The sequence below is a fragment of the Ptychodera flava genome, chromosome 3 (assembly GCF_041260155.1).
Source record: "Ptychodera flava strain L36383 chromosome 3, AS_Pfla_20210202, whole genome shotgun sequence".
In the NCBI taxonomy this organism is placed as follows: domain Eukaryota; kingdom Metazoa; phylum Hemichordata; class Enteropneusta; family Ptychoderidae; genus Ptychodera; species Ptychodera flava.
The window spans coordinates 8,801,905-8,873,993 of record NC_091930.1 but is presented as its reverse complement, the minus strand read 5'-3'; the positions used below and the strand labels follow the sequence as shown (position 1 = coordinate 8,873,993).

The following is a 72,089-nucleotide window of genomic DNA, read 5'->3' as shown; positions in this document are numbered from 1 at the left end:
GCATAGCTGTTCGTGGCGACACGGTACGGGCTCGTGCAGCCATTGCTGAAGAGAATAATGCTTGAAGCGATGATGAGACAGGCTAAGAAAAACAGCACATGCTTTTTGAAGGCTGACTCCATCTCTTCATACACTCTTGTGAATCGATCTCAAAGTCCCCGTGGAGACTTTGCGCATTCACTCGGCGTTAAGAAAGTACGTATCCGATGTGTGTGCAAATTGACGTGAAAGTGAGACTGTGTCGTTGAAATTATTCATGTTGTTGGCAACAGCTGCTGGAAGTATAAAACGCTTTTGTACGAGATAATTTACCTCCGTCAAACTCCCCCCGGTCCTCCAGCGCCCCTCATCGTAATTCAGGAGCCATGGACGTTTCGAAGATAGGGGAGAAGCAAAGGGAAATAAGCTTTATACAACAAATGATAAAATCAACGGAATAAATCATAGACCTCCGAGTTTTTTCTCGAGGATCTATGAATAAATGTAATGATACCAACCAATGGAGGTATTAAGTCATTCGGAATTAACGACAATTGAATATAGCCTGGCATTGCACAGTCTGTTGCTCCTCCGGTCTGCACACCCTGTAACCCATAAAATGTATTGAATCTCCACAAAGGTAGCATACCAACCACAGTTGCAATATGGTCGCATCCCTGAAAAAGACATATTGTCGCAAAAGTGTGTCACCAGTGAAATAGAAACGCCAACCATCATTGCAAAAACATAGTACTATAAATGTGATAACAGAATAAAAAACAACTGTAAAATTTAATGTAATACTGATCAACCATTAATGTAATAAAAGGTCCATAACGCTGTTTGTTGGCACATGAAATATCCTTATTTTTACAGGTATATTTCCATGGAAATTTTCTCTGTTTGACGTCACCGTTGTGTGCATACGATGACGTCAAACAGAGAAAAGTTGGTGGGGTTATATATATATAATTATACAAAAATGCTAACTCCTCTCTCAATCATGCATAATTTTCCAAATCATTTATAAAGTGGGAATGGAGAAGATTGATGTGCTGAAAAGTACTTTTTCAAAATTTATACAACTAGACTATGAAGTTGTCCGACATGGGAGACATGTAAGACTTCACTGAGGAATCCCCGAGAATTATTGGAAATCTACAGTACTATGTCTAAGTACAGGTTTCCATGACGTGGTGTTAGAAAAGCACCATGGTACGGTAGCATTTATTTCTATACTGGCTGTGCAAATGTAAAGTTTTCCATCCGTCAATTCACTGTGTCTATCTCGGGAGATAAAATTCCTTTGTAATGTGTATAATGAACGTGGCAATATATTCCCGGAAGTGGCGTTGGCTTTGATGTACGGATCATTATAACATTGAAAGCGAAAGACTTGAAAATTCAAAACGTAAGTACTGATTTCGAAGTAACATTCTGTCGCAGAATCAGCGCACGTCGACTCAAACTGGTCTTACTTCGTCAAGCTTTTTATGCAAATCGTCAATTCATAGCAAAAAGCCCAGCTAATTAACTCCCAAGACTACATCATAGGGGATAGCCTACGTGTCCGTCCCCAGGGGTGGGTAGGTGTTTTGTTGTATTGCTAATAAAGGTTTATTCTACCAAACTTTGGTGTTTTGGTCTTGCACTTTACTATTTGGCGTAAACGTTTTATCAGCATGCTGCATCTATTATCTGACCCCTGGGCATTATGGTGCGGAATTGTGTTTTATCATTTTTTAGAAAGTTTAGCTTGAAGTTTAGAAAGCTAATTTAGATTTGTCTACATCTACATCTAAATTTTCTAAATTAGCTGAGCTAAAATCATTCTAAACTTTCTACATTAGCACACATTCAGCTGAAGTTTAAATCGGACCTCCCTAGCCACACTTTTACTCGGTGATATATCCGATATTTAGCCGATCTAAGTATCGTTCTAAACTTTCTAAATTAGCCCATATATAGAGTAATACCTGCTTTCTGGCAGACAAAGAAAATATTTTGGGGTGATATATCCGATATTTAGCGCGATAATTATCGTTCTAAACTTTATAAATTTGATGCTATTTAGCTCGGGCTTTCTGGCAGACCAAGAAAAAAATTTTGGGGTGATATATCCGATATTTAGCGCGATAATTATCGTTCTAAACCTTATAAATTTGATGCTATTTAGCTCGGGCTTTCTGGCAGACCAAGAAAAAAATTTGGGGTGATATATCCGATATTTAGCGCGATAATTATCGTTCTAAACTTTATAAATTTGATGCTATTTAGCTCAGGCTTTCTGGCACATCAAGAAAGACATTTGGGGTGATATATCGGATATTTAGCGCTATAATTATCGCTCTAAATTATATAAATTTGATGCTATTCATCAAGTTCAGAACGATAAGTAGACGCGCTAAATATCGGACATATCACCCAAATTTTTTTTCTAGGTCAGCCAGAAAACCAAAGCTAAATAGCGGCAAATTTATAAAGTTTAAAACGATTAGATCGGATATATCATCCCAGAACATTTTTCTAGGTCCACTAGAAAGCCCGAGCTGAAGAGCGGCAAATTTATGAAGTTTAAAACGATAATTAAATGCCAGACTTGATCTTTTACTGTGAGCACGCGGCTGGGAGGTGGCAGCCTGGACGGCAACACGTTTGATAAGGCTATTAACATTAACATAATCCGCACAAAGGGACGCGATCGTCGTGGAACTAAGATTATCTCAACTAACCTTGGCCATTTGAAATGTAGCAGTATGGTTACATTTTTTTACATTCGTCTTCACTCCGCGTATCTTGCTAGCGGCGGCTATTTGACAGTCTTTGTTTTTGACGCGCAAATAAAATTCACAATTTTTCGTCAGCTTACTCACTGTCACATTTCTCTGGACCTTCTTAGTGACATTCAACTTCTGGCCTACGTGTGCACTGGATGACGTCGCATTTGCATCCTCAACTTCTGGCCTATTCCAATTGTCAATTATATACGAGGTACTATTCAGTGAGGTCGATGGGACAAGTCACTTTTGAGCTTTGAATTTTCAAACATACCTCTTGGGGAAACAAATAGTACTTTCCTGGTTCTACAAGACTGCTCCTACAAGCTCAAACGTTTTACTCTAAACACGTGGGAAAAACCAGATAACAACAGAAATGATGTAACGACGTTCAGTCCGATATATTCTTGAAAAAAGTTTTCTAAACTACAGCTAATTTCTAAATCTACAACGCTATTTTGAAAGCGATAATTATCTTTTTTGATCCTATCACGGCCCCTGATCCTATATATCCTTGGAAAACGTTTTTCACCCAAGGTTCGACTTTCGAAATTACTACATCTTACTGTGAGCACGCACCTTGGAGATGACAGCTTGGCCGGCAACACGTTTGATAAGGTTATTAGCATTAATTTGCACCATTTAATCTGCACAAATGGACGCGATCGTCCTGGAAATAAGATCATCTCAACACACCTTGGTCATTTGAAATGGGCAGTATAGGGGTTTACACGTGTGAGTTAAGTCCGGAGTTGACACCGGAATAAATTTAAACTGTGTCAGTTGGACATGTGAACAGACAACACTGAACTAACAAAGAACTAAATTAATTCGGTGTCAGAGGGCTGGTCCAGGTTCGGTGCTCCGTACTAAACAATGGCCTATTTACACGTGTGACCAGAACACCGAACTAAACGCCGAACTATATCCTGTCTTCGGTTCGGTCATTACCACAATGGACGGTTTTCAAGTAAGAAGCTCTCGCGATCGCGGCAACAATTGGTCACAGGAAGAGATCAGGCTACTAATTTCAATCTGGAGAGACGAAAACGTCATCCGTATGATGGACGGCACGTCGAGGGATCGGCAAGTGAGGCCAAGTGTATGAAGACGTCGCTGCCAAGGCCAGGGAGTGGGGACTCGAGAGGACAGCGGAACAATGCCACAAAAAAACCAAAGGGTTGCGAGCTCAGTTCAAGTGCGTGTCCGACAACAACCGTCCTCGTGGCAGAGCTAGTCAAAACGATGCCATTTTACGATGAGTTGTAGGTAGTAAAGAGAAAGCAACTGGTAGTAAAGGGAAAGCAACTCCACACATCGTTCATATTTGCGTTGTTTGCATATTGTGTATAATATAAGTGTATATCATGTTTGGCTGTTTTATGTAAAATGTTGCTTAGCCATGGCGAGACGTACGCAATCTACGTGTCTTGTGTTAATCCGCACTGGAGCGGAGAGACTACTGTGACACTACGATCCTTTGGCGCTACGTTTCGAAAACAGAGTTTTCTTCATCAATCGCTTAAAATTCATTTTTGATCGGTGAGACGTGTTGAATGGTTGATTGTTTTTATTTGGTAATATGTTGTTCCATTTACGTTTGGTAGGGAAGCCAGAATGTCTACTGTTTGATTATGTTGTGTTTGTGTGGGTTCGTGTGAACCTGAGTTTGAGCTATTATAGTTTTTGTGAAGTCTGGCGCTTATAAGTGTGTCGCCTATATTTCTGTTCCTTCTATATGCGATTACTGGTTGGTTTTGGAACAGTTTTTTTAGTGTTTTGTCTTTTTCAAGTTCACTCCAGTTTTATGTCAGGGCTTGCTTGATTTTTGTCGTGTCGATGTACGGGCTATACGTTGTTATGAAGACTACTGTATTGTTGGTGGCGTTATTTCTTTCTTTTTGTTGTTCAAGCAGTCTTTTCCTGCTTTTATGATCTGTCTCTCTGATAATGCGTTCTATTTCATTTTTTTATATTGTCGGTCTTGTAATTTTTCACTAATTTTTTTCACTAAATTCTGTGACTTTCTGTGTAAAATCGGTTTCGTTGTTACGTGTTCTGATGTATCGTAATGTTTCACCTTTGATCAGACCTTTGAATGTTGGTGCCGGATGGCATGAGTTTCTTTGTAAGAACTGGAAAGTATCTGTTGATTTTGTGTGTGTCTTGATGTCGAGAATATTCTCTTTGTTGTATCGACGACCTTTTAGATAGTCAGGTCACGGACCGTGGTCAGGTCTAAATATGTGATTTCTTGAGAGGAGCTTTCAAACGAAAATTTGAAAGTAGGATACATTTTGTTGATGTTTGATATGAATTCATTGAGTTCGTGTTGTGTTCCGATGAAAATCAGAAAAACATCGTCCCTGAACCTCAGCCAGGTCGGTATTTGTTGTTTGCATTTCAGTATTATTCTCATTTCTGTCTCGTGAAATGTAATATCTGCTATTTCTGGCGAACAACCCCATCGAGATTATTGCCGTATAAGAGCATCCCCATATTTGCTGGTAGAATTCATCGTTGAATTCAAATGTGTTGTTTAAGATTATTTCTAGCAGCGCTATCATGTATTTCGTTGGTGGTTACTTGATTATGTAATTTTTTGATGATCTTTCCTGATTTAATGCTCTGCCGACTTATTCAAATGCCTCATTATGTGGTGTATTCTTGTACATGGAAATTACATCCAGTGTTACTAGTGTCGCATTGGCCGGAACTTTGACTGTCTCAATTTTCCGTATAAAAGTCTGATCTTAACATGAAATAGATACCGACATCAGACGGGGCGAGGCCAACAATATTCTCTCCTAGTAAATTTCTTCGCCGAAGGCGTCTCGATTGATTGACAGAACACGAAAAGAGCGTAGACAGCAGCTGCATGATGTGTGGGTCCGCCATTGCAAGCAAGCGATTGTTCTCTAGCCCAGATATCGCTGAGGGCGCTTGACCCGAACTAAATTCATACCTTGTGTATGACGTGTAAACGTGAGATCGCTTAGATCGCTGATAAGGAATATTTACAGAACGACTAATCAGATTCCCTCAGGTTTAAAAAATACACGTGTAATATTCGTCTTCACTTTGCATATCTGGTTTATTGTCACGGGACACCAGCGGTAACTATTTGACAGTCTTTGTTTAGACGCGCAAAAAACATTGACAATTTTTCTTCATCAAGATTGCTTCAATGCTTTACATACTTACTGCCACTGTTCTCTACTTCTCGACATTCAACTTCTTGCCAGTTGCCATGGTCAATCATATAGGAGGTACTATTACGGAAGTCTGGGGAAAAGTCACATTTGAGCTTTGGATTCTAAAACTTTCCTCTGATAAATTAACACGTCAAGCCCATTCCAACTTCTGGCCTATTCCAATTGTCATTATATACGAGACGAGGTACTATTTAATGAGGTCTATGGGACAAGTCACTTTTGAGCTTTGAATTTTCAAACATACCTCTTTGGCAAACAAATAGTACTATCCTGGTTCTACAAGACTGCTCCTACAAGCTCACACGTATTCTCAATCAGCCAGAAAGCCCGAGCTAAATAGTGGCAAATTTATAAAGTTTAGAACGATAATAAGACGCGCTAAATATCGGATATATCACCATTAATTTTTTTCTCGATCAGCAAAAAAGCCCGAGCTAAATAGCATCAAATTTATTAAGTTTAGAATGATAATTATCGCGCTAAATATCGGACATGTCACCCCAAAATTTTTTTCTTGATCTGCCACAAAGCCCCAGCTAAATAGCGGCAAATTTATAAAGTTTAGAACGATAATTATCGCGCTAAATATCGGATATATCACCCCAAATTTTCTTTGACAAACACGATGATCAGCGAAACGAAGCGCAATCGATAATATTATTGCCTCTAATCGAAAAATGCCTTGCATGCGGCAATAAAATTGCAATCGACCCACGAGCATCATATCCGATTGTGTATACACTCTTTGGAACTCGAGTTGCGTGTTGCTACATTGGAAAGTGTCGACCATGTCACGCTACATACCACTACTCGTTTTACGAATGTCAAAGTTTGTCCGACAGAACCCGAGCATGCAAGCGCATCTATTACAATCCAAGGGACTATGATGGCCAGAAATATCTGCAGATATCATCGAAAACTATATTTGCGATGGATTTTCTTGTATATACACACCATAATGGCAGTATGAGTTTCGAAGCCTGTGCAGAGATATACAATGCTCACGAGAAGCGAAATAGCCAGCTTCTGAACAAACTTAGCCACTTTGGTCGATGCTCCAGCAACTGGTTGTTGAACGAACAGAGACTCGAAGAAGCATGGCTCACTGTAAATCTGATAGATTATTTCACTTATGAAAATTGTCTAAGTGAAGTTAATTTCAGATACAACAACAAGGGTATGAGAAGAGATATCGAAGGCGTGTGCGAGGAAGCGGTTGAAATGATTTTCAAAAGCGACACAAACGTATGTGATTACACTCAGTCACTTCTACTTTGCGCTTTATTGTGCGTATGACATGGTTGTAGACCTCAGATAGGAGGATTATGGAAATAAGATTATCTCAACACACCTTGGTCATTTGAAATGTGGCAGTATGGTTACATTTATTTATATTCGTCTTCACTTTTGCATATCTACTTATTTGTTACGGACACCAGCGGTAACTATTTGACAGTCTTTGTTTTAGACGCGCAAAAAACATTGACAATTTTTCTTCACCAAGATTGTTTCAATGCTTAACATACTTACTGCCACTGTTCTCTACTTCCCGACATTCAACTTCTTGCCAGTTGCAATGATCAATCATATAGGAGGTACTATTAACGGAAGTCTGGGGAAAAAGTCACATTTGAGCTTTGGATTCTAAAACTTTCCTCTTATAAATTAACAACGTCAAGCCTATTCCAAGTTCTGGTCTATTCAAGTTGTCAATTATAGACGTGGTACTATTGCATAAGATCTATGGGACAAGTCACTTTTGAGCTTTGAATTTTCAAACATACCTCTTGGGGAAACAAATAGTACTTTCCTGGTTCTACAAGACTGCTCCTACAAGCTCACATGTTTTTTCGATCAGCCAGCAAGCCCTATCTAAATAGCGGCAAATTTATAAAGTATAGAACAATAATTAGACGCGCTAAATATCCGATATAACACCCCTCCCCCAATTTTTTCTCGGTCCGCCAGAAAGCCCGAGCTAAATAGTGGCAAATTTATAAAGTTTAGAACAATAATTATCGCGCTAAATATCGGATATATTACCCCCAAATTCTTTTCTCGGTCCGCCAGAAAGCCCGAGCTAAAAAGCGGCAAATTTATAAAGTTTAGAACGATAATTATCGCGCTAAATATCGGACATATCACCCCAAAATTTTTTTTTCTTGGTCGGCCAGAAAGCCCGAACTAAATAGCATCAAATCTATAAAGTTTAGAACGATAATTATCGCGCTAAATATCGGATATATTACCCCAATTTTTTTTCTTGGTCTGCCGGAAAGCCAAAGATAAAAAGCATCAAAGTTATAAAATTTAGATCGATAATTATCGCGTTTAATATCGGATATATACCCCATTTTTTTTTCTTAGTAGGCCAGAAAGCCCGAGCTAAATAGCATCAAATTAATAAAGTTTAGAATGATAATTATCGCGTTTAATATCGGATATATCACCCCAAATATTTTTTTTATTGGTCGCCAGAAAGCCCGAGCTAAATAGCATCAATTTATAAAGTTTAGAACGATAATTATCGCGCTAAATATCGGATATATCACCCCAATTTTTTTTTTCTTGGTCGGCCAGAAAGCCGAGCTAAATGGCATCAAATTTATAAAGTTTAGAAAGATAATTGTAGCGCTAAATATCGGATATATCACCCCATTCTTTTTTTCTTGGTCGGCCAAAAAGCCCGAGCTAAATATTGGCAAATTTATAAAGTTTGAACGATAACTAGACGCGCTAAATATCGGATATAACAAGCCAAAGTTTTTTTCTCGGTCTGCCAGAAAGCCTTAGCTAAATAGCGGAAAATTTATAAAGTTTAGAATGATAGTGTTTAGCCACTTTAGCTACATTAGCTCCCATAGTCAATACATGGAGCTTAGAAACGCATCAGTGTAAAAGACACAATTCCGCACCTTAATCCCCCTGGGGACGAACACGTAGGTGACCCCCTATGACTACATTTGGAATCCCCATTCCTTGAAGTGTGTGCATATCTATATTATCGATAACACAGCTTGAGCCTAACAAATGACCAAATGTCATATAAGTTTAAAAGGAGAGGTCGTCGGAACTGAGCTCAAAGGCGGTATGGGCCCCATAAACCAAATGTCAACACTATATATGTCCAAGGCACGTTGGAGATTGCTGAAAGTTAAACATGTCTGTCATAACGTGTACATATATAACGTGTACCTATATACATATCGGTGTTGACCTCATGCAAGCAACGTATTCCACGCATGGTATCCAGGTGATCTAAATATCGTGCTTGGAATACGATGTTTGCACTCAAGAAAGTCGCACAGGCGCGGTTACGACGACCCCTTTATGAATCTAGATCGAGTCAATGCATATTTGAGACACGTATTGTGAGTATGATACGAAATTAAACCGTCCGTCCGAAGTTTAACACGGACGATCTGTGACATATCGATATGCCTATTATTGCAACACGTGTCCTTACACTATATGTGAGCATTCATGAGGATTGTGCGAAATGTATGTAAACAAAAGCCGCTAAGAACACCACAGCTTGCGCAGTAAAATGGCTAGTCGTTCCTGAATATGTTCATATCTCAATAGAGTGTCTGCCCTAGACTTGGTTCAAGTCTGCGATTTGTGAACGTTTGAGTGGGGTGAACGCGATGATTTGTGTTCTGCTTTCATGATGTGAAACGCGTGAATTGAGGTGAACCTACTGTCTATGGGTAAACGCGGTGAGTGGGGTGCACGCTATACTGGGGAGTTTCACCAGGAATCCGGCAGAAACTAACTCGCTGCTGCGTAGACTCAATGGTAACGCTTCAATTGCAAAACAAAAACCTGGCCTTAGCTACCAAATACCGAAAATGTTTGTATGAAATACGAGAGACAGATAAGAAACAATTATAAATGATTTATATTTTTTATTTTTTAATTTCACCGACTTCAACCATGTCGATCTCTGCCCATCAAATGTTTTCCCATTTAAAATCCTTTGAAGGATTAGTGTAAGTACAGGGATCGGGAACATCTTAAGGGGGAACATATTGAACCGGATTATAATACCCGACAACCAGGCCACTATAATATTGAAAGCTATTTTACTATAATCGTGCGTCTGTGTGTCTGTGTGTTCCTCTGTATGTATGTATGTATGTATGTATGTATGTATGTATGTAGGTAGGTATGTAGGTAGGTAGGTAGGTATGTATGTATGTATGTATGTATGTATGTATGTATGTATGTATGTATGTATGTATGTATGTATGTATGTAGGTAGGTATGTAGGTATGTAGGTAGGTAGGTAGGTAGGTAGGTAGGTAGGTAGGTAGGTAGGTAGGTAGGTAGGTAGGTAGGTAGGTACGTTTGTATGTATGTATATATGTTTTTAAGTAAGCATGTGACCAAATTGAATGCAGAATGTTTATGTTTAATGTTTTACAATCCTCATTTCAAGGGTAGGGGATTTAATAGTGATGCAGACGTGTTGATGAGTTCAGATTCCCGCTTAATAAGTTTGTACCCAAGTGTTTGCATGACGTCATTACAAGCGCTTTGTACCAGTTTTACATCGTCCATGCTTAAATCTGACCTCCAGGCTAGCGCCGTACTTGTCGAGTTTCTTTTTGTCGCCATGGATCCCCGCTCTACGTGTTCCTCACTGTGGGTATTGTCAGCGATCCACTTGAGAACGTTTTCGGTTACTCTGCTTCCAAATATTTTGTAAAGTTCCAAAGCCTTCTGAGTCACGTTTGCCACGACGTGGTCGTATCGTAACACGACAATTCGTCTCCTCGCCCGCGATGGGGCGTTTCTTAAAACAGCCAGGTTGCGCCCAAGCCACTTGCAGTAGTCGTGCACGTTTTCCGGGTGGAGTCGGGTGGTGGTATCGTTCAAAGGTTTGGCTATACCGAGCTCGTTCAATGTTTTGTTCGTTCGGTTGCGAAATTTGAAGTATTTTCTGGACGAGGCGACTGCCCTTGGGTCACGAGCGAGCAGTACCACCTTGAAATCGAAACACTCATGCTGGAGCATCGGCATCAGGTAGTTCAGATCTTCAACGCGTATGCTTTTAATAACCATGACTTCGTACTTTAGACATTCCTCTTTGAGGTCAGAAATTGAGACATTTGTGCACCGTTTGTATCGTTTACATATCTTCTGCATAGCATTGCTTTCACAGACAGCAAGATACCACCTTGGAATATGATACACGTAGTAGGTTAAGAAATCACAATGGTAGAAGCTGTTCAGTAATTCTGCCGACATATCCCCGCTGTAAGTTTCCGGTATTGCATCCATTTTCACCATATCCGGAACCACTCGCAGCGGCTCGAACAGGTAGAAAACGTTCGGGTTCTGATTGAAAAGCTCGCCAATGAAAGTGGAGCCAGTCCGGGCTTGGCGACGAAGAGTACGTGCTTTCGAGGCGTCGACGTCGGACAGACCGATGGTTGCGGCGGCGCCTCCGTCCCGGTGTCGTGCGAGGACGTGGTATTTCCTGATGATACAAACGAGCGACTCAATGCATAGCCGTTCGCGGCGACACGACAAGGGCTCGTCCAGGCTCTGCTCAAGAGAATAGTGCTGGAAGCGATGACGAGACAGGCTAAGAAAAACAGCACAGGCTTTTTGAAGGTTGACTCCATCGCTTCGTATACTCTTGTGAATCGATCTGAAAGTCCCGTTGGATATGGAGTCTTTGCACATTCACCGTTAAGAATGTACATATCCGATGTGTGTGCAAATCGAAAATTTATTTATGTTGGTGTCAACAGCTGCTAGAAGTATTAATCACCTTTGTACTCGAGATAATTTACCCCCGTCACTCTCTCCCTTGTCTTCCCGCGTCCAGCATCGTAATTCAGGAGCCATGGACGTTTCAAAGATAGGGGAAAAGGAAAATTTCATAAGCTTTCAAAAAAAAATCAACGGAATAATTTAATCATAGACCCTCGAAAATGTGAATTAATGTAAAGTTACAAGCCAATTGAGGTGTTAAGTCGTTTGACATTTTAATAGACCGTTATTACGCCGTCTGTGACGTCGAGCTCTCTTCTGGTCTGCACACCCTGTAACCTCCATAAATGTATTTAATCTCCACAAATGTAGCATACAACCATAGTGGCAATATGGTGCATCCATCAAAAAAGACATATAGCCGCAAAAGTAAGTCACAAGTGAAATAATAACGCCATTGTGCGGCTCCGCGAAAAAATACGTATTTACGACGACGTCAAACAGAGAAAAATAGCGTGGGATTATACATTTATCAGATGAACAGTCCTCTTACTATTTGTTTTGGTGTGGATGGATCAACATTATTTCTGAGGATTGCGAAAACATTGTGGCGATCTGGGATTTATTTCCCGGGATTACTTTGATTTATGAGTAAAACGGCCCATAAACGTTCCGTTCGATGGCACCCACTGTTATCCAGACTACCCGGCCAAACGCTGCCGCGGAGGTCTCTGCCGGTGTCAGTTCGTCACTCCCGATCTCGGTTATCAATGCTTACGTCGTACGGACTGTCATGTTTACAGTGACACATATCTCGCACGTAGATACTTTCAAAGTTTTGTCACTTGATTGAAACTAGTTAACTCTGTTACGTTATCCGGAGTCGACTTAATTCAATAATACATCCACGGGCTGCACTGCAGATTTCAGGCACAGTCGCCTGCGAAAACACTGTGATATGTATTGGAAACAGTGGCCGATATACAACGATTCACAATCGACTGTGTGTTCAGGCTACAAGCTGGCGACAGATGTCTGCACTGCAGCTATGCGCTTTAGGTTCAATTCCGATCGAGAACTTTCGGATTTTTTTTGTGATGAAGGACAATTTATCTTTGTTTGTCGAATGACTCGATGTTTTGTGCCTTCTATGTCGCTTTCCCGAAGATCATACGGTACTTATTTATTCAGTTTCACTTATATTCAAGTTGAGGTGTAGCTTTCGGGCTTATCACCAGGTATGACGTTCACATTGAGCCGTACCGACTGGAGCCGCGACGTTCCTGAGCTATTAAAACGATCCCAGGGAATAGACCGTCAGCAACCCATTCGATTATTCGGAATAGCTAAAACTTTAGCGACTCGACTTCCATGCTTGCATGTCTTAATTTATCCTATCATATTTTATTGCCACGAGAACGGCGTGTGTACTACGGTAGTTTGTAATATTGACGCGTTTTGTAATAACATATGCAAAATGTAATAGGGGTATCAGCATTTTGTAATAACGTTTGCTGTATTTTGTAATAAAACAGTCACTCTACGCGTTTTATAACAAGGATATTGGCATTTTATCATCATAATTCGCACTTTGTAATAACAGTTACTGCATTTTCTAGTGATTGTTAAAACTTTTCCCTGTTTCAAGGCATAAACATATATTTTGTCGACGGACTTTTTAGTTGTATTACAATTCTGTGTTAAAATTCTGTGTTTACACGGTAATCGAAATTAAAGAAAAAAGGGTTGCCCCCTGACTTCCATTTCAAATTTGGAAGACTTAATTTTAGATAGCTATCAATCTGTATTCTCACTAACGGATCATCCGAGGCAAGTAACTTCTAGATTTTGACTGGTTTATTGTCATATATTTGAAACTTAAGATTCATTGGTCTACACATAGCATTACCATAGTATTCAAATTATCCCAGTGGCGATCAAAATATGGTTTACAAATAAAGATACATAACAGAAATAATTTTCAGCTACACGTAGTGGAACACTTAGCGGTGACCTTATTTTCTTCGGGTTGAAAAGTGCTTCAGCCAAAGGACATGTAGTGCCAGCTGTCTCATATTTGGTTTCACAAAAATTAAAACCGACTTAATATGTGACTGAACAACCCTGGGTACGGGTGACACTGATTTGGTAGATGTACGTGGTCACTTATTCTGAGCTGTTCGTAACAGTGTTGGAGGTCGAATCGTTGTGGGCAATAATTTTTACTAACAATTACATTGTGTGTAGACTACTGGGATTCTTAAACTCTGACCCCCTTATACCTAGCACTGCTGGTGATACATACATACATACATACATACATACATACATACACACATACATACATACATACATACATACATACATACATACATACATACATACATACATAAACATACATACATACATACACACATACATACATACATACATACATACATACATACATACATACATACATACATACTACATACATACATACATACATACATACATACTGTACATACATACATAGACAGACAGGTAGACAGACAGACAGACAGACAGACAGGTAGACAGACAGACAGACAGACAGACAGGCAGACAGACAGACAGACAGACATTTTCATTACAGCGAGCATACTCGCGGGCACGGAGTTGTTGGAGCTTAAATGAATGTTAAAGTGTGTAGTGCAATGTCCATGAATGCTATATTCTCCATTAATGTGTAGTTATAATTATCAATAAAATGAACGACAATTATTATGAAACAGTCAAACATAAATGTACCTCTACCCGACCCAACATGTAAAACTCTTATTGACCAACTAACTGTCAAAAATATTTATGATAAAATTACATCCGGCTGTGATCATTTGTTTGCCAACGTCATGACTATTGTACGACTAATGTTTCATCACTGTATTCTCACTGCACTTGGTTCCGTTTTCACGTCAATATTACCTGCGAAGAAACGAACAACACAAAGATGCTATCGCACAATATATCTTAGATATAGCACCAAACTTCATCAGAGTGATTGAAATCGGCACCAAATCTGATAGAGATAAGAAAGAAACGAACGTTATTACAAAATGCGTCGGTTACAACAAAATGCTGACTCCGCAAGGAAACGTCGCATCAGCAATCTTTTAACGTCACTTTGGATTTTCCGCCATATATATGACATAGAGAATAAATATTACAAGAACAAAATGTTGGCCATCGTGTGTTATGTATTCAATTATGGCATTTTGTCACTTGATGGAAACTAATTAACTCTGTTACGTTATCCGGAGTCGACTTATTCGATAATACATCCACAGCGCTGGCACTGCAGATTTCAGGCACAGTGGCCAGCGAAAACGCTGTGATATACATCGGGAACAGTGGCTGATTTACTATGATACACAAGCGACTGTTAGCTCAGGCTACAAGCTGGCAACAGATGTCTGCACTACAGCTATGCGCTTTAGGTTCAATTCCGATCGAGAATTTTCAGAATGTTTATATGTGATGAAGGAAAATTAATCGTTGTTTGTCGATCGACTCGATGTTTTGTACCTTCTCTGTCGCTTTCCTGAATATCCTACGGTACTTATTTATTCAGTTTCACTCACATTGAGTTGAAGCTTTCGACTAAATGCCAGGTATGACGTTCAAATTGAGTTATACGACTGGAGTCGCGACATGCCCAGGGAATAGACCGATGGCACTGCCATTCGATTGTTGCGGGAAAAGCTAAAGCTTTAGCGACTCGAAATTTCCGATAGTTTATCACATCACGTTTTTGTAATTGTCACGAGAATGGCGTGTGTACTGCGACAGTTTGTAATACTGGCGCCTTTTGTAATAACATGCAAAATGTAATAGGGGGGTATCATCATTTTGCAACAACTTGCGCACTTTGTAATATAAAATCTGCAGTATTTTGCAATAAAACAATCTACGCATTTCGTAATAATGGTATCAGCATTTTGTAATAATTCGAAAGTAGTATAGAGTGGCACCGTAACACTCATTTGGGTCCGTGGCGCGTGTGGCGCGGACCCCCTAGCTTACCCAAAAAAAGTGTGGCGCGCCCAATTTGGGTCCGTGGTGCGGTGGCGCGGGAGGCACCTGACCCCCTAGGTTACCCCAAAAAGGTGTGGCGCACCCAAATTGGGTCCGTGGCGCGGTGGCGCAGGTGGCGCGGTCCCCTAGCTTACCCCAAAAGGTGTGGCGCGCCCAATTTGGGTCCGTGGCGCGGTGGCGCGGATGGCACGGTCCCCCTAGCTTACCCCAAAAAAGTGTGGCACGCCCAATTTGGGTCCGTGGCGCGGGTGTAGTAGTATAGAACGGCACCGTAACACTCTGATTTGGGTCCGTGGCGCGGTGGCGCGTGTGGCGCGGACCCCCTAGCTTACCCAAAAAAAGTGTGGCGCGCCCGATTTGGGTCCGTGGCGCGGTGGCGCGTGTGGCGCGGACCCCCTAGCTTACCCAAAAAAAGTGTGGCGCGCCCAATTTGGGTCCGTAGTGTGTGGCATTGGACCCCCTAGCTTACCCGAAAAAGTTAAAATGTGTCACCTAAGCCCTTGGCTTGACTGGAAAGCTTGCAATTGTGGCGCACTCTCCCCTCCCTCAAATTTAGGAACAAAGCGAGGGGGCGCGTGTGGTATCGGACCCCCTAACTCCCCAAAGAAAATCGTATGGCAGTAGTAGTATAGAGTGGCACCGTAACACTCTCATTTGGGTCTATGGCGCTTGTGGCGCAATTGCAAGCTTTCCAGTCAAGCCAAGGCTTAGGTGACACATTTTAACTTTTTCGGGTAAGCTAGGGGGTCCAGTGCCATACACTAGGGACCCAAAGTGGGCGTGCCACACTTTTTTGGGGTAAGCTAGGGGGACCGCGCCACCCGCGCCATCCGCGCCACGCACCTAAATTGGGTGCGCCACACCTTTTGGGGTAAGCTAGGAGTTTTTTTGGTAAGCTAGGGGGTCCGCGCCACACGCGCCACGGACCCAAATGAGAGTGTTACTCACACTCTCATTTGGGTCCGTGGCGCGGTGGCGCATACCCCGTAGCTTACCCAAAAAAGTGTGGCGCGCCCAATTTGGATCCGTGGCGCGGTGGCGTGGGAGGCACCTGACCCCCTAGGTTAACCCAAAAAGATGTGGCGCGCCAAATTTGGGTCCGTGGCGTGGTGGCGCGGGTGGCGCGGTCCCCTAGCTTACCCCAAAAGGTGTGGCGCGCCCAATTTGGGTCCATGGCGCGGTGGCGCAGATGGCACTGTCCCCCTAGCTTACCCCAAAAAGTGTGGCACGCCCAATTTGGGTCCGTGGCGCGGGTGTAGTAGTATAGAGTGGCACCGTAACACTCTCATTTGGGTCCGTGGCACGGAGGCGCGTGTGGCGCTGACCCCCTAACTTACCCAAAAAACTCCTAGCTTACCCCGAAAGGTGTGGCGCGCCCAATTTGGGTCTGTGGCGCGGATGGCGCGGGTGGCGCGGTCCTCCTAGCTTACCCCAAAAAGTGTGGCACGCCCAATTTGGGTCCTCAGTGTGTGGCACTGGACCCCCTAGCTTACCCGAAAAAGTTAAAATGTGTCAACTAAGCCCTTGGCTTGACTGGAAAGCTTGCAATTGTGGCGCACCCTCCCCTCCCTCAAATTTAGGAACAAAGCAAGGGGGTGCGTGTGGTACCGGACCCCCTAACTCCCCAAAGAAAAAAGTATGGCTCCCTTTTTGACACTTAATCCTGATTGTTTTTGAACTTTGAAAGTTGAGATAGGTGGTCCTCCATTACCTAATATGTAAAGTTTGCACACGTGGCCCGTAACACTCTCATTTGGGTCCGTGGCGCAGTGGCGCGTGTGGCGCGGACCCCCTAGCTTACCCCCAAAAAGTGTAGCGCGCCACATTTGGGTCCGTGGCGCGGTGGCGCGGGAGGCACCTGACCCCTTAAGTTAACCCCAAAAGGTGTGGCGCACCCATGTGTGTGGCGCGGTGGCGCAGGTGTGGTGCGGTGGCGCGGGTGGCGCCGTCCCCCTAGCTTACCCCAAAAAAGTGTGGCACGTCCAATTTTGGTCCGTAGTGTGTGGCTCTGGACCCCCTAGCTTACCCGAAAAAGTTAAAATGTGTCACCTAAGCCCTTGGCTTGACTGGAAAGCTTGCAATTGTGGCGCAACCTCCCCTCCCTCAAATTTAGGAACAAAGCGAGGGGGTGCGTGTGGTACCGGACCCCCTAACTCCCAAAAGAAAATCGTATGGCTCCCTTTTTTGACACTTAATCCTGATTGGTTTATTTGAACTTTGAAAGTTGAGATAGGTGGTCCTCCATTGCCTAATAGGTAAAGTTTGCACACGTCCCATTTCAAACTGATCACCTGATTGGTTCATTTGAAATTATGCAAATGCAGGAGGCCTATAAAGGTCTGCGGGCCACTTTGGGGCCACATTTCCGTTCTGATACTGGGAGAGTAAAGATGCTTGGTATTGGCGCGCCACACTTTTGGGGGTAAGCTAGGGGGACCGCGCCACCGCGCAATGGAACCAAATGGGCGCGCGACACCTTTTGGGGTAACCTAGGGCGTCGGGTGCCTCCCGCACCACCGCGCCACGGACCCAAATTGGGCGCGCCACACGCGCCACTGCGCCACGGACCCAAATGAGAGTGTTACGGTGCCACTCTATACTAGGTAAGCTAGGGGGACCGCGCCACCGCGCAATGGAACCAAATTGGGCGCGCGACACCTTTTGGGGGTAACCTAGGGCGTCGGGTGCCTCCCGCACCACCGCGCCACGGACCCAAATTGGGCGCGCCACACGCGCCACTGCGCCACGGACCCAAATGAGAGTGTTACGGTGCCACTCTATACTAGGTAAGCTAGGGGACCGCGCCACCGCGCAATGGAACCAAATTGGGCGCGCGACACCTTTTGGGGGTAACCTAGGGCGTCGGGTGCCTCCCGCGCCACAGCGCCACGGACCCAAATCGGGTGCGCCACACTTTTTTTGGGTAAGATAGGGGGTCCGCGCCACATGCGCCACCACGCCATGGACCCAAATGAGAGTGTTACAGTGCCACTCTATACTACAAACGCCACCCACCCAAATTGGGCGCGCCACACTTTTTTGGCGTAAGCTAGGGGATCCGCGCCACCACGCCACGGACCCAAATTGGGCGCGCCACACTTTTTGGGGGTAAGCTAGGGGGACCGCACCACCGCGCCACGGACCCAAATTGGGCACGCCACACCTTTTGGGGGTAACCTAGGGGGTCAGTTGCCTCCCGCGTCACCGCGCCACGGACCAAAATTGGGCGCGCCACACGCGCCACCGCGCCACAGACCCAAATGAGAGTGTTACGGTGCCACTCTATACTACTTTCGCACTTTGTAATACCAGTGAACGCATTTTGTAATTGTAAAACTTCTCCCAGTTTTAAAGCATTGACCTTCGAGCGCCAAAGTCAAATTTTGTCACCTGTATCATATGTACACCAGTCAATATTTTCCTAATTCTTTGCTAAACTTCTCATAAAAATCTGTAGCCAATGAAATATTATGTCCATTTGGTCAAAATTATGAAAAGATTACATAAAAAATCATAAAATCGGTAAAATGTTGCATCAAAAATTACAGCACTTAAAGGGTTACTAGATATTCTGTTCTAGACTTTGGATTGCAATGTGTGTTTACTCGGTAAGTGAATACAGAAAAATGATCGCTACCTGACTTCCATTTGAAATTAGTAAGACTTAATTCTAGATAGCTATCTAATCATATTTTTACTAACTGATCAGCTGAGGCAGGTAACGTCTAGATTTTGACTGATTTGATGTCATATATTTGACAGAATCATTGATATACACCGTGACACTCAATTGATTTATTACCATAGTATTCAATTTATCCCTAATTTAAATAGACGATAATGACATGTTTTCTCGTGACATATTGCAGATACCAGCAATCAATTAAAAAGGTAGATACTATGATGAAAGAAATTAAAATAACATAAAATGAATTATTATATATCTCCCTTCGCAAACAATAAAATTGAGCTTCCGTAAAACCTTTGTACGGAACGGACATGCGATAACCCCTTCACTTTCATATTCGGTGATAAACATGGCGTCATCGAACGTCAGTTGATTTTATAGAAAGTGTGTATGAAAAGCGCTCTGAATAACCACATACACTTGGCCATGCAGTTTTATAAATCTGTAGAGAAAAGCCAATGAATCATGATCGCCAGCTTATATGGGAAGACAGTTTGACCTTGTTTTCCCTCGTAAGCTGATGTCTTGAATGAAATAAAGAGTATGAAAACGTAAATGCGACTGATGTGATTGACGGCGTTGAAGTGTCGATAAGTGAGTCTTGGGTTTCTTGTCTGTTCGTTACTCAAATAAACCAAGACACTTTGCTAGATCCTGCATCTAATACCCTCCCAAAACTGTCAGGAGAAATGCCGATATATTCTACGTGTATCTAGCTCTTTGTACGCTTGCAGCATTCACTCTGTGGCCAACGCTACAGAGCTGGCTAGCCCCATACTAACGACAACCCACCGAACCACAAACTACAATACATGTAATACAGGAACACAATTTATTTTGTGCCTAGCGCCATCTGTAGACTTGATTATTTTGATCAACTGATGCAAACTATCTTAAAATTCTTATTGTGGATCTTAAAAGCCCTTCTTCTCAAAACATGCAACAGTTTTAGGTCTACATACGTACGACATGTATGCACTCGGCATCAAGGTTTGGCGACTTTTGTGTATTATGTCAAAACGGTGCCTAATAACTGTTGCAACGTTGTAGGTGTTAGGTGAGATAGGGACAAAAAGTGAAACCTCACAAGCATGCAAAAAGGAGACTTTTCTTGTTTACATCTCGGTCAGGGTTCACGGTTCCCTTGTCGCGTGACCCGGATATGACCACAATCAGAATCGGCGGTAGTGCCGGGAAAAAACTTGGAATAGCCAAGTGCGTGTTCTACGGATAGCTTGTTTCCCCTCAGTTGTTTTAATATCTTCCCAGGTACCACGCTAGGTAAAACATGAATTATTAATAACCGCAGGCACTAAATAGTTTAGGAGGGAAGGGCTGTGTTGTATAGATAGCTCCTCTGTCAAAAGTGGTATAGCACAAAGCAGGAATGTTGAACACTGGAGGCGCTATCAGCCTGAATATCTAAGCACTGAGCATGCACTGATAGCATACACGAAGATCTGCAAAACCCAATTATCTATCAGCAAATGGTCATGAGTTTAATCGCATAAGGTCTGTAAAGTAACAACATTGACTTGCGTATGATACATTGTGATAAGTGCCCATGAAAAACGTTTTGAATCAAACAGACATATTTACTTCCTTCACCGACCGTCACCCGCCACTCTTCCAGGCATTAACGTCTGACGACGTCAAGGTATAGATACTAGCAAGGACAAAATGTCAAAGTGAAAGCAAGCATGTTCAGATCTGATTTTTTCCTACAACTTGAAAATACAAAATTACACGTAATTAATTCCAAAGGCCATTGTTCACGTGTCCTTTATTTGATCGATTCCCCAACAGCTGCAGCTCTTGGCATGGGTATCTGATCATCATACTCCGATCTGTTTGACGAGATCGATACTAGGAGCATTTCGGCGATGATTTTCAATTTCGAGACTGTACGTTATGAACATCGTATGGTTTGTAGTTTTCAATATCACATGACAAATGTAAGAACGTCCAGGTGAAATGTGAATAGCATCAAGTCAACAGTTTTGATCACGAGCCATTATTACTTTTCACATACAGTGGCATTAAGGTGAAGGGGTACCGTACAAACATACTACACAGCTTGTGGACTCAAGCGCTGGCGCAGCTTCCCCACGCTCTATACATAGCCTGCCTCTCTCCCAATACAGCGATGTCGCTCCGGCGGGGCCCGATGCAGGTTTACAACAGAACAGCCCTGCAATCACCGTACTCATGGATATAGGATTTCTGCAATGAAATGAGCAACATATCCAACAATAAACCATCTCGTTGCTTTGGCGATTTTTCAGCTATCCTAAAACTTTATCAATATCATGATAAAAATAATTTTGAACTTCAGCCGCGTTTTGAAACATCCGTCGTTTTCCGTTACCGAAAGACGAATGACGCACCTGATCAGCCTATTGTAAACTATAGGCATGCACTATGATGCAGTCGCGACCCCTCTTGAGCGGCACAGAACGATCATAATACGAATCGACCTATCGATCTTCAGACTCGCGTTCCAGATTGCCCGAAAGATCCATCCTTCATTAACCTCCAGGGTGGCTCTGCATGGCAGGCCGCGCTGGATGTGTGTTTACCGATAACTGCTCTGTAGCGCAGCGCTACCTAAATCTTCTCTATTGAAATTTGTTGGAAAGCATTCATGGCCACCAAACTTGCCCTTGTTATATCGTAGTGACGATGTATCAAAACGTCCTTGCCTAAAGCTACATCGAATGAAGTACACGTGAACCGTGACTTTGGTATTTATTTCGTTAGGTTCTGTTTTTGATTGCTTTTGTCCGTGTGAGGATTTTTCTCCCGTGTGTGTTTTTAGGGAAGGATGGCAACGATAAAACCAACTTTTATCTAGCGCCACCACTGTCGATTTTTGAATAAATTTTTCCTCTCTTTTTTAAACCAACGTTTAACAAATTCGAGAATTAAAAACAGGGGTTACCCTGCAAAATTTTATACTTGAGAAATAAATCACCTAAACTCTACGATATTTGAAAGTTAAAATTGCCGTAATCACTGTGCAGTCTGGATGTTACAATATTTTCGAAAAGCAAGGCGGTAAAAAACTTTTGTACATTTGTATCAAAAGGCAATTATACATAGTTGGTGATATGATTTTTGACTGGCTCGTCCAAACTAGGAGCTGCTGCGAATCAATGACCCAAGCAGCCATACTTTCAGCATGTCATTAAATGACAGACCCAGGCGCAGTCTCCTGTCATAAACTGTCATAGCAAAGATTGCGGCACATTGCAACAGTGAGACAGGTGTAAAAACAATACTGGATATAGTCCAGTTTAACTGCTCGGTTTGGTTTGATCTCCTAGGTTGTTGCATCGTCTCTACAACATACCTTTCAAAAACAGCTGTAGATTACGTTGTACTCGATATGTAAAAAGGTTTTGGAATTTGTACATTGTCATTCGGTAGTCTCATCATTAACAGAAAGATGTGTAATTTCTCTGAATAAAAAATCTAGAATTCTTAGTGACACGTACACGGACGGGGTTTTCTCACTGAGACACTAATATTCATGGTCTGTCTCAACGGCAAGTACAAACGTCCTCTAGAGCCGAAGCCTCAATTATTTTTTATGTTTTTAAACTCTTTTCAGAGGCCAGTGAAGTCTTAGTCATATTATAGGACCTGTGCTTGAAAGATTAAACACTTTCTTTGTCGATGGCTGATCTCATCATGTCAAAAAACATGCCCCTTCCAGCTACCTACGTATTTCTTGCTGTCTTGTACTTTGAAACCAAACACCGTGACTCGAGACTAACCATTGTTTGACTAGCTACTGAGTAAGACGATGACTCCACAGAGACTGCCGAATTCACTTTTATGTGTCACTGTGTGAACCCGGTTAAAGTCACAGTCGCTTGTGGTTAGGGCACGGCCCCTCCACAAAGAGACCGTGGTTAGGGGACAACCCCTATGGCCAAGACAAAGAGGGTATTACTTGCCACGATACACGGTATCGCCGATTTCAAAGACTGTTTCCAAACGTAAAGGCAACGGTGATTTCATAATTCAATATCGATGGCTCACCTATTTGCCGAATTTATACCTGTTCTTAAGTCGAGTTACTCAACAGATCAGTTTATCACGTACCGACGCCATGATTAGCATATATATATGGGAGGCACCGTGGACCAGTGGTTAGGGTAACGGACTCACTATCAGAGGTTGGTGAGTTCGAGACCCGGTTCAAGTCCCGGTAGATCCAGAGTAGCGGATTCACTGTCGGAGGACGGTGAATTCGAGACTCTAGCTCGGTGTTGTACCCTTGAGCAAGGCACTTTACCCCTCAGTGCTCCATTGGGGTGGTGGGCTATGGGTACCTCATCCTGTAAATGGGCTAGCACCCGTTGGATGATGGACTAAATAAAATAAATAAAAATAAAATATCCTCCTCACAAGTAAAGGCACGCTCTCAGTTGTAAGACAGTCAGAGAGAGTCGGTACTTTCAACGGTAGAACTGAGATGGAACGAAATGTGAACTCCACGTGAGAGCAGGTATGCATTTTGACGTAAAATGGACCAATTCATGTAATAAATTTTGCCCCCTAAATTATAGGTGCAGAAACAGTCCCTCTGAGCGATACGCGAGCACCGTGGTGGGTCATGAACGGCCTCTATTGCTGTCTGGGTCACAATGGTTGTCCGCCTGAACACCAGCGCGAGGTTTCGCTGCCCATGGAGGTACCAGAAGATTCCATGTGATACCTAGACTTGGTTCAAGTCGGTGAATTTTAAAAAAATAAAATCATTTATAATAGTTTCTTTTTGTGTCTCTCCTATTTCGTACAAACCTATCCGGAATTTGGCAGCTCACGCCAGGTTTCCCAGCGATTGAATGCGTCACGTTTGAGTCTGCGCAGTAGTGAGTTAGTTTCTGCCGGATTCACCGACTTGGACTTCTTGCAAAGTACAGGCGGTGAGACGGACTGTGTACACAGTGACGTAGTAATACAAAATGATTGACAGCCCCCGCCGTTATTCTGGCCAATAAGAAGAACGCTTGCTAATAAACCTCTGCATGCATTAAAAAGTTTGTTGTCATCTCCGTGCAAAGCTAGACATCGAGTACGTTTTTATATCTGGGCGAATAATAGCATCAAGTTCGTACATCCACCGCGTTTTACAACTGATCGGTCGACCACCGCTAATCATGCGAGATTACCAAAGAAAGCTTGTTGAGAGTTACATTGAGGGAAAAGATGTGTTCGTCTGCACACCAACCGGCAGCGGAAAATCACTGACATACGAAGTCGCTCCACATTGTTTTGATTTCCATCGCTTCGGGCACGTAAGAGAACAGGCTCCAACTGTAAGGACGGTGTCTTTTTCCATCCTTGAATAACCGCCCGATTTTCGCATTTTGTAACATGGGCCCCACAAACAACACATATTTTCACGCGTTTTCGGTGATAGAACAGAGGTCGTGCTGACTTTTGTGGGAGTGATCGCACTCGACATTTTGTCAACAACGCCATGTGAGTTTTATGCACGTCTCGTTTGGGTAACTCCTCCCAATGTGTAAAATTTAGTGATGTCATCTTATGAATAATATATGAGTAAAGAAAACGTCATCTCATGAATAATTTATAGCAACGCAAACCCTGCAAGAAAGCCAAGTCTGTGATTCCGGGTGAAACTCCGCTGTATAGCGTTCACTCCACTCATCGCGTTCACCCCCGGCACTCATCGCGTCCACTCACGCGCGCGCGTTTCACATGAAAGCAGAATACAAATCATTGCGTTCACTCACTCTCAAACATTCACAAATCACAGACTTGAACCAAGTCCATGTGATACCTTGCCATGGCACAAACGACTTTGACTTTACCCGCGCCCATGCAGTAACCTGCATATGTAAAAGTGAATCCAACGCCGACCATTGAAACGAATCATAACACAGACAACTATATTTGTGTCATGGCACCCATGGTAGTCACTTTCATTGGTCAGATAAGTCACGTGATAGAGCAAAGGTCAACGAGCAACCCCAGAGCACAGCAAAAGCAAAGGCCACCGGGATCCCCGTTCATGATGAACTGTAAGTAGTATCTGCAATAAACAGTTTTGATGTCAAACAATCCCTCTAAAACGCAAACCGAAAGTGTGGAGTGTAACAATTATAAATGTCGTGCTGAAAGACCCGGTTAAAAATTCTATTATTATTAAATCAGTTTCTGTTTCTTTTTATTATACCCTTTCTTCCGCCTTTCAACTGGGGATTTATCATGGGTAAAGTTGCATACGCAGGGTGGAAGTATCGATATTTATCTGCGTATGCAGGACAGGTACCTCACTCTACCGGTGTAAGCCATGGACACAGTAATTTAATTATCAATTTAGTACATTATGTTTTTGCTATGGACGGTGTTTTGCAATCTTGGTGTAGGGTCATCGTCATACGCAGCTGCCGGTGAAAGAACGGTCAGTTTGACCAAACATTTGCTTTCAACATATGTAACAGTAAGAATTCCATAGGTAGCTAGAAGAGGCAGGTTTGTGGAACAAGATCGGCAACAGGGACAAAAGGCATAACCAGTCATAGCAAATGTGTAAAAAAATTGATAAATTTATGATTATGAAAATTATTGACAAAAATTAAATATCCTTTCATTATACTTACAAAAGTGCCCTACAGAACTCGAGTCCTCAATGATGATCATTATTTATGCCAAATTCACGCAGTCGTAATACAGATCCTTAGAAATATGGTCATTATTGTTACACTGCAGTAGCGTTGTTGAGTAACTTGATGCGCGGTCACATTACGGCCTCGTCAGACTCTCTGAACGGTATATAATGGGCTGTTCAGAGAGTCTGCTAAGGCGGTCACTGTGACCGCGCATCATGTTACTCAGCAACGCTACTGCAGTGTAACCATATAGACCATATTTCTGAGGACCTATGCTACAACTGCGTGAGTTTGGTATAAATACTGATCATCATTTAGAAATTGAGTGCCGTAGGATATGTTTGAAAATATAAAATTATTTCATAAATATTCAATTTTTATCAACAATGTTCATAATCATCATGTAATTTTTTTTACGCTTTTTTCTATGACTATTAATGCTTTGTGCCCCTGTAGATCACCCACAGACACAACAACCGCAAGTGCTTCTATATTAGTAAGTCTTTAGTTGTATGCAGCTGCTTGTACAACGCCTCTAAAAAGATGATTTTAAGTTCGTGAATTTTGAATTTATTGACTCAGTGTAACAATTAGGTTACTGGTCTACAAGATTTATGCGTCAATGAATAATCATCGGCCAAACATGCAGCAACCTCCAATGTATCTGCCTTTTGTTCATTGATAAACGTCTTGATGTCACTCCAAAACCATCTTTTAAATTCCTCAATCAAAACAAGTTGTCGTAATTTCTCGTTATTCTGACAGACCTTTTCAGAAGAACACCAACGATAAAACAGTAACCAAATTCGACATAAGTTTGATCCTTCGCCTTCTCACAATCCCTAAATTTCTGACAATAAGCTTCAGGCACCAACTATTAATTCCTTCACACAATCATAATCTGAAGCCTGCTCTATTGACAACTGGATGTAAATTTTTCTGGCTTTACCAGCCAAGGCACTCTGCAAAAGCATAGACCAGAACACCCTTGGCCAATTCAGACTCTGAGCAATTTTCTTAAAATGTAGGAAATATTTGTCAACATCCTTTTCTTGCAAAGGGGGAACTAACCTGAAATTCTTAGTGATATCAACATTGTCTGAAGAAAATAATTTTCCTGCCTGTCCAAGTTCTAAACGTTTCATTTCTTACTGTAGTCGACGTTCAGCTAATTCTCTTTCTTTTTCTTTTTCCTCTTTCTTTCATTCTTATCTTTCCTGCCTATCTTTCTCTGTCTGTCTTTCCTCCATTTCGAATTCTCTTTCATTTGTATTCTTTCTCTTTCTGTCTTTCTTCCATTTCTAATTTTTCCTGTCTTTCTGTCGATTGTAATTATTTTTCTTTCATGTGTAATTCTAGTTTCTTAAGCTCCAAATTTTCCTGAATTTCTAATTCTAATTTTTTGAGTTCGAAGGAAGACTCAGGCTCATAATCTTTTAAGGCAGACTCCTCAAAATGGCCAGAATTAACTAAATGTTTTGCAATCTTGAACTGTATTTCTCGCTTGCGCATAGATCTTTTGACATCTACTTAAGGAAATTGGCCAGTGCTATGAGGTTGTCTTTTCTGAGGGAATCAAATGCGTCCTGATCAAGGTCATCTATAATTTGTCTGGTTTGAATTCACTATGGTTAAAGTTTCGCTGAGTTCATAATATACAGTAGTTTTGAAAAGGCTGGCAAAATGTTGTCAAATGGCTCAAATATTCGTGTCCCGGACGAGCCCCCAATTTCGTTACGCGAAAGAAAACGAACTAAAGGTGAACTCAGCAGTTTCCGTATAAAATAAAATTTATCACAAAAATGTAACTAATAGCTAAGTCAGGGTAAGAATACAAACTGTAAAAGTGTACAGAATACTTATCGCAGCTGGGAGGGCAAAGCTCCAGTCTCAGAGTTGCAACAGTCATTTAGACGAATGAACAGTCCTTTGGCTTACAGGCTTGAAGTTGCACAAAGTCCCTAGTATTAGTCCAGCGTGGCATTGAAGGTCTTGAATAAAGTCCTGAAATTAAAACTGCTGGAATTTCGAAAGACATGAAGTAACACGCAAAAGACAAGATCCCAAAATGTCTGACTGCAAGCCTGCTGTCTCAGTATTTATACTCGTGTGGTTATATAAGGGCATATAAGAACAATCTAGAACTTTTATTGACATGCTAATTACTGCTCTAAAATTATCTCTCTTACACAACTAATTAAATTTCCAGGACATTCCAAACATGACTAATTGAATTCAAGGTTGCGAGGTCATGAAGGACAGTGACCTTGAGAATGTTCCAGACTAATTAAACTCAGGTCATGATGAGTGTGGGGGAAAATGACCTACATAACAATGTTGGCTCAAAAAGGAACAAATGTTACTGCCATACTTTGATTTTTGATTGTCAGTTATAATCTGATTAACAACTATTGATTTTACATTCCTCGATGTCGCTTGTAAGTCCTGGCCCTTGAGTCCTACGTATGATGCCATGAAGTGTAAAGTGCAGCAATGGTGAATTATTGGCCAGTCGTTATAAAACTGCATAATGGTGCTTAGTGATAAAACACTTCAGATAAGGCTTTTCTGCCAAGGGCTTGTCTAGGGCAGAATCTCTGCTAGAATAAACACTGTTTGGCGACAAAGACGTTCCTTCTCTACATCTGCATTGAACAGTTTCTATTTATTATTTATGTGTCATTGCGGCTTAGGCAAAGTCTTTGTATCTAGTCCCCTCTTCCAATCAAACGTCAAGGATTTTATATCTGAATAGTATGTAAGATTGCGCTTGTCTAATCATTTAAGGCAGCGCTTGGGAGTGCCGTCATATAATTCATTAAAGCAACGATATAACTTTAAACTATAAGTGAATATCCTACTCTTTCAAATAGACGAAATCAAAATGTTCGCACAGACAAAAAACACATGTATGTTGTATGAAATGCTAATTGTGGCCACGCCAATAAAAGAAGCTTTATTACTCGGAGACTTATAAATTGTTTAACAATAACCATGATGTAAATAAATGCCTGCGTCTCCGCTTAAACTACCTAGAATGTTATTACACGTTTATGTTAATATGGGCTAATAAATAATATTGGATCGAGGCCAGAAAAAATCGCGTTATCACCAACACGACAACGCATTTCCTCTCAAGTTCGACGTCTTGTGCGTGAATTGTGGCTCATTCTTCATAAGTCGTCGCCTTACGACCTATTCCCGTTCATTGGACCGGGTGTCTACGAAGGTAGGTCAATAAGTAGCGTAATAGCGTCTTGTTTAAAGCTTCAAATTAGCAATGCCGGAATTACAGCTCAACTATGGTCGATAGCAGAGTAAATACATTCCTTACTGCCAGTGTCAAACGTTCGGAAGAAAACAATATCAAATCGTCGACAAGAGTGGACTGTGACTTCTCCTCTGAATAATTTCACATGCTTTAAAAATACTGATACATAAGACAGACAACTTTTAATCTAAATACTCATTTGCTTTGAGCAAGATATACCAAACAACAACAGACCTATTGTTTTGATTTCACAGTATAATGGAAGTAATAAACCACACCCTGAGACGGTTTACCACTACATTTGTACCTGTTCACGACATATAGGTACCAGTGATAACGAATGCATAGTACTATACCAATCATTTGTCAAAATGGAGTTGTATACCCTTGATAGTGGAGTTAATTGTTATTATATCACAATGTTAATTTTAAGTTCTTCTGTGCATTGTCAAAAAAAATTCCTAGTAGCTGCAGGCTCGTTTCTGGTCCAACCGTTCTATATGGCGAATATTGCATTGCTGATATTTACGGCCCCGATACAGCTTTTGCGGCCCGAGGTCGTACGGCGGAAGGGCCCGAGCGTGCCTTGGCCTGTATACCGTACGACCAAGGGCCGCAAAAGCCGTATCAGGGCCATAAAAGGTTTTATCATATACCTTATGGAATGATTAATATGTAGTTTATATAATATTCAACATTGTTTAGGAGATAAAAATGCGTGCGATATCAAAAATTCATCGCCATTTGTGTCAGTTTTTCATAAATACGATGGCCGCTTCCCGTCGCGGATTGACATACATGACGCCATTTGTTTACCTGCAGAATTCTAGAACGCGCAAAGCAACATCAGTACTATACATGACCAACAGAGATCAAGACTGAAATCGAGGTGTAAGAAGGACAAAAGCGTGATGTCAGCTCCTTATAATTTATACTGAACAAGCACGCACTTAGTAAACAAGGATTTCACTCGTCTTTAGAAATAAAAGCCGATGTCACCTGCGCGTCTCCACTGTCGCCACGCGCAACTATAGCGAGCAGACTTTTTCCTTATCTCACGCCGGCTTTGTGTACGAATGGAACGTTTGCGGATAGCAACGCGCGTAGTAACCAGAATAGAGATAGTTCAGAAATGCACGCGAATGCCCATATTTGGGCACCGGGTTAGAGCGTGATACGTAAAAAAATGCACGGATCTGAGGGCGATTTCTCCCATAGCTTTACACAGGCACGTGAATGTAGGTGTATGAAAATACCAAGTATCGATCAATCAGATCGAACATTTTGCACCAATAATAAAGTCTTGCTACATTACTTGGTATAAGAGCAAGTTTATGCTTGTTTAAAATAGTAACAATTATTTTCACAACAACGTAAAAGGTAAATTACAGTCAGATAATAATGAAAATTACTATTCGATATTTGATAGAGTAATGTGCCATCTCTCTAAGCCTTGACCGTGCCAATTTAAGCGAACACTTGCTACTGCAGGTTCAGGATTCGGTTGAATCCTCCTATAGCGATGCGACAACACTTTGCCGGGTGATAACGTGACATGAGGGATGGTTGTTCAAATCAATGAATAGAAGTGTAAACACCAGCTCCCCTTCATTCGCTATTGTAATGTTAATAACAGTCTACCAATACACCTTAGTATTTTATGATACTGTTGTGTACTTTAAGGTCAAGACAGGAAAATGTGGCCGCTCACCCTCAAAAATTTTGTTATCTAAAATTTGATAGGAAGGTTGGTGTGCTCGATTCGGCACTCATATTTTTTTCGGGGATAATGTGGTACGCGAGTTGTGCACAAGAAACAGGTTTTCAAAAGACAGAATTACGGCAAATCCTACTGTCTTTAAGGTCGCAGTTAATAATCACAGCTAATGCGACATCTGTCGTTTCTGTCAGTGGCTAGCAGAAAAAAGTTTTGAGATCTTGAATGATGATTGGCAGAGAATAGCCGGACGATGAACCAAACAAAGGTACAAAATTTAGATGACGGACTTGGGGTGTACTAAGATATGATAAAAATTCTTGTTATTAAAATTTTATAGCATGATCGTTACTTAGTGGTATTCCATATACACAAGTATAGGATTAATTTTTTAATTTGACGTATGAGAATTTGGAAACAACGGAATTCTTTTTAATGGTCAAGTGTTTAAAATTTCACCTATGGTTATTATTATGCACACAGTGACCGGCATCTAAGAATTACCACCCAGTTAATAAAACCATTTGGCTAGCTTACCATGCACTCGGTCAACCAAGCTATGCAGAAATCAACTCGGCTTTAATGCGACTCGGTCGAGGCAAACCTTCCCCGAGTGGACCGTAAAAAATAAAGCCTGACACGCAAAACGTTCCACAATTAACTTGTCTGAATCTTATGCGCTACTGGATTTTGTCTTGCTATAATTCAATATAAGTGAGTGTATTTCAATTTACGGATTTGCAGTCGACCAAAAGGTGACAATCTGACCATGACACTTTATACAAGATGAAAATATTACAGTGAATTTAAAATAGCTGGGAATTACAACGTGCTCAGATATTGATTTAGTGAATCATAAAGTATCAGAATTAGGATTGTCAATAAGATCTTCTGCATATCAAATCTACGACGAGAGGAAGATAATACACATTGATGATGTGTTTCTTTTCAATTTGGTGCTATACGGGAAAATGATTATAACATTTCTTATTTGTCCATAGAGGGTGAACGATATCACAAGTACAGCATATCTGTGGATTTATTATTCATTTTGTAAAAGTTTGTCGTTCAATTTTCAAACTCATGACGATATTGTCCTCAATAGTATTTAAAAAGTCTTAATGATGGAAATGACCATCAGTATAATTATTCATTGTTGAATTTCGGCCCGGACGGGAATAGCTCGTAAAACTTGCGTTTAGTCCAGAATTCTTTATGTTTGCAATGTTAATCGTGTTGAAATATTATGATATTGTAGTGATATGTTTTCTGCATAGCATGTCCTGACTTACAGGTGTATGAACGCTGCTATCAAATATTTCTCGTATCACATGGCCTGTGTTAATAAAAAGTATTTGCTTGACCGAAGCTTGCCAGAGTCTGTCTGTCTGTCTAGATACATGTCTGTTATCACACGGTACTATTAGGAAGTCAGCAATGTGTAAGACACGAGAAAAACCCTCAAAAAATTCGATAATGCAAATACTGTATGTTGACCAGAGTTTGTTCTCGGGACAATTCGTACTTGAATTTTATCTCTCTGGCCCTGTGATTGAGTAGCACTAGACTGGAGATAGTTTGGATATTTTGTTTTTTATGGTCATAAAATCTGATCAAGGCTTTCATTGCGATTCTATTTATCTGGCTTGTGCTATGAAAATGGAAAAAATTGTCCTCACGAAAATAAAAATATTCAAATCGCGACTTTTGATTAGTCGTAGTGTTGTATTTTATTTGGTAAATATACTTGAATGTTTGTTTAGAACTTATTTTTAGTTCGGTCAAAGAACTGTATTTAATTATTGACAGCCCCTGTGGCGTTGATTCCAAAGACAGTCTTTTTTTCTTTTTGATAATTAAAAGTGCAATAAGTGATATCGCCGGTTCAAATAAATAACGTTTTCATGTCGAATGTTGTAAATATAATACCATCATGATCAGTTGTACCATTGCTCACCATAACCCTTTTCTCATTGCTTGCATTACCATCCTAAAACTAATTTTTTAATAAAACGTGTCACTATGTTTACACTGGAGAGACCATGAAAATAACCGCGTACACTCCCTTGATATTGTTTTATTGATGTCATCAGTTAAATTGTTAGAGATTTGAGACTATTTACTGCGATTTTTATCTAATCAAATGAAACGATTACAAACACTCTACGAGATAGTAAAAAAGTAACCAACTTTAGTTGCCGAAGGTTTAAACAACGATAAGAGGGCATGGATTTGTACTCTTTTACTGCGTGATTGACTGGCGATTTTGTTACTCTTATGCATTTAGAAAGTCTAAGAAATCGCTAGAGGAAGAAACTGGCAGCGGAAAATTTGAACATTTGTTTGTCCTTGAATCCTCCACTGCATAACTTTCACGTAATAGACTGATCAAAATCTGTCGAGGCGTCTTTGCATCTGCTGTAGTATTTCAAATTGATCAAAATCCTAAATCCTTTTATGATATTTTTCCAACTTGTGACAATTACCTATTGCTTGTTTCATAACGTTCTGTCAGATTTAACCTTGCAAACACGATGCAAGTCAGCTGTCGTTGACTTCATACGGATGAGGCCAGGTTGACCTAACAAAGTGTCCCTGACATAATCGCGGGTGAACACAACTAAGTTTCGAGCCCAACATTTTGTTGTAAAAGCCACGTCAATGTTTGTGCAGACAAATTAGGAATGGCAAAACTAAATTGATGTCGGTTTAAAAAAGGAAAAATCTTACTGCCTTCTCTTGATGTTTGATTGTCAGTTATAATCTGATTATCAACTATTGATTGTACATTCCTCGATGTCGCTCGTAAGTCCTAGCCCCTTGAGTATTACGTATGGTGCCATGAAGTGTAAAGCGCAGCAATGGTGAATTATTGGCCAGTCGTTATAAAACTATATAATGGTGCTTATTGATAAAACACTTCAGATAAGGCTTTTGTTTTACTAGGGCAGGATCTCTGCCAGAATAAACAACGTTTGGCGACAAAGAAGTTTCTTTCTTACATCTTTACATTGAACAGTTTCTGTGTATTATTTATGTGTCATTGCGGCTTAGGCAACGTCTTTGTATCTCCCTCTTCAAATCAAAGGTCAAGGATTTTATATCTGAATAGTATGTAAAATTGCGCTTGTCTAATCATTTAAGGCAGTACTTGGGAGTGACGTCATATTATTTATAAAAGCAAGGATACAACTTTAAGCTATAAGTGAATCTCCCACTTGTTCAAATAGACGAAATCAAAATGTTCGTACAGACAGAAAACACATGTATGTTGCATGAAATGCTAATCGTGGTCAGGACAATAAAAGAAGATTTATTACTCGGAGAATCATAAATTATTGTTTAACAATAACCATGATGTAACTTCATGCCTATGTGTCCGCTTAGAGTACTAGAATATTTTTGCACTTTTATGTTAATGTGGGCTAATAAATAATATTGGATCGAGGCGATAAAAAGTTGCGTTATCACCAACACGATAACGCATTTCCTCTCAAGTTCGACGTTTCGTGCGTGAATTTCGGCTCATTCTTCATTGCTTGTCTCTTAACGACCTATTCCCATTCACTGGACCCGGTTTCTACAAAGGTAGGTCTATAATTAGCGTAATAGCGTCTGGTTTAAAACTTCAACTAAGTTATGCGAGAGTTGAAGCTCAACTATGGACGATAGTCGAGTCCGTTTCAGAGTGAATACATTCCTTACTGGCAACGTCAAACGTTCGGAAGAAAGAAAACAATATCAAATCGTTGACAAGGTGGGACTGTGACTTCTCCGCCGAATAATTGCACATGCTTCAAAAATGCTGATAAATAAGACAGATTGCTTTTAATCTAAAGACTCATTTGCTTTGAGCATGATATACCAAACAACATATAATAACAGACCTATTGTTTTGGTTTCACTGTATAATCGAAGTAATAAACCACACCCTGAAACGGTTTACAACTACATTCGTAACTTTTCACGAAATATGGGCACCAGTGATAACGAACGCATAGTATATCATACTAATAATGTCAAAATCTAATGTATACCCGTTGCTAGTGAAGATTATTGTTATTATATCACAGCGATAATTTGTAGTTCTTGCGTTCAACGTCAAAAAGATTGTCCTAGCTGCAAGCTCGTTTCTAGTCCAACCGTTCAATATAGAGAATACAGCATTCCTATCACGTATCGGTCGATCAGATCGTACATTTTGCACATAATAAAGTGTTGCTATATTACATGGTATAAGAACAAGTTTATGATAGTTTAAAAAATAACATCTATTTTGACAACAACGTAAAAGGTAAATTACAGTGAGATAATAATGTAAATAACTATTTGATATTTGATAGAGTAATGTGCCAGCTCTCTAAGCCTTGACCGTGCCAATTTAAGCGAACACTTGCTACTGCAGGCTCAGGATTCAGTTTAATCCTCCAATACCGATGCGACAACACTTTGCCTGGTGATAACGTGAGATGAGGGCTGTTTGCGTAAACACCAGCTGCCCTAATAACAATCTACCAACAGACCCTAGTATTTTATGATACTATTTTGTACTTTGATGTTAAAAACAAGAAAATGTGAACGGTCATCCTCAAAAATTTCGTTATCTGAAATTTGATAAGAAGATTGATGTGCTCGATTCGGCACTCATATTATTTGCGGGAATAGTATGGTACGCGAGTTGTGCACAAGAAACAGGTTTTCAAAAGACAGAATTAAGGCAAACCCTACTGTCTTTAAGGTCGCAGTTAATAATCACAGCTATTGCGACATCGGTCGTGTTCGTTCTTGGCTAGCAGAAAGAAGTTTTGGGATCTTTGAATGATAATTGGCATATTTAGCGGTTTTGACTGTGACGTCTTCGCTGGTTGATAGGACGTATGAGAAGTTAGAAATAGAGGAATTCTTGTTTATGGTCAAGTGTTTAAAATTGCACCTATGGTTATTATTATGCACACAATGACCGGCATGTAAGAATTACCAACCAGTTAATAAAACCATTTGGCTAGCTTACTATTCACTCGGTCAACCAAGCTATGCAGAAACAAACTCGGCTTAATGCTACTCGGTCGAGACAAACCTTCCCCGAGTGGACCGTAACAAATTAAGCCTGACAACGCAAATAGTTCTCCAATAACTTGTCCAAAGCTTATGCCCTATTGGATTTTGTCGCGCTATAGTTCAATATGAGAAAGCGTATTTCAATTTACGGATCTGCAGTCGACAAATACTTGACAATCTGATCGTAAACTTTATACAAGATGAAAATATTACAGTGAATTCCAAATAGCTTGGACTTACAACGTGCTCAGATATTGAGTTATGTCGATCATAAAGTATAAGAACTAGAATCGTCAATGTGATCATCTGCACATCAAATCTACGACGAGAGTAAGACAGTGCAAATTGATGATGTTTTTCTTATCAAATCGGTGCCATACGGGGAACATGATTATTGAATTGCTTATTTGTCCATAGAGGGTGAAAGATATCACAAGTACAGCATATCTGTGGATTTATTTTTCAGATAAATGTATACACTTCGTAAACATCTGTCGTTCTATTTTCAAAATCATAACAATATTGTCCTCATTAGTATTTCAAAAAGTCTTAATGATTGAAATGACCATCAGTATAATTATTCATCGTTGAATTTCGGCCCGGACGGGAATATGCTCGTAAAACGTGCTTTTAGTCCAGAATTTTTTATATTTGCAATGTTAGTCGTGTTGAAATATTATGATGTTGTAGTGATATGTTTTCTGCACAGCAGGTCTCGACATACAGGTGTATGAACGCTGCTATCAAATATTTCTCGTATTACATGGCCTGTGTTCATAACAAGTATTTGCTTAAAGTTGCAATATTGAGCAGAATTGACCTTCATATTTGGAAGATTTGACTACATAGAAAAATCCATAACAATTTCATTCGCAGATTCGACCATTAACAGGAACACGGGGATGGCTCTAATTTGAGTAAATTGATTTAATTACCGAAAAAACTGCTGTTTTGGTACGTTGAATTTCGGCCCGGACGGGAATATGCTCGTAAAACTTGCGTTTAGTCCAGAATTTTTTATATTTGCAATGTTAGTCGTGTTGAAATATTATGATGTTGTAGTGATATGTTTTCTGCATAGCAGGTCTCGACATACAGGTGTATGAACGCTGCTATCAAATATTTCTCGTATTACATGGCCTGTGTTCATAACAAGTATTTGCTTAAAGTTGCAATATTGATCAGAATTGACCTTCATATTTGGAAGATTTGACAATATAGAAAAATCCATAACAATTTTATTTTCAGATTCGACCATTAACAGGAACACGGGGATGGCTCTAATTTGAGTAAATTGATTTAATTACCGAATAAACTGCTGTTTTGGTACGTACTGTTTGCGAGAGTAAAGCACAAAATTTGAAACGTCATTTTTACTATTTGAATATGTACGCATGCGTATTTGGTGCATGGTAACGGTTTGCGAAATTGCAACATCGTGTCAACATGCCTAGCTAGCCTTCCCACGGGCAAGCGGTCAGGTCTCTGCCCGCGGCCCTGTGTCTCTGCCGACTGGTTCAGCATTGTAAAAATGGAAGAAATTAGCCAAAAATGTCGGCAAAATCAACAATGTTTGGTCAGATCAAAAGATGGAACCAGAAAAAAGAGTGACATGCGACTACTGCACCACGTCGAGGAGGCAGACTGTGTCTACAGTTTCTCGCGAAAGCCCAACGTCGCATTGGTGAATTATTGGCCAGTCGTTATAAAACTATATAATGGTGCTTATTGATAAAACACTTCAGATAAAGCTTTTTCTGCGCAGCGCTTGTCTAGGGCAGAATCTCTGCTAGAATAAACAGCGTTTGGCGACAAAGAGGTTCCTTCTCTACATTTTTATATTGAAAATCATGTCATTGCGGCTTGTTGTAAAAGCCACGTCAATGTTTGTGCAGACAAATTAGGAATGGCAAAACTAATTGATGTCGGTTTAAAAAAGGAAAAATCTTACTGCCTTCTCTTGATGTTTGATTGTCAGTTATAATCTGATAATTAATAATAATATAATCTTTATTACCCTTAATCATAATAATATTACAATTCAATGATGAATGTACATCTGAGTTGTGCTGTGATAAAGGGTAAATGGAAACGGAAAATAGCAAATGCTAGTCTAGTCCGTTCCCAAAGCCATTTGATGTTAAAGCAAGGAAACGAAGAAGAAAAAAGAAAACTGAAGTATATCGAGGGTAGTGTACATGAAAGTAGTGGGATTGCAAAGTAACCTAATTGTAACAAAGTAACTAAGTGAATAAAAGAACAACTACATAAATAAATATATAACTAAATAGATACATTACGTAAGTAGAAATGCGTAAAAGGAAAACGATAAGAGAGAAAAAAAAAGTATATAAAATATATATATATTTAAATATGATATACATATATGTAAAGTTGAATATAACTCTTCATCACTTAAAAAAACCCAAAAAACAATCGTGTAAAAGTAGACTTGAAAGTGCTAAGTAACTAACTAAGTAAATAAGAACAACTACAAAAATACATTACGAATAAGTAGAAAATATGTAAAATAAAAAAAAACAAAAAAACAAAAACAAACAAAACAAAAAAAAACCAAAAAACAAAATGTATAGTGAAATATATATATTTATATATCTATGATATACATATTTGTAAAGTTGAATATAACTCTTCGTCATGTAAAACACTAACCGTGTATGAGGAGACTTGAAAGGGAGTGTCTGAACGAACTTCTAGTGGTTTTTGTTTTAATTTGTTTAGGTAATGTATTCCATAGATGCAGCCTGTATATGATATCGAGAATTTACCCAAGGAAGTGTTGACACTTGGGACATAAAGGTTACCATTATTTTTTGACGAGTACTGTAGCAATGAAAAGGCAACTGACAGTATGTTGTAAGACTGTGTGGCAAGTTATTATTTATAAGATCATACATAATCTGATTAACAACTATTGATTGTACATTCCTCGATGTCGCTCGTAAGTCCTAGCCCCTTGAGTATTACGTATGGTGCCGTGAAGTGTAAAGCGCAGCAATGGTTAATTATTGGCCAGTCGTTATAAAACTATATAATGGTGCTTATTGATAAAACACTTCAGATAAGGCTTTTTCTGCGCAGCGCTTGTCTAGGGCAGAATCTCTGCTAGAATAAACAGCGTTTGGCGACAAAGAGGTTCCTTCTCTACATTTTTATATTGAAAATCATGTCATTGCGGCTTAGAAAACGTCTTTGTATCTCCCTCTTCAAATCAAAGGTCAAGGATTTTATATCTGAATAGTATGTAAAATTGCGCTTGTCTAATCATTTAAGGCAGTACTTGGGAGTGACGTCATATTATTTATAAAAGCAACGATATAACTTTAAACTATAAGTGACTCTTACTTTTTCAAATAGACGAAATTAAAATGTTCGCACCGACAGAAAACACATGTATGTTGCATGAAATGCTAATCGTGGTCAGGACAATAAAAGAAGATTTATTACTCGGAGAATCATAAATTATTGTTTAACAATAACCATGATGGAACTTCATGCCTATGTGTCCACTTAGAGTACTAGAATATTTGTGCACTTTTATGTTAATGTGGGCTAATAAATAATATTGGATCGAGGCGATAAAAAGTTGCGTTATCACCAACACGATAACGCATTTCCTCTCAAGTTCGACGTTTCGTGCGTGAATTTCGGCTCATTCTTCATTGCTTGTCTCTTAACGACCTATTCCCATTCACTGGACCCGGTTTCTACAAAGGTAGGTCTATAATTAGCGTAATAGCGTCTGGTTTAAAACTTCAACTAAGTTATGCGAGAGTTGAAGCTCAACTATGGACGATAGTCGAGTCCGTTTCAGAGTGAATACATTCCTTACTCGCAACGTCAAACGTTCGGAAGAAAGAAAACAATATCAAGTCGTTGACAAGGTGGGACTGTGACTTCTCCGCCGAATAATTGCACATGCTTCAAAAATGCTGATAAATAAGACAGATTGCTTTTAATCTAAATACTCATTTGCTTTGAGCATGATATACCAAACAACATGTAATAACAGACCTATTGTTTTGGTTTCACTGTATAATGGAAGTAATAAACCACACCCTGAAACGGTTTACAACTACATTCGTAACTTTTCACGAAATATTGGCCCAGTGATAACGAACGCATAGTATATAATTATACTAATAATGTCACAATCAAGTGTATACCCGTTGCTAGTGAAGATTATTGTTATTATATCACAACAATAATTTGTAGTTCTTGCGTTCAACGTCAAAAAGATTGTCCTAGCTGCAAGCTCGTTTCTAGTCCAACCGTTCAATATGGGGAATACAGCATTCCTATCACGTATTGGTCAATCGGATCGCACATTTTGCACCAATAATAAAGTGTTGCTACATTACATGGTATGACAGCAAGTTTATGATAGTTTAAAAAAATATCATCTCTTTTGACAACAACGTAAAAGGTAAATTACAGTGAGATGATAACGAAAATAACTATTTGATATTTGATAGAGTAATGTGCCAGCTCTCTAAGCCTGGACCGTGCCAATTTAAGCGAACACTTGCTACTGCAGGTTCAGGATTCGGTTTAATCCTCCAATAGCGATGCGACAACACTTTGCCTGGTGATAACGTGAGATGAGGGCTGTTTGCGTAAACACCAGCTGCCCTCCGCTATTGTAATGTTAATAACCGTCTACCAACAGACCTTAGTATTTTATGATACCATTTTGTATTTTAATGTTAAAACAGGAAAATGTGAACGGTCACCCTCAAAAATTTCGTTATCTGAAAGTTGATAAGAAGATTGGTGTGCTCGATTCGGCACTCATATTATTTGCGGGAATAATATGGTACGCGAGTTGTGCACAAGAAACAGGTTTTCAAAAGACAGAATTACGGCAAATCCTACTGTCTTTAAGGTTGCAGTTAATAATCACAGCTAATGCGACATCTGTTGTTTTCGTCCTTGGCTAGCAGAAAGTAGTTTTGGGGTCTTTGAATGATAACTGGCATATTAAGCGGTTTTTACTGCGACGTCTTCGCTGGTTGATAGGACGTATAAGAAGTTAGAAACAGAGGAATTCTTGTTTCTGGTCAAGTGTTTAAAATTGCACCTATGGTTATTATTATGCACACAATGACCGGCATGTAAGAATTACCAACCAGTTAATGAAACCATTTGGCTAGCTTACTATTCACTTCGTCAACCAAGCTATGCAGAAACAAACTCGGCTTAATGCTACTCGGTCGAGACAAACCTTCCCCGGGTGGACCGTAACAAATTAAGTCTGACAACGCAAAACGTTCCCCATTAACTTGTCCAAAGCTTATGCCCTATTGGATTTTGTCTTGCTATAATTCAATTTGAGAGAGCGTATTTCAATTTACGGATCTGCAGTCGACAAATAATTGACAATCTGATCGTAAACTTTATACAAGATGAAAATATTACAGTGAATTCAAAATAGCTTGGACTTACAACGTGCTCAGATATTGATTTATGTCGATCATAAAGTATAAGAACTAGAATCGTCAATGTGATCATCTGCACATCAAATCTACGACGAGAGTAAGACAATGCAAATTGATGATGTTTTTCTTATCAATTCGGTGCCATACGGGGAACATGATTATTAAATTGCTTATTTGTCCATAGAGGGTGAAAGATATCACAAGTACAGCATATCTGTGGATTTATTTTTCAGATAAATGTATACACTTCGTAAACATCTGTCGTTCTATTTTCAAAATCATAACAATATTGTCCTCATTAGTATTTCAAAAAGTCTTAATGATGGAAATGACCATCAGTATAATTATTCATTGTTGAATTTTGGCCCGGACGGGAATTTGCTCGTAAAACTAGCGTTTAGTCCAGAATTTTTTATATTTGCAATGTTAGTCGTGTTGAAATATTATGATGTTGTAGTGATATGTTTTCTGCATAGCAGGTCTCGACATACAGGTGTATGAACGCTGCTATCAAATATTTCTCGTATTACATGGCCTGTGTTAATAAAAAGTATGTGCTTAAAGTTGCAATATTGATCAGAATTGACCTTCATATTTGGAAGATTTGACTATATAGAAAAATCCATAACAATTTCATTCGCAGATTCGACCATTAACAGGAACACGGGGATGGCTCTAATTTGAGTAAATTGATTTAATTACCAAATAAATTGCTGTTTTGGTATGTACTGTTTGCGAGAGTAAAGCGCAAAATTTGAAACGCCATTTTTACTATATGTACGCATGCGTGTTTGGTGCATGGTAACGGTTTGCAAAATTGCAACATCGTATCAACATGCCTAGCTAGCCTTCCCACGGGCAAGCGGTCAGGTCTCTGCCCGCGCCCTGGGTCTCTGCCGACTGATTCAGCCTAGTAAAAATGGAAGAAATTAGCCAAAAATGTCGGCAAAATAAACAATGTTTGGTCAGATCAAAAGATGGAACCAGAAAAAAGAGTGACACGCGACTACTGCACCACGTCGAGGAGGCAGACTGTGTCTACAGTTTCTCGCGAAAGCCCAACGTCGCCACTGTGTGATGATCAACTTCGCCAGCCAGCGGTGTTTCCTCGGGCAAATTGTGATTCTGTTCAACCGGCCTGTGTTGTGAAAATCGAAAAACTTGTCTTCAAGAAAATAAAAATTCAAATCTCAACTTTAGTTAAGTGTTAGTATTGTTTTTCTCTGGTAAAATATACTTGAATGTTTGATTAGATCTGATTAACAACTATTGATTGTACATTCCTCGATGTCGCTCGTAAGTCCTGGCCCTTGAGTCTCAGTATGGTGCCATGAAGTGTAAGGTTCAGCAATGGTGAATTATTGGCCAGTCGTTATAAAACTGCATAATGGTGCTTAGTGATAAAACACTTCAGATAAGGCTTTTCTGCCAAGGTTTTATCTGGGGCAGGACCTTTGCTAGAATAAACAGCGTTTTGCGACAAAGAATTTTCTTATTTCTGTATCGTTCCGGCTTAGGCAACGTGTATTTATCACCCCTTCTCATATCAAAGTTTAGCATTATCTATCTAAATAGTATGAAAGATTGCGTTTTTCAAAGTTTTCGAGCCAGTGGTCGAGATTAACGTCATGTAATTTATTGATGCTGCAATACAACTTTAACTATAAGTAAAATATCTTATTGACAAATAGATGAAATTAAGATGTTCACACAGACAGAAAAAAAAATCTTGTATGAAATACTGGTTGTGGTCACGCCAATAAAATAAGCTTTATTACCGTGACTGTGAGACTCATAAATTATTGTTTTACAATCACCATCATGTAAATAAATACCCGTGTCTCCACTTAAACCCACTCGAATGTTGTTATTGTACTATTATGTTTAAGTCGGCTAATAAAGCAATTTGAGTGGAGGCGGTAAAAAAGACGCGTTAACGCCCACACAACAACGCATTCCAATTGAAGTTCGATGTCCTTTGCGAGAATTGAGGCTCATTCCTCCTTAGAAATTAACTTAACGACCTATTCCCATTCACTGGACCCGGTTTCTACTAAGGTAGGTACATAAGAAGCGTAATATTACCTTGTTTAAAGCTTCAGCCTATTTATTCGGGAGTTGATTCTGTTTCGGAGTACACTCATCCCTCACTGGTAACGACAAACATTCGGAAGAAAGAAAACGATATTGATTCGTCGACACGGTGGGACTGTGACTTTTGCTTTGAATAATTGCATATACTTCAAAATGCTGATGCATAAGATAGTCAACTTTCAATCTCAATATTTATTTGCTTTTAGCACGATATACCAAACAACATGTAAAAACAGACCTATTGTTGTGGTTTCACGGTATAATGGAAGTAATAAACCACACCCTGAGACGGTTAACCACTACATTTTTATCTGTTGACGACATATAGACACGAGCAATAACGATCGATATACGGAGTTAACTTGTCAAAATCGAGTGTATGCCCTTTGCTAATGAAGTTTATTGTTTTTATATTACTGACTTGATTTGAAGTTCTTGCGTGCAATGTCAAAAAGAAGTTTTTTTCTAGCTGCTGGCTCGTTTCTGGTCAAACCGTGCTATATAATATGATATTGCATGGTATAAAGCCAACTGTATGACCAGTTTAAAATGATCAGATGTATTTTCACTACAAGGTAATGAGGTAGTTTACAGTCAGATAATTATTATTGCCTAGGCCATGCAAATTTAAGCGAACACTTGCTACTTCAAGTTCAGGATCTGGTTTAATCCTTAAATAGCTACGCGACAACACTTTGCCCGGGTGATAACGTGAGGTGAGGGCTGCTTGTTCAGTACACTGCACAGAAGGGTAAACACCATCTGCCCTTCAGTATTGTAATGTTAATAAAAGTCTACCAACATTGCTTAGTATTTTATGATACCATCATGTACTTTCAAGTCAAGACAGGAAAATGTACATGCTCGCCATCAACAGCTTCCTTATCTGAAATATTATTAATACAGGTGTACCGCGAACAGACGATTTATATTGATTGATGTGCTTGACTCGGCACTCATTTTGTCAGCGGGCATAAGGCGGTAAGCGACTTGTGCGCTTGAAGCAGGTTTTCCACAGATAGTATTACGGCAAGTCCTACAGTCTTTACGGTCGTAGTTATAATTGCAAGCAATATGACATCTGTCATTTTCGTCCGTGGTTAGCAGAAAATATTATTGAGATCTGTGAATGACGATTGACATAGAATAATTGGATGATACACCAAAAGAAATTTACAAAATCTACATGAGATACAAAATATGATAAAAACCTTTGTTATGACAAAGTTAACACATGATTGTGACTTACTTGTATTTTATATATACGAGGATTGAATTTCATTTTAGATTAGCGGTTTTGACTGTGACGAATTCACTATACGGTTGTTGAAAGGGTGCTTTACGCTGTGAGTTTGAATGCCAACAAGAATGTAATGAATTTAGAAACAACGGAATTCACGTTTTAATAATCAGGTGTGTCACATTTCACCTATGGCAAATTAGTATGAAAACAGTGACTGAAGTGAAAGAAATACAGCCAAGTCAATGACACTTTGTGGCTAGCTTACCATTAACTCGGTCAACACGACTATGCAGAAACCAACTCGGCTTTAGCACGGCTCGGTCGAGACAATGCTTTGAATCGACCGTAACAAATTAAGCTTGACAACTCAAAACTTTCATAATTAACTTGTCTTACGCTTAGGCCCTATTCAGTTTTGTCTTGCTATTTTTTCAATGTAAGCGAATGTATCTAAATTTACTGATTTATGACACAATGTGCACTGAAGGTAGTTTCACCTGGTCTTGCAGTCGATCAAAAGTTGAAAAACTGAAAATAAAACTTCACACAAGGTGAAAATATTAGCCACCTTTCAGCTGTATATGAAGGCTTTAACGTCGTTTATTTAGCCCGAGGGCCCATGCGTTACTAGAACCACATCGCTTTTTTCCCGCGGGGCCGTAGACTAATAGGTGTAGCGATGTGTTTGCGGTAATTGACGGCAACGACGGGTAATAAAACGGGCACTATAATCCGAATATAAATACAGTTATAGATCTCTTATAACACGCCATACGCCCATTGATGTTGTATTATGTTAATGTTTTTTTTAAATGTCTCGTAAAATTATGCCCCTTGACAATCCATTGTGTCAAGTTAACCTAGCGATTTCTCCACAGCGATAACAGTTGCACCACTTTCTTAAGAAACAATTCTAAGCATACCTAGCAACATTCTTGGTTGCACTTGTATTGTTTTCTTCGACAATGAGCTGTTCAAGTTCTTTACATAATACCGTCTGACGTCACTTTTGTCGATTCTTTGGGGCTAGACGTATCTATTATCCCGTCACGTAATTTATTGTGGCGAATCGCGACACGGAATGAGCATGTGGCGAGTTATAATGTCATTTACATACGCTCTGTGCATATGTCCGACAGCCAGACTATGTTAATGTGTAAAATATTACCTTTTTGATAGAAGGTTTTAATATCTCTACAGTCACGGAGTCTTTAAACAACGCACTTGGAGGAGTTCGTAACCATAATGTTTCAATTATAAGTTCTTAAACGCCCGTAACTAAATTGTTTATATCAAGTACAGAATCAAAAATGCCAGGACAACATGTTGAATGTCAGAGACAACACTATGAATGCCTAGGAAAACATTGTAATGTTAAGATTAAATGTTTAATGCCAAGGACTACACTGCGAATGCCTACCAAAGCCTTGTAATGCACAAACCATCTTTAGTTCTTATTTTTTTTTCCCACTTTACTTCTGACTTGATGGTGTAACCTCCACAAATGTAATAATCTCCACAAATGTAATATCAACCACAATTGTAATAAAATCAACCACAAATGTAATAAAACAGTCAACCATTAATGTAACAACCCGCAACCACAAATGTAATAAACAAATAACCATAAATGTAATAACACTCAACCATAAATGTAATAAACTTGAACTTGCATATGTGATCATTTGTTTATCAATGCCCTGAGTAAATAATAACTTTAATAAGACTAGTGTAATGTTATTGCATACTTTCCTGAAACTAGGTTTCCTTTCCAAAACACAGAATAGAATACTTTGAGAACGCTATCAGAAAACGGCGAAGTACTGATCAAACCGTTAGATCATGGAAGTGAAACAGCAGTTCTAGACACTGATAATTACATAATAAGGAAGCGTCAAAATAACTCGTCAACCAGTGATACCACACAAAGTTTATGACAGATGACTCAGAACAAATAACAGAGAAATATAAAACCTTATAACAGAAACTTACGACACAAAACATGTTGACGAGAACATATATTTCAATCTAGTAAAAAACAATACGAACACTACCTTGAACACAGTAGAACAAAATTAGACATCCTGGCATCCCCAGTGAAGGAACAAACTTCAAGTGGGACAACATACGAATACAGACAATCTATCGATTATTCCACACAATTTATCCACTGAAGATGAATTTGAGGCAATTGATTAAGAAAGTACGGCAATTTTCGAAAAAACGGCGTTAAAGGATCGTAGTGTTATACAGTCTCTTCCACTCTGGAGTAGAGACTTCACTGACGTTCAGATTACAGCTGTGCGTCTAGCCATGGCCAGTCAGTTCTGTACACAAAACAGGGAAACGTAAAATACACTTTCAAATATGCAAAACACACTAAACGCAAACAATTAAGAAATGAATAATGTGTGGAGTTGCTTTCCTTATTACATAGATCAATATTTAAGGGCTAATTCCTCAATTGCAACGACAAAATAGATTTATTACATTTATGGTTGACAAGTATTACATTTATGGGTGATTTTTTTATTACATTTATGGTTACCATTTATTACATTTGTGTTGGTGTTTTTATTACATTTATGGTTGATTTTTGTACATTTATGGGCGATATTACATTTATGGGTGCATTTTATTACAATTGTGGTTGATATTACATTTGTGGAGATTATTACATTTGTGGAGGTTACAGATTGGCATTGCAAAAAGTATTCTACTCGTCTGTCTCATGTAAAATATGCCGCAACTTATCTTTTTTCAAATGACCCCCGATTCTGCCAACTTAATCTGATCCCTATAACTAAACGTTTTTCGAGTTCCGGTGCTACTATTCAACACAAACGTGCCAGATATTTTTTTCTCCGTAACTTTTAATCTTTGCATTTGCGGTAAGTATAGCATTAAACTGGTCAAATAATCATTAATTCATTGAAGGTAATACAACATTACCAGGTCTATGGGACGTTTGCAAATTATAAAGATAAGTAGGACCGTCCTGAACCACTAATAGCACTAATAGTAAGTAGATGGTACCAGTTGTCCGTAATGGGTGAGCGTACCCTGCTAGCATGCTACACCCGTCAGGTTTGGTTCTAAAATTGTCATATATGTATGGTGATTCCGAATATGAATTAATGTAATAAGTCAAAGCCAGGAATGATGTCACTAATCATTCTGTCCTATTTGGCCACAATGTCGTACCATACAAAATTTTCCAAGTCCTCGCTAGTCTTTTTGATATGTTTCCTAGTCTCACTAGTTTTGATGCCAATGAGTTGTGTCTTATTTGAAAATTAGCGTAGGAATAACAAGATCTACAATATATGAGAAACGTATAGAGAGGGAATATTACTTGACAAGATGGGAGAATTTATAATTTGAAAATTGAAATCGTCCCTTTTGTCATTAGTACCTACTTGTAGGAACAGATCGAGATAGGAAGCTGAGTTTTTACGCTCAGTTGTTTCTTTAATTTCCAACTCATCGGGATAAATATGATGCGAATAATTTGATATTTCTGGATTGTCAAGACTATTCAGATCATCAATATGTCTTTGCGTGCTGTAAAATCGCGTCGCAATTTTTTGAGACCCTGCTTTGCATATGGATTGTAGGAACTCTGTTCCATATGGATACAATACATGATATGCATTATACAATAATTATGATAGATGATTTGGCGTTAAGCAATGTGACCGAGAGATACGACACAGGGCTTAACTGTAATGTTGTAGTGTGACAATCTTTCACAACACCACGATTGTAACTAATTTGGGATAATTAGATTGTGAAGTAGTGTTGGCTTAATCCAATAATGTGAGCTCATCTGCTTTTCTTTTACGTAATTTACTTGATTCGTGGGGTAATTTGTAATATTGCAACATTCAGCTAAAGCGCACCTAATAGTTTTGAGAAATTTGAAACTTATAACGATCCAATTATCCCAAACTTAGTTCCAATCATGTTCATCCAAACTGCAAAACAAAAGACATGTATTACATTTTATCAATTTGTCAATAGTTGGTAATGATATCCAAATAACAATGGTGTTGTTTTATGTTTTCATTTCAAAACCATTGTGTTTCATTTTTATTATTATGTATTATCTCATCTTTAGAAAAACCCTATATGGTAAAAATGTGTTAAAATTCTTATGATACTTAATGCGAGTGTTTGGTGGAAAGAGTACATACACCGGTAAGAAACCTAGCTCTTAGTCATGCCAGCTTTCCTTGTGCCCAAGGCATTAGTGGTGATAAATTCGTCACACAGATAAGGAGCACCTTGAACTAGAGCAACATCATGTTAAATGAATCATGTTAATTCATGTTAAAATTAGAGCAACATCATGTTAATTTAATCATATTAATTGTTGTTAACTTAATTAAACAATTTCATTTCAGAGTCGAATGAATGAGATCGCAAAATTCTCAAGTACACATGATTGCAGCCTGAGATTACGTGCACAAGCCAGAACCAGAACTAAACATGGAAAACAACAACAAAAACATTCGTTACGAAACGGTTACAGCCATCAATATGGATACTATATCGAATCAAAAGGACAGGGTGGGTATAATATCATTTTAAATTTCTGGTATCAGTTGATATCTGATATTTTTCCTAGTAACTGAATTTGCGGCCGACGTTTTTTGACTCCGATCTTTGAATAGAAAGGTTTGAAAGATAACTCGAGGAGAGTTTGAACAAAAGTTTAAACCGACTCCTTTGAGGCGCGGACTGCCTTTAATCCCCATCTTATCATTACATTGTTTTCGCTGTGTGTATTCATCTCTCATTCGATCCGTCTAACAGGGGTCAACATATTTTAACTTTGTCTTATCTTATCTTATCTATCTTCTCTTATCTTATTTCATCTCATCTCATCTCATCTCATCTCATCTCATCTCATCTCATCTCATCTCATCTCATCTCATCTCATCTCATCTCATCTCATCTCATCTCATCTCATCTTATCTTATCTTATCTTATCTTATCTTATCTTATCTTATCTTATCTTGTCTTATCTTATCTTGATTCTTTACGATTCTACAAATAAAATAAATACAAATTTAGTTTAACCCAATATTTAAATGTTTTGTGACATAAAAAAGATATATGTATGTTACGTATCCCTGAATTCGCAAATTCTAGTTCATTTTCTTCTTATTGATAAAACAGCAAAAAGACATAATTTCTACATTCATCAAGGACAATAATATTAAACAACGAAACGAACAAGGCGACGGAAAAGAAGAAGTAGACTCGTTCGGAGAGATTGACTTTGTGGGATTTGGACAGTTTACTACCAAAAGAAAGCCGGTAGGTTGTACCTATTGTGAAAAATGAGTGGATTTAAGATGTGAAGTCTACGTATAATTTGTGATAGTGTATTTTCGATAGAAGTTGTAAATTAACAGTTTGTCGCAATAAGTTAAAAAAAGTACAGATGATCTCCAACCTCATGTAAAAGCGTCCTGAAGACAGGAATATAATTCCACAATTGAAATAATCGCAATCATACCAATCCATAATCCAATAACACTAGGTCAAAATTTGTAAGACAATAGTTGTAAACATAGACACAAAACAGCACAGAACAGACAGTAAATAGACGGTACAAACAAAGTCAAATTCATGAAAGAAAAAAGTTCCCTTATGACTGACTAAAACTTAAAGTTCTTTGCCAATGGCATTTTCCGTCTATGGTAAACGTCTGTCAAATGTCTTCATTGGTGCTGTCTTTATTAAACGGGAAATTGGATACTTTTCGACACTTATCAAAACATTGCTATTATAATCTGAAACAATAAAAATATACATTATTCGAATACATCTTACTCCTGCATTCAACAGTGTCTTCCCATAAGTCAATACAGTAGCCTAGTGCCTAACAACAAATCCCAAACATGTATGAACGAGCATGGCGCCACCTCAACATCTTTTGGTGTTATGTAATTTTCGAGCTAGTTGTCACAACGGCCATCAAGATATGCAAAAGACCGTTATTCAGCTCCATCAGATACTGTGAGAATAGGTTTTGCGCCCCGAGCCAGCCACATTTTGATAGAAATATTCATATGTTCCATTAGCAGGCATGAATTGTATAATCCTCAAGTGCAATGTACATTGGCATTTGAGATGGACGCCAAATTCTAGGAATGCCGTCATTTTGCACATATATGGCCTGCTGCTTATCGCTGAACAGTGCAAAATGTCTAATGGTGTTGAGATTCAATCTCTTCCTTGTTAAATTGGCTTTGATGTTACAGAAAGAATTGTGCAATCCAAACTTCTGACTTCGTCCGAGAATCGAGGTTTTTTCGTTTATGTGACACATATTTAAGTTTTACTTGAATTATGGTCATCCCTATTCGTTCAATCTAAGAAGGCAAACAGACTAGAGAAATTCAATGTAAATCAGATCGACGATATAGTTTGGTTGATGAGTTAAGTGTAAAGGTGTTCAAAATTGTAAGAAAGAAGGCAATGTCATCTTCAAAAGTAGTCAACTAATGAATGAGAATTATTCAAACCCGTTAATAAAATACCACTTCAAATTCTTATCATTGTGTCTGTAATTACTGTGACTACAGATATAAATTAATATTATATAGGGCTTAGCCCTTCATGTCCCACCAGGTGTTGAGATTAAAAAGATATTTGTATTGATTTATGATTAGTATTCGTAAAGGATAAAATATAATTAATTGTTACTTTCTATATACGTTTGTACAACTATGACCGGTTTACCCTCTGATGAAAACAGGTCATGTACACGATGCCAGACCATGTAGTATAGGTATAGATTTTCTGTAATGTGTAAACAAGTTCGACATAAATTGGCAATTTTTACCATGATAACTACCTGTTGTGTTTAACAAGGGATGTATTGTGCCATCATTAACGTTGCAATGGAAATTGCACCGCCCAACTTCCGATATTGTAAGCTGAAAACCAGCGCTACGTCTGAAACGGGAAAATTTTGCACCAAGTTATTGACATAGAGGGCGCTTTTCTAATATTCAATCCTAGCATTCTTCGCGAATGTTCTCGTTCATATGCTATTCTGGTTCCCTGACCCGTTTTCCCCCGGTAGAGGGCGTGGGGGAAAAGGGTCAGGTACCGGCAAATGTAAAAATGGACGCTATTGGGTTAAAATAAAACAAGCTGTGATTGGATGGAAGCAACACGTGTAAGTTTTTCTCATGTTTCTTGGGTTTCGCACTTTCAGGGTCACTTGGCACCAACTTCTTGTTTGTACCACAAAATGGTGATTTAGCCATGGAGGTAGAAAGAAGGACTTTCTATCTCCATGATTTAGCACACCTCTTGATACTTTTAGAACGTCGACGTGATGCCTGGCATTTTTCACGAAATTCGGACACCATTCCATCCATCGAAATCAATCGTCGTTCACAGTTTCAACAAAGTTTGCTTTCAATTAGCTGTGATATTGCAGCGGTACTCGTGGCGTGCATTGAACGTGCTCGGGTCATTGGGGTTATCGCTACAGTCCACGATGACCTCAATGACCCAAGCGCATTCGATACACGCCACAAGTACTGCTGCGATATCACAGCCAGCCTTCAATCACCTCTATTCCCCCGTACTTCTGGATTAATCATTTCAGTTAATGTTTCCCGTCTCTTGTGCCAATGTTTTTGGTTCGATTACCAGTGTTCGAACATAGTCGAATTTTGACCGGCGTTTTAATGGTAGCAGCCATATTTGTTGTAGCATGTTCTGTCAGGTGACAGAACATGCCATCTTGAACAAAGTTCTGTTCAAGATGGCTACCCGGTACCTGACCCTTTTTCCCCACTACCGGGGAAAACGGGTCAGGGAACCAGACTAGTTCATATGCACGACAGTTTTCTCTCTTCTTCTATTTTAGGCGTGATTGAAACGATATTTTGTATCAGCGACATGGTGAATAATATAATTACTCGCTAATAAAATATATAGTGTATTAATGGCATGTTATAAAATAATAGCGAGCACGTTTCGTATTTGTATATTTACGAAAGAAGGGTACACTTCCGGTCACTTGCATAGCATATTATGAATCTGCGCATGCGTGGTCAGTAAGCCGCTTGCGCGACTATTACTTGACTTACACGACATATTATCCTTCAATGCTGTTTTATTTTAGTATATTCGTGTTGCTGAAGACACGTCTGTTGAAACATTATGGGAGCTTATGATTGAAGAGTGGAAGATTCCTAAACCGAAAATGATCATTTCTGTTACTGGTGGTACAAAGAACTTTAACTTCGAGGATGACCGATTGAAGATACTTTTCAATCAAGGATTGTTCAAAGCTGCTATTAGCACAGGTTCGAATCAGTGGTTCTGTTAAAGTTGTGTCTTGTTAAGGATAGACAAAACGGATGGTTTACATGAAAAATAATGCATCCGGTTAAACTTAATCTTTAAAAAATGCTTATGAGCCTGCAAGCGACAGCCAGTGAAATTAATTTATCCTTACAATTATTCCTGAGAAGAACAAAGATTTTACCTTCGTGCTATTTGCCACCTACGGAAGCTTCAATGTTCATTAAGTGATGCGTTACAATATGTATACTGAGAAAAACGGAAGAAACTATGTCACAGCCGTTGAGTATAGAATCTGTCACGTATTATAATAATTTTTGTTACCCTCGCTGATTTTCTACTTATCAGATGCCTGGATCGTAACTGGTGGAACTTCGGTTGGAGTAATGAGACAAGTCGGCAAAGCGATTAAGAAAGAAAGTGAAGGCACAACAAAGAATGAAGTAGTTGCCCTTGGAATCGCTACATGGAATGTCATCGACAATAGAAAAGCTCTGACAAACACGTCAGTAAGTAAATTATCAAAATTTTTGACCAATTGTAGCCTTAAGCGAGACGTAAGTAGGTAAAAGCTCAAATAACTATACTTTCAATGTATTTTTTTATTTTTTCGTTTGGTATTTGTTCTGTTTGTAAATTCTGCTCTACTCTAAAAACGAAATCCGTTTGTGTAGCTGTTATTCTTGTCAACATAGTCTGAGTTTAATGTAGAACGCGTCTCGTAAGTGAAATCGGAGACTTAAACCCTCGCTCAGAATTTCCTGAATGAAACTTTCAATCATTATCGTGCTAAACCAATGATAAAAATTGGGGATTACCATGCAAAGTTTTGAACTAGCGAAACAAATCCCCCAATTTTTTTTTGCGATATGTGAAATTCAAAATGGTCGGCATTACTATATTGACACTATTGGGAAAAAAATTAAATATTTTTATTTTCTAAGGACTGAGACGGTGCCAGATTTTCTTTCTGCAAGAGCTTCAAAATGATCCCCCTGAAGAGGTAGATCACAAACAATTGTAAAAATTGAGAGTCCGACTAATATGTCTCCGAGGCGCGATCTAACAAGGCACAATAGCTGTATCTTTTAGCATTATTTTTGTGGTTTTACTTCCAGGACTGCCTGTGCAATTATGAGCACTATAAATAATATGTTTGCCAAAACGAAAAATAGCGCCCCATGCAATCAAAGCAAAAACACTGTACAGAAAAAACACAACAGAGTATTCAAATATAATGCATAATGCTGAATGTTTGCCACTGGGACATCATATGCTTTTTACTTTCAAATATTACCGATTTTTAAAAATTGCGGGAAATCAAAATAACCGTTAAAATTTGAATTGACTTGTCCGATTTTCAGTTGTAAAATAATGTATCTTTTAAATTTGTATAATTTAAAGGAAATCAAAGAAAAAAGAAAGCTTGTTTTTCAGGTCAACGAATTTCACGAGTTACAGACACAGGGGCTTTCATGTCAGTGTTTTGTTCTGAACCGTAATTTTTCTCCTGACTCCTATTCAATGTCAACATGAACAGAAAAATTGCATATTAACACGCGTCGCATCTGTAAAGCTAATACTTATACTTACATCTTAAGCATAACTCAGATAACTGCATAAAGTACGCTCATGCTCTTAAAAACAAACATTGAACGATTCATTAAAAAACCCAAAAATATTGGAGTAAGATGTCTTTACTAGAATTATAACAATGAATAGTGTCTGAGTTGAAAACATTGATGTCGAGAATTTTGGTCTTTCCAAGGACTCCCTCTCCATGGGGTTCATATTTGATTCCGGAGAGAGTAGAAATAGGTATGGCTCATTTAGGTTGTGCATGTTCCAGTGCCAATGCTTGCATTTATGATACAGGAAGTTTGTCAATAAGACAATAGTTTGCACTTAAGCAACATATTTGATCCATGCAGGGGTTAAAAGTACTCTAAGGAAAGCAAGCAACGCTAAGTTATGTGTACTTATCGACCTTATGTATTAAATTTTCTCACAATAATACGAAGTCAAAGAAAGGATGCTGGCCAGCAAAATACGCAGAGCGTGACCTCAAATGGAAAGATCACGATGGCTTCAAACTAACAGCACTCGACTGTAACCACACACACTTCATACTTGTTGACCCTGGGGAAAAGACCTATGGAAAGGAACTTGAGTTGCGGGCAAGGCTTGAAAGATACGTGGCAATAAACGATGGAAAAGAACGTGAAAAGATCGCTAAATGTATGTACATATCGGTAGAGCTGATGTGAACGACTTTCTTTATGATAAGGCCAATCGTCATTGTCCTTATTAAATTTCAGAAGTGCAAAAGCTTAAGAAAAGTGTAAGGGTGTTGTTAATATTTTCGACTAAAAGTTCTATGCGACGACCGACTGTTAAGTGCCGTTGAAGCTTACATGATAATCTTAATATCTTTTATTCAAGGTTCTAACCTCAGTCTAATGACAACAATCGAACAACATAAACATATGACAAACATTACGTAATGGTAAAGGTTTCCAATTTTCATCGACGCATGAATTTAATGTTACACTTGAAGCACATTGTTTTCATTGTCATTCGTTTACCGGGGATTGTCATCGAATTATTAATTGCTATTAATATTTGCCATTGTTTGTAGTAAAATATTAGATTTGAAATCAAAATGCTTTACTTCCTTTTAAGCAATGTGTTAACATTTTAATCACAAGCGATTGGGATAATGCCTTACGTGGATTTTGTATTGAAAGCAAGGCACTCGAGTAGTCCAAAGTAACGGTATTGGCTATTGTCTGCAGTAAAAATAAGTTTTAAAATCAATATAAGTTACCTGGTTTCAGCAATATGTCAATATTTTAATCATAGGCGAATATGATCGTGCCTGAAATGGATTTTATATTAAAAGCAAGTCAATCTAGTGGTACAAAGTAACGGTATTGGTCTTGCAGATACCAAGAGCCAACAGGAGGAAAACATTGCTATACCTGTTGTATTGGTGGTTGTGGAAGGTGGATGTGCAACCTTGGAAACAGTATACAATTATGTTAGCCAAAATAACACTGACGGTGGTGCAGAGGGTCAAGCTAGAAAAGGTATACCTGTAGTTATAGTTCATGGAAGCGGTAGGGCTGCTGATATCATCGCCAAAAGTTTACGTCTAACGGAGATCGCGCCCTTCAAGTAAGTATTTCAAATCGTGAATCATCTAAACCTATATACCATAGCTGCTTTCCAATGAGATTGTGTCCGATTTCAGATTTCAGATCAGTGTACTTCACATAAATATGATTTAGTGATTATAAAACTCTATAGCAAACCTTAGATTTCCTTCGTCAATCCTAGCCTTTTGCATGTGACTTTTAGATTACTTCTTCTTAAAATATTTCAGAATGTAGTCTAGTTTTGAGATAATAATGTGACCAAGGATAGAGCATCAAATATCCTTAAAACCCATCAGTATTCGGTGATCGACCTAAGATATCTGATGTAACATTTTGTTTTGCTTCATGTTCTTTAGCGATGCTGTCAAAGAGTTGAACGACGACATACATCGTATGCTAGGGAATGCCGAATGCAAGTCAGTGGAGGATTGTAAATCCTGGTTGAAAGAAATCTGTGGTGACAGGTCAAGAAAACTGGTACGCTGTTCACGTGATACAACAAATACAGTCAAAATCGCTTTGCTATTATAGTTGTTGCATTCTATGAAAAACTGCAAAGGCCAGTTCATACATACGCATGAATGTATTTGAAGACGCAAATTTCATAAGCTGAAATCATGAGAGAAAACCCATATTGCATACTGGTATGCATTGGCAGGTCTAGGCAATGACAGCTCTAGGCCAAACTTGCATTTCATTTTCAGTTTTCTTTTATTCTATTTCCGTTTGTATGTATAGTTCCTTTAATTTTTTCAATTTAGGGGAATTTTATCTGCATAGTTAACGTTGGTTAACCTTAATGTTCATTTTCATATTTTTTAGTTAAAGTTTCATTTTAGTTATTATTTAACCTCGTTTTTTGTTTCGGTTGTTTTCCCTTACAGTGTATTTGCTTACTTGTTTATTTTTTCTGTCATTTAAAACTTAAAAATTTAGAAATAATTATTCTGTTTCATGAATGTAACATAAATGGGTCATTTTAAAATCAACTTTCAAATATCCACACGACTAGATTTCATAGTCTTTAAAACAATATTTTGCTTCAATAAAAAATCCCATTTCCTAGTCGTTTGTCACATTTACACCAAATACTCCTGTTGTAACCTGCTCCGGCAATTTCTTAGGCACTTATGGTTGATAAGATTGAAAAATGTGCCATTTTTTTCAAATTCCTTTCAGATAACGGTTTTTAATATGAACGATGCCGTTTTGAAGGATATCGACAGAGCCATCTTACGTGGTGTACTTCAAGGTAAGTTAATTAATAAAAAAAGAAATAACATTTTTCTTGTTGAATGTTTTTAATTGTCAAAGTCTTTAAAACCTTAGTTGCTTTTCAACAACGATCTTAAAAAATGTTTTAACGCACGAACTATTCGCATTCTTCCACTTCAAGCATTCCCTGTTTCAACGCAATTGGATTTGGCAGTTGAATTGAATAGGTGTGATATCGCCAAAGAAGAAATTTTAACGTTTGACAACCTATCTTATTGGCAGGTATGAGCACTGTGTTATAATTTTCCTCTGCATGGCGCCCTTACGGGTATGCTTTCAACAGCCTTAATGTCCGAAAGAGTGAATGCACCAATTATTTAGTATTCACCCGCTGGACGATATTTCGTCATCTGTTTGCCTTTTTCGTTTTTTTATCTACTCTCGTCGGTAATGTGATCTCTACGTTATCGCTCGCTTGTATGCGTGCCTGTGCTACGGGTGCACTTCAAAGGACAATTCGACGGGAACATGTCTTTCGATAAAATATCAGTCAAGCTGTAGACACGACTAAAATCTTCAGTTTATTATCAATTTATTCCATAATCTTTATATTTTTCACTTGTTAACGCATTAGAAACCTTTGACCTAGACAATCAAACTTGTTAGGATAACATCCCAGTTTGGGGTTAAAGCCCAGTTAATCCAAAAATCTGGCAAACCAATTTACATAATGATTGCAATTTGAAAGGAGAACAAAAGACGTAAACACCTTCTATTCTTAACATTATATTTAATCTCGATCTCGGGCCTTTTCGAGCCAGGGCTTAAAAAAATGGCTGATTAATTCCAGATGCATACCCGATTGCAGGAAGTCATTCTCTACCTTTGTTGTTGCAAATAAATAATATATATAACCTCAATTTTTGGCAGCCTTTCTTTGTTCATACTTTTAACGAGACCATCATAATTACAATATGTAATCGAAAGTTATTTTCACTTTCCAGACACACATTGATTCACTGAATAAAATCTTGCTTTCGGCGTTAATACAGAACAAGGCAGACCTTGCTGAGTTGATCGTTGCCTATATCGTGGATATGGACAAGTTTTTGACCTACGAGAGGCTGTATGCCTTATACACTTCGGTATTTATCTCTATTTATCAAATACTTTTTCGTGGTGAGGCATGTAGGATCAAGAAATTGATAAGACATGTCCTTAATAGATTTAAAAACATGCATGTCCCATTTTGAAATAAAACACCCCGCTGTTTTCTTTTCTAGGGTGTCGTTTAAGATTTTTTTAATTTTTAATGCATGAAAATTTCCCCCCTCAAAATATCCCAACATTATTATGCTAAATTCTTTGTTATATTCCGAGGGACGTATAAAATGTACTTGAAGATAAGAAATACAACTAAACTTATCTTATCAATAATAATAACGGCTTCGTTACATGTCATGACGCAGCCTGTATATGGAGACGTTAGCGATGCCGATATCAGAATTAGCACTCGACACATCCTGAGAGAGAAGTTTGGAGTTAATAAACCGGTAGGTACTCGGTGTTGTTATCACACTGTCTCTTTTTCTCGTCATATAATAATGCACGTCCGTCTCAACTTTTAAACATCCTTTCCAGGGTAAGTGCTTTTGAACTTTGGTGTGTTGTTGCGCGCACGAACGCTAATAGCGGGTGAGTGAAAAATCAATGATTTAAAAGGGGATATCAAACAAGAAAGACATTGATTGATAAAATATGCTACTGAAAGTTCCCAAAGTTTTTTGACTATAGAAAAGTTTCGTTTTTCTCGGCGGTTGTTATTCTTTTGAAAGTCGTACGACATTTCGGGACATTGTGTTTTTTGCAGCTATAACTTTGAATTAAATGATTATTACTTTTTCGCAATGGGCAACACATAAATGTACTACCATACCTATTTAGTTGGATCTCTTAGTATTTAGGATTGCTGCGATTAAAAATCAAATACAGTAAAGATTAATGCATGCGTGAAATGGAATTACTAAGATTAAAGACTATTTTCATTAATAGTATGTGAACATGCTAAAAACACTATCAAGTTTCTAGCTAGTAGTTATTGAGTCAAAATGTAATTGCAAATGCATGTTTATAAAATAGAATATTGGCCATGCTTCTATAAGGATAATAAACGAAACGTTCTGAAAGAGTCTTCAAGATGTCCGAGAAGTTTACTATGCGCTCTCTGATATAATTTTAGGATGACGTGAAGTTGTTCGAGAAAATTTGTTCCCTATTGATAGAGCTGACAGAAGATGAATATGATGAGCTCTACGGAGAAAAACCGAGCAAATCGAAAAGGGTGTCTAATCCTGACAAACATTTATTTTTGTGGGCAGTCTTGCTAAATAGAAGAGCCCTGGCCATTTTGTTCTGGAAAAGACTTATCACTGGCAATATAGGTTAGCACTTAAGCAATAACCCCCGCCGCAGGAGGGTAAGCTTATACACGAGATTTTGGTACAATGCGCGACATATAGCACGAGCCGATAGGCGAGTGCTATATGGAGCGAATTGTACCAAAATCGAGTGTATACCCGACTGCGAAGGGGGTTATTGCTATTATATTATATCAACTTGCGTGTATTTGTTGTCTTACTTGGGTATTTTCATCACTCTAAGCGCCAAATGCAGAATACGGACGTCTGAGAGATCGAACGGCGGAAATTCTGCGCCCGGGACCGAGCATTTTTATAAGTTGGGATTCCGTACAGGCACACAGTATTCCTACGATAAATACGCATTACGTCCATATCGACATTGCATTTTATTCGCATGCAACACGAACGATACTTGTCAAAAAATACCTGCTGCACTCGCACAAAAAATGGGTCAAGAGTTCAAATCAAAAGAAAAAAGTTACATTTTTTTTCGTAAATTTACATAAGAACGATAGTCCTGGCTTTTTTTGCATTCTAAAAATAGATTTGTCTCATTCTGTACCGCATACCGTCGCGACATTCAGTGGTGGCACAGTGAAGTTACAGGATCTATTTTTGATGGATAATTTGGACGTTAATTGTACCAGAAATCAAGCAGTTTTAAAATAATCCAGACTTGCGATGACTGCAACTGTGATGAACAGTTGTGCATATTCTGAGTGTGTTGCCCGATGCAGGGAGAGCTGGACGCTGACACTGCTTGTGCATTTGATGTCAAATATCGTCGCAGTCGCCAGGAGTCATCCCATTGTTATTTTGAACTTCTTGGTCTACATCGTTAGGACATTCCGATCTGTTATAGCCCAAACTTTGGTAAATAATATCTGACATAACGTTACTGTGAGGAAGTGTCAATTTATTTGTGTATGAACGAATACTATCTTCATTTTAAAGAGCGGTACTAGGATATATCGCGTCTCGACTCCCGCAAAGTGCACGGTGCGCTGTCGCCCTAATATTTGTGTGCATCATACCCCAAACGTGCTGCTTCAGAGATGTCTTTCATCATCGATTCCAACTTATTTACACCAAGAGGTGAGTTACAGACCCACACTTTATCTGTGTATCAAAATTCTGTCTTCGGTCTTTGAAACAAAGTGGACTGTTTCGGTCTTTCTCGTGGGTCTATGGTTTAGATAGGTACGTTCAAATGCACCGACCGGGCAATTTTCTAAAATGCTGGTTTAGGGGCCCGTTTTAGCACTGCTATCAGTGCTAAAACAGTATTTTAGCATCGGTGGAATGAGCTCTCGTCCAATCAGAATGGCGCATGGTAGCATGATATAATATAATACTCCTTTTAGCATTCTATATGTTTAAGACTGACGTGAGATAATCAACAAAACGAAATTTAGATTATCATATAAGATATTGCTTGACACTAACGCAGTCACGTTATACGGAGCAACACAAAATGTCAATTCACACGTGTTCGTCACCTTCAACATTATGAAAAACATCGACAATATTCAACATCATCTAGTCATGTGCAATAGTTTAGCACTTGGCATTCCTGGACAAGGTGAAGACTATTATTGTTATTCAAGTCTGTTATATTACACATATACGTACGATATGTAGTTATCCGTCCTTGACAATATGAACAAGAAAAAAACTTTGTTTCTGCTGATTTTATGTAGATAGATATATTATCTCTCTATATATGGTAGAAAGGTGTTTTTCACTTGCGAAAATACTGCTGTATACTTCTCCAAGAATGTATTATGGAGTTGCATGCCGCCTAGCTATAACCCTTTACACTATCATAGCCACTTACTGTGTGCCCCTACTATAGAAACTAGCGGTAATGAAATGCATTTTTTTACAGAGTTACCTATCTGTCAATCACCTTGAATCGGATCAAAATGGTTCTAGCCTGATAGTCGCTCAAGGGGATCCCAGAGAGGGATATGGCTACTCTTTTCAACAATTCCTTAAGTCTCCAACAATTGGATGAATTGCCTTTACGTTAAAAAAAACAAAACAAAACAAAAACAACAACAACAACAACAAACAAAACAAAGAGAAACCCTGATAATAAGATCAATTTTCAGACATGTTAAAGTCATCAATTAAACCCGTGTTACGTTTTGTCCTCCAGGTGCAGCTTTGATTGCCAGCAGAATCCTTCGAGTTTTATCTGGTTATGCAAAAAGGAAAGAAGAACTCACTTTGCACTTTGATCTTTTGAAACATGCCGAGTGAGTAATTTTCCAAATTCAGATCACCTTAAGCTTGTTTCCGGGGAAAATTACGATAAAGGGTGTTCTTTTATTTAACAATTTCATTTTATTATGAAAAATCGTGGTTTATTTCGATATGATGTTGTTTTTAGTTAATATGTTTCACAAGGCAATATCGGCATAGAAGCACTTTTCGACAACACTTCAGCAAAGTTAAAGACTGAAAAAGAGGTTAGTCGTTACTGACATTAATAGAACAGCATCTTGATTTTAATCTCCTTGCCATTACTTGCCGCTGACTTGCTCTACCTATTCCCGCAGTGAGTTTGAAAATCTGGCTACTTGCGTACTTGAAATGTGTTATGAGTCGAACAAAGAACTATCGAAGCTGGTCTTGGTGCGTACGCTGCATGCATGGGGGAAAACGACGTGCTTGTCCATCGCATATTCGGCGCAACACATGAAATTCATGGAACACGATTGTTGCCAGAGTAAACTTCTTAGGATCTGGAGGGGAAACTTGTTGATAAATTCGAAGGCACAGTGGTTGACTGTAAGTATTTTCGCCGAAATGACGCTTTCATTATTTTGCCTGAAACCAAGCCTACTCAGTTATATGAAAGACACTGAGCAGTCAATAAGGTGAAAAAACGAATCTTTTAATTTTTTGACCGAATTGACTGTAAGATTTTTCCCTTCGAAAAATGCTTAAATCTTGATAAAATTGAGCTGCAACTTGACAAGTAGGTAGGTAGTGACTTATTGGATTAAAAGATATGTATGATTCACAAGGTACTCATATTTCTCATTGACAGTTTTTCGTTGCGACTATTTTGCCCGTCTTTCCGTTCGTTTCATTTATTGACACTGAATCAGAAGTAAGACATTCAGGCTTAAATTCTGAAGACGTAGTAGAAACACACTCGGAATTTAAATGTGAAGATGTCACATTCGTCAAGCGAATGAAATATTACTACACAGCACCAATCACCAAATTTATATACAGCACGGTAAGAATCTAGTTATTTATCTTGTCACTGTATTGTCTTCAACGCAAGCGCATTACATTCTTAGTTTTCAACAAAGAAGCTGAAATATTAAGTATTAAGCTACAGCGACGCATTGTACATCACATTATTAGCCTGCAGCAACGCGTTGTATACAGAGTACAATGCTATTATTCTATGACAATTTATTTAGACTAAATCATGATAACCATAGCAGCTCAATACCATGCATCAGCAGACAATCTTACGCACTGAGTATTAGACAAAACCATTTGACACTACTTTTAGAGTTCTGAAGTCTGCAAAACAGTAAAGGAACTATAGAAATTACGTGGAAAGTTTCGGAATTCACTTAAAGTAAAATTGAATACAGTGACTGTACCTGAGCCACTGATCAATTGTTAATACTTTCGGCAGAAAAGTTCGCCTTTTCAACAGCTTATCCCGCGGTCGGTCTCAGTATATCATTACGATTAACAGTTCCTGTCATTCACATGTGCTTTTTCTGTAAAACACAAGATCATAAAGACACTTATTTTTTAAAAAGAATATACGAATAACAAAAAATGTGCATGTTTCTTCTGTGCATTTAATTCAGGTCTCTTACGTCTTACTGCTCCTATTGTTTGCCTTCTTCATCATGACTGACTTGAGACCCAATGGAGAGCCGAGCTCGCCAGGTACTGTTGAATGGATTGTTGTTTTCTGGGTCTGTACTTTGGTTTTGGAAGAAGTCAGACAGGTTAGTCTGTACCTAACACTTAAAATTCAATTTTTAGCTTCCTTTATAACCAGTGTATCAGAGTGTGGTTGACAGCATTTTCATGAAATTCAAGTTTAAATTCATTTTAGAAGAAACAAAGATATTCCATGAATTGAAGTTGGAAACAAAGTGTATGATATTGAACCACTAAAATAAAATCTTTAAGTGAGGGGTGGTACAAATCTTTCACCTTACATTCTTTATTGGTAGGTGTAGCCGTGCTGATCTTCAAACCTATGTATACTTGGGGTTTAGTAGCACAGTGAGATCAACTAAGTTTTTTGATAGCATGAGCTTTTGGAGACTACAGTCTCCTTCATCAGATGCTGAGATGGAATGAGCAGGCGAAGCAAAAGTCACAATATATTAGGGGTCAAAACAAATGTGTGAAAGAAGCAACAAAAGGAGTGGGAGGTGTGAAAAACTGACAAAGAGTGTCAAAATGAAAACTCTAAGCAAATCTGAACTGTGACCAATTTTGACTGTGTTAATACTGGACTTAACCGGGACTATGGCTTCATGTCACATTACAAATAACTGCCATCTTACTGGCTTTAGCAGTTCAGATTTGCTTAGAGTTTTCATTTTGACACTCTTTTGTCAGTTTTTCACACCTCCCACTCCTTTTGTTGCTTCTTTCACACATTTGTTTTGACCCCTAATATATTGTGACTTTTACTTCGCCTGCTCATTCCATCTCAGCATCTGATGAAGGAGGGTAGAGTTGACTTTTCAGATCCTCAGATTCAGATCCTCAGATCCTCAGATTCAGATCCTCAGATCTCAGATTTCAGATCCTATAACTTCAGATACAGATTCGAATTTACAAGCCTTTTACAATACCCGTATTAACAGTATGATTGCAATATTAAATTTAATAGTTTGAATATGACATGTACAAGGCAGTTATGAAAAAACAACAAGTCTACATAAACGTTTTCGCTCAACAAGTTTCAACGAACACGGGTCTTACAATTACAGATTAGCTAACTTGCTTCTTCCGACCCCTGAATTCTGATTTAGCCCGGAGTAACTGGCCTCCAACATGGATTAGTTATATTCCCTCGCCATCAATATTATGAACGATGGTAAAATACGGACTGTCGATAGCCAGCATTTACACGATCGTCGCGGTCTTGATCGTTCGATCGCGGGTGTGTTTATCTCAATGAGGGAACGTTCACGTGATGACATAACAAGTGGAATCATTGCGCACCCTGTCTTCGACTGATGACGTTCTGATTCAGAGATCGAAGTTTTTAAGTTCAATATTCAAAATAGAAATAAAATAATTTCTAAAGCCTTTTCAAATCTAAATTATATTCTATTTATCAGTATATTACATCAAACTTTGAAAATTGTGAAATTTTAATTTCGAATCTGCGTCTGAAGTTATAGGATCTGAGGTCTGAGTCGGTCTGAGATCTGAGGATCTGAATCTGAGGATCTGAATCTGAGGATCTGAAAAGTCAACTCTACCGATGAAGGAGACTGTAGTCTTCGAAAGCTCATGCTATCAAAAAATTAGTGTTGATCTCACTGTGCTACCAACCCCAAGTATACATTCTTTATTGGTAAAATTACACGCGTACATGAAATCAATAAAATGATGCTAAAATCATGAAACACGTGCAATCACTCCACTTATAATCTTACTGTTGAGCACAGGACATATAGCGTTATGACATTATCTCTAACAGTTGATCGTCCGTGAACCGGCATCAATGAAATACAGGCTCTACAGTTGGTTATCTGAAGGATGGAATCGATTCGATTTGACCATGTATGTGCTGTTTGCAGTGTCCTTTTTATTACGCCTTGTACTTCCGCCATGTGGATTTGGAGTCGCAAGAGTTATGTACTGCATAACATTCATCTCATTCTCCGTCCGTTTCCTTCACATGGGTTTTGTGTTCGAGGGAGTTGGACCTAAGATTATCATGATAATCAAAATGGTAAGAGGAAACATATTGTGTATAGTGTTATATCACATAGCATGTGGTTGAAATACTTGTGTTGGGTGACAGAAGAATTCTAACTTATGTAAAGATGTCTTTGAATGTGGCACTGTGTAGGTTTGTGACGAAAAGGTAGATTTGATGATGTAAAATCGATATATTACTTTTATGTTGCAGATGAAAGACCTCGGTTTATTTCTTTTCATACTTATAATTTTCGTTGCCAGTTTCGGCATTGCTCGAGAGGCTCTTTCGAATCCAAATATGAAGCCACACTTTCTCTTGATGTTTCAATCATTGTACAAACCATACTGGCAGCTTTACGGAGAGTTGTTTTTGGAGGAAGATGAAGGTATAAAAGTTTTTTACTCACTTTGTAAAATTAATTTAACAACTTTAGAGCGCTAGTGTAATCTTATGTTGTTCAAACCCCTCAACGCCACTCATTCGAGCCTAATAAAGACTTGAAACATAAATTAGTATATTGTTTTCTCTTAATTCTTTACGTTACTATTAGATTACCTTATAATGACGTTAATTTGTCAACCAACATATACATAAACTGTTTGAAATACTTAGAGGTGCAACATAATTCAACCACAGCATCTTCAGACTAATATTTCCGGTTCTACACTGTTTATTTTTAAGTTGTGGTGGAAAATACGACTCTCAATGGAGACGTTAGAGCGGTGAATGCCTGCACGCTGGTCGACGGACATGGATGGATTTCAACAACTCTAACGGCAATCTACATGCTTATTTCCAATATTTTACTCATCAATTTACTCATCGCTATGTTCAGGTAACTAAGATAGCAAAAATTGTTGGTTCACAAATTATACTCGTTTGAAAAGAAGAGGGATGACATTCGTTTAATTTCATGATAACGACTGCAATTGAATCGATATAATGTCGTGTCGTTAGTAGATCAAAGAAATCTCTGGGTTACCATACTTGAAAGCTGCTTTATAATGTAAGGGGGCGCTGCACCCAACACAGCATATTTTGCCTAAAAATAACTTTTTTTGCAATTATTTAATTTCAATTAATTTGATAACCAAAGATGAAAATATTGGATGTTCATCTTTTAGCTGGTCAAGCAGTCGTAAGTTGTGTGATACAGAAGTGTCAATTTATCCGGGCTTCTTCTCCCTTCCAATTTTCAAATTTCTAAAGAATTTAACTCAAGTCTGGCCGGTTCAAATTTCCTGAAATTTTTACATTGTTCATAACTTGCTATATAACAAAATGACCATTTTGTTTGCCAATAAAGTTCTTAATTTTGATAAGAGGCATTTTAATTTTGCTTATATTGATTTTAATCAATTTCTTAGAGTGTCAGTCTTTAAACCCCTACCATTTTAGAATGAGGATAATAATGCCAAATAAAATAGTGGTTTTTTTTTTTTCTACATGCACTCTTCTTTCAAGTGAAATACTCATTTAAGAAAATAGTGTCACGTTTTTGCCTTAAATTAATTTTAATCATTCATACCAAAATTGAGGTGTTTTACCCCAAATATACACCCACTTCACCCTTTGAGTAAAAGACTGCTACCATAGTAACTGCGTTTTGAAAATAATATGTATTACGGGGTTTCCTTGTCATCTTTGATGAGAAATATTGCTTTGAAAAAACTGTGTCGGCAACATGCAGCTCCACCTTAAAGTGGTACTCCAAATTCGTAACATTATTAAAGTCAAGTATCGACCGTTGGCATTTAAAAAATGCGTAAGTTTGAATTCCGGTGGCCCCCTAAATTCAGCTTCAAAACATCGAACGTTCGGCACTGGGCCTGTTATCATCTAAGCTATAGAGCCTAGGCTGACGCGTTGGTGATCGGTCATGCCCCGTGGGGGAAAGCCGAGTCTTACTGACTCGGCAAAAAAACAGAAAAGAAAGTTTGCTGATTCCACAAGAATTCGCATAGGTGACTAGCATAGTATACGTGTGGTTGATACATAGCGGCCGCTGCATGGTATGCATAGTCGCATACCACCCCACGGCCGCTATGTATCGAACGCGTAACTGTGTGGCAGACGAAAAAATGTAGTCATCAGAGGCGGCTTATATTTTACACGTAAAAACTGATATTCGTTAAAAATATGATAGAACTGACTGAGAATAAAGAAAACGACAAAAACTAAGGAGAAGTTAAAAAAAACTAACCTGAAGTGAAGGCATAATGCTATATATAAAGTCTTTGCAGTTGCCTGTAAAATTGCGTCGTTCGAACTTATTATGGACTCCCTAGAATATCGTCAATCAGCACAATACAAACCTTTGGAGGATTTCGGGTCATGATCAGAAACGATCGTAAAACATCGGGATATGAAAATACGCCCAGGAAATGACATATTTTTACCGATATCTCGCGATGCGCGGGCAGTTGCCACGTCAAATATCGACCGTTGGCATTAAAAATGTCTTTTAAAAATGTTACCTAGTGGAGTGCCACTTTAAAACTTCTATAAACATATATCATAAATGAAGTAATAGATTGGGAATTGTTTTGAAATTAAAGAGTTTATCGGAAAGTGTCGTTTCATCTTGTAGAGGTTAAGTAAAAACGTGCATTTTCTGGTTTCATTTCATTTCCGCCAGTTTCACATTTCAAAGAGTGCAGGACAAATCAGAACTCATTTGGCGGTATTATCGTTTCGGATTGATAAGCGAGTATCACAACCGACCAACACTGGTGCCGCCACTCATTGTTATCAATCATGTATACAGATTGATTATTGCATTGAAACAACGTAAGTAATATGGTATTCTATGACACATTTTGATATTCATTATGTGCAAATGCTCAATTGTCGTAGGAGTACAGACCGTAACATAACTGACATAGTACACGTATATCATGTTTGAGACAATGAGTATTTCTTGTGCATCTATCGCAAGAACACAAGACCGTAAAATTCCAAGTTAAAATACACACCTTTAGCACCAGCCTCAAGTGTTAGATGCATGGTGGGTACATAAGTCAACATTACTGAAAATGATAAATTTGATCTTTCTATAGGATTTTCTCCTGAAGAAGAATCGAACTCTCTCCGTAAGTTTTTTTTATGATCAATTTTTAGGTGACAAATGCATTTGTCAATAACTAGCCTAATACTTGTAATCATTGGCCTAATTATTGAAATCGTATTTCGGACAAATAAGAAAAATGTCTTTTCAATAGAGAAGTTTATCAAGATCACATTTGCCAAACTAGGTCTGAGATACAAAAAAGTCGTTTAATAGGTTTAGAAAACTTTTCTTTACCGTCCATCTATCATAAAGATGAAAGGATGAAATAATTCTTCCCTTTACACGATGTCATGGATTTACACACTCATGGCTGTAGTTTAATCTTTACAACAGTATGTAGTCGGGAGTGCAAATATTGTTTATGTCATAGCAAATTTATGGGTACAAATAGAATGAAAGATGTTAAGACCGATGACAATATGCCACTGCATTATCTTTAGGTGTCCACTTAAAAAAGGGCAGCCGCATTGATGAAGATGTGAACCTCTTTGAGAGTAAACACTTGCAGAGTTATTTCATCAAGAAAAACCTGAAAGAGAGGAAATCAAACCAAAACATCGTTACATCCGCTGCAGAAAGGTAATTCATTGTGCTAATGCATCACTTGAATCATAGTTTTGCTTGAGATAACAAGTACCAAGATAGATTTACAGATACGTTAACGTAAATTAGCTGAAGTACCTATGTTAATTCTATAAAATTTTCTAGCATTAAAAGATACCGAAAACCTCAAAGGCAACACGACCACAAATTAGTAAAGTAGTGTAAAGTTTAGAGATCCACAGCTCTTCTTATGCCTAGTTTCCATTTGTACTTCCAGATTAACCAAAGTGGAGGAAAGGGTGGATAACGTGGAGAAACATGTTGCAGAAATACTGAAAATGCTGTCAGTTAAAGAAATCAAGGAATCGAAAATTGAGAAAAATATTGCAGAAATGCTGAAAATTCTAAGGAAATAAAAGACCCAAAATGTCGCCATGGAGACACCCAGTCCTCATCTGAGAGATTCAAGAATTATACAGCCAAATAAATTACCTGCAAATGGACTGTCGACAGCCACATCTGCTAGTGTGGCCCATATTTCAATCCCAACGGTTTAGCTTGACACCCCTCAGCACTCGCTTTTCAGCCTTTGGCTCTCGGTTGCCGAGCCAGAGATAGCATAGTCAATGGCACCTGCTCTGGGGGTTACATGTTGAATTTTTAGCAAAGAAGAGCCAGTGCGAAAAGTCGTAAACTTTACAAACAAGTGCAAATGAGGCAAAGCACTATATTTGTACCAAATTTGCCAAGGTAACCTTTAAAATATTTACAAGGGTGGTACTTTCTCAACTTTGACCGCTGACGTTGAGGTAAAGAAATTTAACTTTTCGTACAATAATGCACCAGAGACTGTAGACAGTCTAACCAGCAAGATATCACTTTACCTTACCATCAATTTAATCCTGTTTGTGGAGCACGAAAACTCTAAATGTTCGATTCATTATTTCCCAAGCGCTCTATATAATAATGTACTAACATTTGGGCAACACTTCAAAAAGTAATATCTCTCCGTCGTGTTTTATAGATGTTCAAACATGTTTTTCTAAGACCATTATTTTGCTCTTGTAAAGCTCAGTTTATCATTTTTTTACCACTTTGAGTGTAAACAGGATTTCTTCTTTGACCATTGAAGTTCAACTATAATCCACCTTAAGTATCCTTTTCAGTAGGTCTTGACAGTGATAGAGTAACAACTGAACTCACTTTCTTAAAATGTTTTGTAACGCCGCTGATATGGCAATTCAGAACAGTACGCTATTCAATAAACTAAAATGTATTTGCTATTGTTACTTCAGAGGCTTAAAATTTTTGTCTTTTAAGAACCAATTCAATTAATTTGGCCTCTAGTGACTTAACCAAATATTTCTAGGTTAGCCTTGCGATAAATAATTTATGCGTGATATCTAGTGTGTGGGGGTGTTTTATTAACTCTACTATATGTAAACTGGTCACATTCAAAAAACTGTAACAATTAATTAATGCTCGTTTATTAAAGGTATACTGTCACCTTCCTCAATTTTGCCTCAGTTACCATTGGGAAAGAGAAAATCAAACCAATCACAGATTTTAAGCGGGCGGCCGCTTTTTAAAAAACAGCGCCCTCATATGGCATTTTGGATGGCAAGGAACGCCCCTTTGACCATATATGGGCATATTTAGATTACAGGTGACCGTATACCTTTAAGAGTTGGCATTCAGACCAGTGGTTTTGATTTAATGTCTTACCTGGATGACTGCCTGCCATACGTTGTGAGTTATAATTCAATCGGGAAGTTACTGTATTGTAAATATTCGAAAAAATTACTTGTACCGTATTTGGCACATCATGTTAAATCTAACAAGAGAAATTAATCTTTGAAGTCGGATAATCATAAGTGCAGGGAATTTTATGTATATTGCCTCAATAAATGAGTTTATTTGTCCGAGAGCAGGTGACAATTTGCCCGACGGCAAATTGTCTCCTGCTGCTAAAGCACAAAAACCCATATATTAAGGCAATAATATTTTGATTACAAGCCTCTTTACTGCACAGTTACGCTAAATGGCATAAATTTACATGCAGGACATTCTCAAACAATTTCATAATTATCGACCAGCTTCAAACGGATTTTAACGAATGTCAAAACCATAATAGTCACATCGAGGCATATAATAAATAATATCAGTAGTAACTTATAGCTTTGTCAATACCAGTGAGGCGTGTTACTTCATACCCTCAAAATATTAATGATAATGTATCCGATTATCAAGTTTTGTGGCCCAAGATGTTTTCTACATTTACAAAATCACTGACATTGCAAAAACTATGAAATAATAGCAATAGTGTACCCCCAGCCAGCAATGGACGAAAGCATACTTTGCAGTTCATAATGTACTCGGCTTCTCCTCGTACATTATGTCATGCAAAGTTTGCATTGTGCAGCTGGATCCACCTCCATTGCTTGAAGCATGAAGTATTGAAAGAATATATAACTCGA

The 72,089-nt window shown here is 38.6% G+C and overlaps 3 protein-coding genes across 3 annotated transcripts; 2 read left to right on the top strand and 1 right to left on the bottom strand.

The window, feature by feature from the left end:
- Positions 1–10,333: 10,333 nt before the first annotated feature.
- Positions 10,334–11,665, bottom strand: LOC139130319 (carbohydrate sulfotransferase 3-like). The gene has a single exon (XM_070696075.1). The coding sequence runs from the start codon at positions 11,663–11,665 to the stop codon at positions 10,403–10,405; it is 1,263 nt and encodes a 420-aa protein (XP_070552176.1). The 3' UTR covers positions 10,334–10,402.
- Positions 11,666–49,419: 37,754 nt separating this feature from the next.
- On the top strand, positions 49,420–62,326 carry LOC139130318 (transient receptor potential cation channel subfamily M member 2-like). The gene is made up of 8 exons (XM_070696074.1): positions 49,420–49,500; positions 50,113–50,253; positions 53,087–53,270; positions 53,617–53,777; positions 56,171–56,445; positions 56,783–56,903; positions 57,606–57,678; positions 62,223–62,326. The coding sequence occupies exons 1-8, from the start codon at positions 49,420–49,422 to the stop codon at positions 62,324–62,326; spliced, it is 1,140 nt and encodes a 379-aa protein (XP_070552175.1).
- Positions 62,327–66,217: 3,891 nt separating this feature from the next.
- Positions 66,218–71,201, top strand: LOC139124864 (transient receptor potential cation channel subfamily M member 5-like). The gene is made up of 6 exons (XM_070690967.1): positions 66,218–66,384; positions 66,681–66,834; positions 68,638–68,789; positions 69,059–69,091; positions 69,510–69,648; positions 69,890–71,201. Exons 1-6 carry the CDS (start codon positions 66,297–66,299, stop codon positions 70,026–70,028), a joined length of 705 nt encoding a protein of 234 aa, XP_070547068.1. The 5' UTR covers positions 66,218–66,296; the 3' UTR covers positions 70,029–71,201.
- The last annotated feature ends 888 nt before the right edge of the window (positions 71,202–72,089 follow it).

Excerpts from the sequence above, each read along its gene's own strand:
- LOC139124864 (XM_070690967.1), top strand. The coding sequence starts at position 66,297 with ATGAAGCCACACTTTCTCTTGATGTTTCAATCATTGTACAAACCATAC. Across the intron at positions 66,385-66,680 it reads GTTTTTGGAGGAAGATGAAG|TTGTGGTGGAAAATACGACT; the intron begins GTATAAAAGTTT and ends TTTATTTTTAAG. Across the intron at positions 68,790-69,058 it reads GATTATTGCATTGAAACAAC|GATTTTCTCCTGAAGAAGAA; the intron begins GTAAGTAATATG and ends ATCTTTCTATAG.
- LOC139130318 (XM_070696074.1), top strand. The coding sequence starts at position 49,420 with ATGGAAAACAACAACAAAAACATTCGTTACGAAACGGTTACAGCCATC. Across the intron at positions 49,501-50,112 it reads TATCGAATCAAAAGGACAGG|CAAAAAGACATAATTTCTAC; the intron begins GTGGGTATAATA and ends TTGATAAAACAG. Across the intron at positions 53,778-56,170 it reads AAGCTCTGACAAACACGTCA|CAAGTCAATCTAGTGGTACA; the intron begins GTAAGTAAATTA and ends TTATATTAAAAG.
- LOC139130319 (XM_070696075.1), bottom strand. The coding sequence starts at position 11,665 with ATGTGCAAAGACTCCATATCCAACGGGACTTTCAGATCGATTCACAAG.